The sequence below is a fragment of the Miscanthus floridulus genome, chromosome 4 (genome assembly GCF_019320115.1).
Source record: "Miscanthus floridulus cultivar M001 chromosome 4, ASM1932011v1, whole genome shotgun sequence".
Classification (NCBI taxonomy): domain Eukaryota; kingdom Viridiplantae; phylum Streptophyta; class Magnoliopsida; order Poales; family Poaceae; genus Miscanthus; species Miscanthus floridulus.
In genome coordinates this window covers 90,962,466-91,034,554 of record NC_089583.1, presented here as the reverse complement: position 1 = coordinate 91,034,554, position 72,089 = coordinate 90,962,466, and the positions used below count along the sequence as shown (strand labels likewise).

Below are 72,089 nucleotides of genomic sequence, written 5' to 3'. Positions count from 1 at the left end.
AGAGCACCTGGGTGAGCGGCTGGTTGCTGGACCTGGGCGCTTGGACGAGTGCCCACCTGGACCGAGCGCTGCTCTGGCGCTGGGAGCACGTGGCTCCTGTTGCTCGTCCTCCCACGACGAACAAGCAGAAAGAAACGAAGAACAACAGGTGCTGCCTACCTACTGCACGTGAGTGATCGGGGCTGCTAGTGAAGGACGAGCGGCGCACTGCGCTGGCCCTGTTGTCAGACCCTGTGTGCAAGCAGAAGAACAGGAGACCGATGCCTTCAAGAACAGAAAAAGGGCGACAACAAAATCGACGAAATTCGACTCAAAACTCCATGATTCGCTCCCAAATTTTGCGAGAAATTCAACTACCTACGAACTCATCCATAACAAATCATCTCTTGGGATTAACCCAAACTCCGGAAAATCTAGAACAGGAAACCGACAGCCACAAAATCGATGAAAAACTGGACCAAATCAAAACAAATCACGACCAAACTTTTCACAGGCCATCACAAGGGAGTTGGTGAGCATACTTTAAGAGATCATCGCCCAATTTCAACCCAAACTTCGGAAAAATTAGATCACGGCCAAGAACACGAAATTCGTTCAATTTCTTCGTGCTCGACTCGATTCAATCAAATTCACTTAAGGGGTAGCATCAAACTCATGTCATAGCACGAATCTAAGCAAAAAAAGAATGAACTAAATCGGTCTCAAAATGAAGAATCGAAGCAAGAACGGGGGAGGGAAAACTAAGAAAAAAAGCTGCAAAAATAAAATCACAGACACAATCCCTAGAACACGAATTGGTAGTGTCATTGCAAATTGGTGTCGTCCTTTCACAGATAAACACAGAGAAGGCAAACATTGGAACAACAGGCATTCTAGGCCAAACCCTAGAACACGAATCGAAGTCATTGAAGGGACGAATCAGAGAGGCAAAAGCAAAATCCCAAAATACAAGAGGAAACAGGAGCACCTGAGACTGCTCTGTGCCAACTGCGGCACCGCCGAGACCCACCAGCACCGGGCACGAGCACCATGAGCAGCCACAGCGGGAGAGGGGGAGAGGGGGAAGATGAGGACGACTGGCCTACAAGCCCATGCCTCTACCCTGCCCTGCGTCGGCCGCGCCACGGCCCAGTGGTAGATCGAGGCGGAGGGAGAGGAAGAGGGGCTGCTCGCGCTGCGCCACCTCGGGAGAGAGAGGGAGAGGGAGAGAGGAAGGGGAGGCGACAGGAGCGAGAGAACGAGAGGGGGAGAGATGAGAGGGCAGGGTCAATGAGCTCAGGGGCAAAATAGTCAGTTCAGGCTAAAATTTTGGATGAAAAATATTAAAAATAGACTTAAATCTCAAAATGGCATTATAACGTGTTGGACTGGTTTTATAAGGGCATTTCAACGAAGCCCACAAACTTGATGGCATTTGGGCAAAGCCCACCTGCCATGAGGGCAAATTTCCAATTTTCTCGTGCGCGTCCGGCGAAGTTGTCCCGTCCTTGTTGTCCTTGCTGGCCAAGGTTATCACGGTGGCCAGATGTATCCAGTGCTTGCAACTGGGCTGCATTGCATCTATGCGGCTGTGTCTATGCGAACTGTGATTACAAGTCTTCCCAGGAACTCTTGTGGTCCTAGGCATAATTGCTTTGCAGCCATGGCATAAGACTTTTGTAGTTCTTGCTTTATCAGAGTACATTCCCGGGAACTCTTGAGTAGAGATGGCAATGGGGCGGATTCGGATCGGGTGGAGTCTTTGTACACCCGAACCCGAAACCCCAAAATCGAAACCCAAAACTGCACCGAACACCGATTCGGATGATAATCCGTCCCCAAAACCGAACCCGCGGATACCCAAAACCCGAATAGATACCCGAAACCCGCTTTGTATGACAACATAGTAAGAGAAATAAGGACTTTATATAAACATATGCATGATATATATACACATATTCACACGTATAAACAAGATGCAACAAATAATAAATATTTTCATGAGTCAACTTAGAATAAATTTAATAATATAAGTAAACAAGTTATTATTAGCATATTATAAAACATGAGTTTTAAGTCTAAATGATTTAATTCGGATATCCATTGGATATCCACGGGTGGAAAACCAAACCCAAAACCGAACCCGATTGGTTTCGGGCCCCGAACCCAAAAACCGTGGGTGAGAAATCATCCCCGAACCCGAACCCGCAAGACCCAAAACCTGCGGATATTCGACACGAAACCGCCCCGTTGCCATCCTTGCTCTTGAGCCTCCTCTAAAGTTTGAGGCAAATGAACGCACTTTTTGTTCGTCGTCTTCGAGCTATATATCCTCGCGGAACTCTAGTCATTGAATCAAATTAACCTAGGTTGTTTGAATTTACGAAAATGTTGCTTAGATTTCTGAAAAGGTTGTTTGGATTTACGAAAGGGTTGCTTAGATTTACGAAAAGGTTGTTTAGATATATACATGATTTATTCCTTATTTAAAAAAGATTTCTTTATTTTATTAATTTTTGATCCAGAACCAAAATAAGTAGTCTTTCTTTGGTCCATATATTATTTGATGAAAAAGAAAAAAATACTAGAATTCTGGATTTTTCCAATTTCTCTCATTAAAATATTTCAAAATTAAGAATGGGTTTAGTTACTTAAATTCAAAAAGTGAATCAAAGAATTTCAGTATCTAGTTATTAGTTAAAAAAATATTTATTAAAATACTAAAAAAGATTGAATAATTTTACTTTCTAATCATTTTTGTAGAAATCTAGGATAGAGCTTCTCTATCCTATTCATTGGTACCGATTATGGATACTTCCAAATTTTTATTATTTGTTTAAACTCATGAGCTGAACAAGTCGCACTTTTTAGTTTACAAAATAAAGATTTTTTATAGGATACTATTTTTTATAGATATAGAATAAAAATATTCTATAAAAATGAATGGAATTAAAAATAATAAAATTTCAAAAAAGGGGAACTCATTAATTTTTTAGTTTACAAAATAAAGATTTTTTATAGAATACTATTTTTATAGATATAGAATAAAAAAGTATTCTATAAAAAATGAATGGAATTGAAAATAATAAAATTGTAAAAATGGGGAACTAAAAAGGGGAACTCATTAAAATAAAATATTAAAAATAAGAGCTTCCATTCGTAAAATTTGTACAAAATGTCGACTGATTCGCAGGCGTGGGCGAATTAGAGTCATTTGTTCCAATCCGAAGCATAAACAAAGACATGGGTAATCTTTCGAAAAAGAAGTTTTTCTTTCTAATTAAGTAAAAAAAAAGTATCCACGGAAATGTCCAAATTGCAAATAAAAAAATTAAAGTAAAGGATATATTTTGACACGAAACGGATAAAAAATCTAGAATCCTCCCTTTTCCTAGTGTTCGGAAACGGAAAACCCTGAACCTGGAGGAGTTAGGTATGTAGGATATGCTTTTTATTTTTTGTTGGGCAGGCAGTAGTATAATTTTTATACTCTGCAGTATAAATTCGACTCCCAACTTTTTTTTAGAATAAAATTGTTGATAAAACTCCAACACGAGAATTTCCTATAAATATAGGTTTTCTTTGAAATTCAATCAATTAATTACAAAACAACAGAGCTCTTTTATTTTAACAGAAAGAAATACAAAATGATTAGAAAGTAAAATTATTCAATCTTTTTTTGTATTTTAATAAATATTTTTTAACCATTATGGATGGCTTACTTAATAATACTTAAAAAATCGAATTAATAATCGAGATTCCTTGACGATACTCTACTCTAATAAATAAATAAAAGAAATAAAATAAATAAATAAAAAAGAAATAAAAAAGAAATCATCTATTTAATGAATAGCATAAGATTCAGTAAGTTCTTGTCATACTCCTTAAAATTAAATAAATAATTAGTAAATAAATAATTTACTATAATATAAACTATAATAACTATAATATAAGTAGTTAAGTAGTCAACTAGACTGAATTTTTTTTATCATAGCACCTTGCAAGAACAGTCTACTTTTTATAATAGAATCCTTCTTTGATAGGAAAAGAATACTGAGGACAAAATATACCAAAAACTTTTGTTCTATATAATGATAATGGAGGGATTCGTTCTAAGAATATTGTTCCGAGGAATTCAACTCATAAAGGTCCATTTATTAATTAATCCAAATTATTCATTCATATTAAATAATTAGAATTTCTTTTGGATAGTTCAATTCAGATTATTTCAAAATATTATTATTTGTTTGCTTGTTGCCTAGAAAAATCTTTTGGTTTTGGATGCTCGAAAACAAGCAAACACAATCAAATACGAAGACAACAATACTGGTTCTTATAGTTCCTTGGGCAAGTAGCAATAGCACTAATAATAAAGGGGGATGAAGGCAGCCAAAGCCGAAATAAGAAGAATTAGTAGCAGGCTATCAAACCGAATATTCTGATATTAAATATGATTTATTTTATCTTGTTTCTTACCTAAATTTATTAGTTTCCTCTTTATTTGTAACTGTTCTATATTTAGGCGGGTGGAATTTCTCTATTTCCTATATATCCTTTTTTGGATTTTTCCAAATGAATAAAATAATTGAAATTTTAGAAATGGTAATAGGTATCTTTATTACATTAACTAAAACTTATTTATTTCTCTTCATTTCTATCACAATAAGATGGACTTTACCCAGGATGAGAATGGATCAGTTATTAAATCTTGGATGGTGGCCCTATTCGTTTGGCTAATAAGCCATGACTGAAAGTACTGCTGGCTGATTTGTTGTGAAAGAAAAATATTATTCGCTTGCTAAAAAAGTACGAATTATAAGCTAAGCGAAGATGATGTATATCTGAGTCTGGCAAATCCTACAATATTCACGACTCAGATTTCTACCTCTACTAGAACCGCGCTGTCCACAAGGGAGAGGGGATTTTTAATTTTTTACCATCCTTATGGATGACACTCTTTCGTTTGCCACTTTTATACGTGCTCATACACAATTGGCATCGTAAACAACGAACCTCCTATATTTTTATCATTTTTACTGACATGGCATGCCAAGTGGGCATGCCAGGGTGGCAGTGAGCCTGAGAAAGGCCTACAGAGCATCCGAAATGACCTATTTATCCCTGTTGCTTCTCTCCCTCTACTCGCTGACGCGTGGGCCCCACACGTCAACTTTGTCTTCAACCTCTAGCCACGGAAGGGAGCCAGACACCTCCAGCTTCATCTCACACCTCCAGCACCTGGATGGGAGCCAGGCACCTCCAGCTTTGTCATCCCTCCATGGCTGCCGAGCAGTCGAGGACGACGAGCAAGGCACCACGCGCGAAGTCGATGTAGGAGTTCATGCGGCAAAGAGGGGTTGGTGGCAACCAGCCACGGGTAGAAGCGAGGCTCTCCGGCGGAGTGCTTCGGTTGAGGTGGAAGGCGCCACTGCTGCCATGGATTGGTGCTGAGATGTGGATAGGCGGCCGCGGCGGGTCCTTGCGGCGCCAACAAAGGAGACAGGGAGGCGAGGGCTGCTGTGTATGCGGAGATCGGTGAGCTCGACCTCGGGACAGCAATGGCGGCGACGGCGGTGGTTCACGGCGATGGGGTAGGGGTTGCCAAACGATGAGTAGCGGGGTGAAGTCATCATGCCACTGCCAACTCGTAGAGCCCGTCGGGAGTAGCAGAGACGACTGGATGGGGGAGATCGATGGTGACAATGGAGCTCCAGTCATTGCCGCAGCTCCGTGCAAGCTCCAGTCTTCTACCCCGCCTCCATGGAAGCTGCAAACAGGAGCAAGCGCAGGGAGCTTTTATGAGGCAACAGCTCTGTAGCAGCACGGCCTAGGTGCTAGCGTGTCGCTCCTCCTCCCTCCACCGCCAGAGCCCGCTCGCCGTCGGGTCGCTCGGCTTCGGGTGATGGCTAGAGGTTGAAGACAAAGCTGACGTGTGGGGCCCACGTGTCAGCGAGTAGAGGGAGAGAAGCGACAGGGGTAAATAGATTATTTCGCATGCTCTGCAGGCCTTCTCAGGCTTACTGCCACGCTGACATACCATGCCAATAAAAATAGCAAAAACATAGAAGGTTCACTGTTTACGATGACAATTATATAGGAGCGTGTATAAAAATAGCCAATGAAGGAGTGTCATCCGTAACTGTAAGATGACAAAAAGTTAAAAATCCCCGAGGGAGAGCCTTGGAGATCTTTATCGTCATTCTCCAGCAATAGTGTTTGCTGTACTTGCAATGAACCTTTCGATACCTTCGTCGGATGCTAATCCGGAGAATTTCTCTAAATTCGGCTTATTTATATCTGCTCTGTGAGTACAGTCACTCCGAGTAATTCAGGTCTTATGCACCTTGTGGCAGTGGCTGCTTCATGTAATTGGAAATTATTTTTCTAGAACTTTTTTTATATGTTAATCTGGATGAGTTTTTTTTTGTTTTAAAAAAATCATCTCTTCAGAAGTAGCGTTAGGTGCTGTCCCCCTTTTGGGTGCAATGGTGGAGACACCCTTACTATTCGCATTCGGTCAAAGAAGACGGGCGGTTTAGGAAGAAGAGAATGAGTCAAATTAACACCATCTATGTTAGTCTCTGAAATCATCATTAGTTTTAGCATTAGCAGATTGTTCGACGTACTCCCTCCGATCTTTTCTACAGTAGTAAACGACAAACTAGTAGTATGATGCAAATCCAAAGCGAATTATTGCTCCCGTCGCTCTCCTTTCTGGTTGTACTAGTGTTTGGCGCACCGAAACTTAGCAGAGTTGGCTGAAAAATATTATTCTGGCTGAATTATTGTGAGAGAAAAACATAGTTTCGGTTAAAAAAAATAAGCTAAATAGTACAGATTATAAGATAAGTCAAACAGGGACAGTAGGTGCTCAGCTATTACCGGTGCCAAGCTATCCACAAGGTGTCGCGTGTCGGATTGTCAAATGACAACCTTCGCCTCGACCAGTAGATTTTTTTTAATTTTAACATTTTTTAAACTAATTTTAAATCTAACATTGTTTTTTTTTCAAAACTAACATTTTTTGTCGCGCCTATTGTCATGGCTTGGCAAAAAACCTATGCCGCGTCATGTATGGTGGCGCGTCGGGTGGCTGACATGGCGACGACCGAAAATACTGACCGGTGACGTGGCAGGGCCTGCCACGCCACCGATCTTGGCGCGGCAGTGCCGCGCCCTGATCCGTGGCGTGGCAGAGCCGAATAAAAGCCCCGCAGCCAGTCTCGCCTGCCTGCGCCCGTCGCCGCGCCAACGCCCACCCGCGCCAGCCGTCGGTAGGGCCTGCCCGCCGCCGAGCACGTCGGCCGCCGCGCCACGAACGTCGTCACGCCACGGCTGCCAACCGGTGCGCCCGCACGCCGGCACGCCACCCCCTCCGGCCACGCACGGCGGCTGCCCGCCGCGCCCGTTGAGGCTAGCGCCCGCGTCTCCCGGCCCAGTCTAGCGCGCCACCACCGCGAGGATGAGCGCCGCTGCCGTGAGGTACTCCCCTAGTGTATTTGTTGATTGAATCGATATTATTAATATAGTAAGTTAGTAAAATAAATAAAGTTAGTATAATTAGTAAAGTATAGTTAGTAAAGTTAGTTAGTATAGGTAATATAGTAAGTTAGTATAGATAGTAAAGTTGGATAGTTTAGTTAGTACGGTTAGTGAGTCTAGTTATACATTGGATTTAGTCTAATTAGTTGGTGTAGTTAGCCTTGTATAGATATTAATATTAGATTAGTTAGTATAGTTATAGTTAGAATATGTATTAATATTATTATGGACATTACGTACGACGATTTCGATGACTTGATGAAGTTTTTTGAAATGCTTTTGCAGATGTGTTGTTGTGTTAGAGTTTTATACGGAGGAAGTGTTAGGAGAGAAGATGGTATATTTGAAGATATGGAAGAAGAATTAGAATGGTTTGATGAACCTCCTAGCTTTAACGACCTTTGTGTTCGTTTGAATATAAAGTTTGGCGGTGATTTCACACTGATGGGGAGGTTTGATACTGAGAAGACTAGGGCACACTATGTCCTCATGTCTTTGCGTGACCCTGCTCACTGGTCCCGTTACACTAGGGTGCTCCAAGGTTCTAATGTACCCATGGCTGAGGTGGCGGTGGAGAATGGGTATAGGATATAGGGTGTTCAGGACGGCCCGTCCATTGATGGTGTTGGAGGCAATGAACAAGAATTAGAGGTCAAAGGGGAAACAACACAGGATAATATGGATTTGGATGGTCAGTTGACGCAGGAGCAGTTTCATTCAACTACAGTAGGTTGTATAAGCAATGACTTCGATGTGAATGAGTTTGAATGGGAAGAGGAGGAGCAGGAGGAGGAGGACAAGATCGATGATGTAGTTAGCAGTGATTCAGACGATTTTGATGATGACCAAGGAGGTACAGATGCTATGCCAACACCGGTTGATGCCATGCTAGTATTAGTTCATACTATGCCATTACCAGTACCAACTGAGATTTTACATGGTATCTAGGCTCAGGGTAGACTAGTCACAGATTTGACAGCAGATGATATACCTTATGATTCATGGGCCAGAATTAGCGAAGCGCAGCAGTATGTTCCACTACCACCTTACACAGCGACTGAGCTTGAGCAACTAAGGTCGATGAACGTACCTTTCAGGGGTGTTTCAAACTATAGGGATGTCAGCATGATGGATATGGTAGTTTGTGACATCGGTCTCTAGATATATAGGAAATCATTGTATGCCCATGAGAAAGAAACCCTTAGGAAGGGGATGATATTTAATACAATGTCAGAGATGAAGCTCTTCCTTCAGGACTATGCTGTGTATCACCATAGGTTGTACACTGTCACTCATTCAGATCAGGAGTTGAGGTACCACGTGATATGCAAAATCTATTGTATGTGGAGGTTAAATGCACAAAAGAGACAGAGTGATGGCAAATGGAGGATAAGTAAAGTTGTCGAACCCCACACTTGCCTATCAAATAGGGGGAAGAAAAAATCAGCAGCAACTCACTGCATGTTACCTTGCCCGTCGTATATTGGGGCTCGTTGATGACAATAATGAAATTTCAGTGTCTTCTTTACAACAGTCCATATTTGGATTCGTTAAGTACGATGTGAAGTACGAAAAGGCTTGGTGTGTTAAGCAAATTGCCCTGGCGATTCGATGGGGTAGTTGGGAGGAAGCGTGCAATAGGGTGCCCCGCATCTTATGTGCAATGCATTACTACAACCCTAGTTTGAAATGGTTTGTGGACACTAGAGGGATGTGTTTTTGGGACCCATTGAGGCATGTCCTCTATCATGTGTTCTGGTCGTTCGCGCAAACAGAACATGCATTCTAGTTTTATCGGCCAGTCATACTTGTTGATGGCACTTTCCTAATAGGAAAGTATAGGGGCACCTTGATGATGGCTGCTGTTGTTGATCCTGAGGACCAGATAGTACCCATGGCTTTTGCTTTGGTAGAGGGAGAGAACAATGAATCATGGTCATGGTTCATGTGGCTTCTACGTGTACAAGTGTTTGGCCCATCTCACACTATATGTTTGATCTCGGACCGTCACCCAGGGCTTCTTAATGCTACAACTGAGCATATAGATGGGTTCCTGCCTCTAGTGCATAGATGGTGCATGAGACACTTTGCCACTAAGTTCTAGCGACGTCAGCAGAAGCAGGAGGTATATGACAAGGTAAAGGCTCTATATTGTGTACGTACAAAGCACCAGTTCAAGGAGACAAAGAGAGAACTAGACAAGATGGTAAATAAAGCAGGAAAGGCCTGGTTAGAGACATAAATAGAATAGAAGGCTCAGTGGGCGTTAGCATATGATGAGGGGGGCTTCAGATATGGCATCATGACCACTAACTCCTCAGAGTCCTTCAACCATGTATTCATCGGAGTTCGATCATTGACTATGTCTAGAATTGTTGAGTTCTCCTTTCATAAGTGCAACGAATATTTTGTGAAGAGATAGGAACTTGCATAGAGGAATATAGTTGAGCAGGGGCATTTTGGAAAGGCTAGAGCTGAACATTTGAAGGAGGCTGAGGAATTAGCCAAGCAGCACACCGCCGAGCAAGATGGTCATCATCCCCGCTTCCATGGCTACGCCGAACGGCCTCACGTTCACCATCGGTCAGATCACCTAGACCACCGGCTCCGACAACTCCATTGCCATGACCATGGAGGAGACGTGGATTCAATCTGCGTCGACCACTGCTTCACTTGCATCGGCTATGGCTCCAACCATGGTGGATCTGGCTCTAGCCACACCAGCATCATCTTTAGCCATACCGATAACCCATCATCCGCTTCCTCGCTACAAAGGGAGGCAGATCGACAACACCGACCAGCTTGACTCCATCGATCGGGTCAGCGCTAAGCTTGCTGAAACCCTAGCTCTGGTAAGTTTGATTCAAACTCAACCTAATGAGTAGGTAACCACTACCCACAATAGATCTACCCGAACAGCTTAGGCCAGTCGTTATGTGCGACTCGGTACGAATCTTGTGGTCACGTCTACTCCTGAAGGGTGCTCCGTTCATCGCCGACCAGCCCCCACAACGGGTCCCCGGCTCTCCGAGTGTGAAGCCTCGATGGAGAACTACCAGGCTCAGCCCTACGGCCTGCGCAACTTCATCAACATGGTCTGGATTGAGGAGTATCAAGAAGGATTGGTCCACACAGTTCTAGAGGGCGGCTCAAGCTCCCTGTCCGGCATTGCATCTAATGGCTCTATCCACACCGAGCTCCAGCATCATGATAATGAAGGCGTTGAATACGATCTGAATATCCCAGACCACGCACCGGGGTTCCCACAATTCCCATCCTTCCCACCAAGGTGAGGAGACTTGATCCATGTTGTCAGTAATGATGAGCCACCGGTAGTTGGTGAAACAGAACAAGAAAGGCTAGCACGCGAAGCACGCAATATTGACCGGTTCAATCGCCGACAAGCCGAAGCTGAGGCAGAAGAGGAGGCACAACGCATAAGGGTCAAGCCACGTGACCTTAACAATGCCTTTGATAGGGTGGGGACAAGCAGGTCTTTAGGACTCCAAGCGTCAACGTAGCTGTTGCTATGGCGACAATGCAACGACTACCCAATACCCCGGAAACTCAGGCAATTCGTGATGATGTACAAGCCTACCTGACGACTGCTATGGCCCAGACCGTAGAGATTGCAAACCAAGCCCAGGTTCCGTCTGTCTTAGTCAAATCAACCCGCAGTCACCAGTACTCAAGTCACCCACAGTCACCCAACCAACGTGGCTCACGCAACAATGACCCATCAGACAACCGTCAAGGCAGAAATGGTGGTCATGATGGTGGTCGGGATGACAACCACCACAACAACCGGGACGATAATCAACAAGACAACCGTGATAATCGCCGTGATAACCACGGTCACAGGGTCAACCAGGATAGCAATCGGGGTCGCCGTGATGGCAATAACGATCTCCGCCATTCCCTTAGAGAACGTGATCTACGCGATCGCATTAACCAAAGAGCCAACGATCGTGCATCCCACAAAAGCTATCACCGTATGGAATATGATACTACCCATGGCCCTTTGGGTTTAAAGCAGTTTACTCCACACCTTCGCCAAGTCATATGGCCCAAGCACTTCAAGCTCAAAAAACTTCAGAAGTATGATGTCAAGGAGAACCCCAAATTATGGGTCATGCTCTATGAAACCACGTGCAAATCAGCCATGGCTGACGAGCATGTCATGTCTAATTACTTCCTAGTCGCCATCGGCCACGTAGGCCACCAATGGCTGGTCAGCTTGTCGGTGAACTACTTTGATTCTTAGCAAGAGCTCAAGCAAGCATTCATCGATAACTTCATTGCTACTTGCGAGCAACCCAGCAACAAATATGATCTGCAGCGGATTCAAGATCGCAAAGATGAGCCACTGCGTGAGTACGTCCGATGCTTCTCGGAGATGCACATCAAGGTCCCATCAATCTCTAACAACGAGGCAATCGAGGCTTTCATCACTGGTCTCCGCTTCCACAATGCCCTAAGCGACAAGCTCCTCCACAAAAGACCTGAATCAGTCACAGCGCTCCTAGCCACTGCTAAAAAATATGCGGATGCCGATGATGCTAAAAAGATAATCATCGAAGAAGCAACAAGGGTTCCACGCTCCGACCACCCCCACACCGCGATGACTACCATGGCAACCGTGGTCGAAATGACAATTTTGATCGCCGCAACCAGCGCAATGATTCCCGCGACCACTACGACCAGCGTAATCAGTGGCATAATTGCCGTGACGATTACAGGGGCAAGCGTGCTCGGGAAGACGACGACGAGGTCAACACCATTAAAAAAGGTGGCGGATGTCGCAACTACGAAGAAGACTACGCCAAAGCATTGAAAGGACCCTGCCAGCTCCATCCCAAGTCAAACCATACCATGGAGAATTGCCGCGTTCTTAAGTCTATCTACACGCGTCAACAGGCTCTAGATACATCCGACAAGCCTAACGATGCAGGGGAACAGCATAACGAGGACAATGATGATGAAGACGTAGATCCCCATCACAAGTACGTCAAGCCAACCGATCGCATCCACACCATCATTGGGGGCAAAGTGTCCATTGAGACCAAACGAGAACGCAAGCTGCTCGCCCACGCTTGCTTGAATGTGGCCAACATCGACAACCTCATCGCCGATCCGCGACTTCCTCCTTGGTCTCACCACGAGATCTCCTTCAGCAGAAAGGACCAATGGGCTACTATACCTAAGCCAGGGCATTTTTCCCTGGTTCTCGATCCTTGTATCAACAAGGTTTAGTTTGACAGAGTGCTGGTTGACGGCGGCAGTTCCATCAATATACTATTCAAGAATAGTTTGCCAGCCCTGAAGATAACCCAGGCTGATCTCAAGCTATACGAGGCACAGTTCTAGGGTGTTCTCCCCAGACAGAGCTCTACACCTCTCGGGCAGATCACGCTACCTGTGCAATTTGGTACCCTAGACCACTTCCACATTGACTACGTCAACTTTGTGGTCGCCGACTTCGAAGGCACCTACCATGCTATCCTTGGTCGACCAGCGCTCACCAAGTTCATGGCCATACCTCACTATAGGCATTTGGTGCTCAAGATGCCTACTGAGAAGGGGGTTCTAACTCTCAGGGGCAACATGTACGCAGCTTACACCTATGAGGATGATAGCTTCAAAATAGCAGAGGCTCACTGACCTCTCTATTCGCATGGCCGAGACCACGTTCGATGCCAAGAAGACCCCAGCCAATCACCTGGAGATCCTAGAGCTCGAGGCCCCATGCAAGAACATCAAGTCCAAGGAGCACAAAGAGATCTAGCTGGTCGACGGTGATCCCAGCAAAACGGCCCTTTTCGAGGCCAACCTGGATCCTAAATAGGAAGACACGCTTGTCAGGTTCCTGAGAAGCAATGTGAGTGTGTTCGCATGGAAACCCGCCGACATGCCTGGTGTACCTCGGAACTTGATCGAGCACTCCTTAAATGTCGATGGCAAGGCCAAACCCATCAAGCAGAAGCTACGAAGGTTCGCTCGCGACAAAAAGGAGGCTATTAGGGTAGAAGTTACATGGCTTCTAGCAGTCGGATTTATCAAAGAAGTGTATCATCTGGAGTGGTTAGCCAACCTGGTTCTTGTACACAAAAAGAATAAGGAATGGAGAATGTGCGTTGATTACACTAATCTCAACAAACACTACCCTAAAGACCCCTTTGGCTTACCTCGCATAGACGAGGTCATAGATTCAACTACTGGTTGCGAGCTGCTTTCCTTTCTCGATTGCTACTCTGGTTATCACTAGATCGCTCTAAAAAAGGACGACCAGATCAAGACATCCTTCATCACGCCTTTCGACGCCTACTGCTACACGACCATATCGTTCAGGCTCAAGAATGCCGAGCTACCTACCAACGCGCCATACAGGCCTACCTCAAAGACGAGATAAAAGATGACCTCGTCGAGGCTTATGTTGATGATGTAGTTGTCAAAACCAAGGAAGCATATACCCTTGTCGACAACCTAGAATGCACCTTTGCAGCCCTTAACACATTCCAATGGAAATTAAACCCAAAGAAGTGCATCTTTGGTGTTCCTTCTGGTATACTACTTGGCAACGTCGTCAGTCACGACGGCATACGCCCTAACCCAGAGAAAGTCAAAGCTATCTTGGATATGAAGCCGCCCAAAAAGGTGAAGGATGTTCAGAAGCTTACCGGATGCATGGCTGCCCTCAGTCATTTCATATCAAGACTAGGCAAGAAAGGACTACCATTTTTCTAGCTGCTCAAAGCATCTGAGAAGTTTGAGTGGTCGGAGGAAGCAGACACTGCCTTTACACAGCTGAAACAATTCCTTACATCACCTCCGGTCCTCACTGCTCTCAGAGAAGACGAAACCCTCCTGCTTTACATCGCGGCAACTAATTGAGTGGTCTCCACCGCTATGGTGGTCGAGCGCGATGAGCTCGGCCATGTCTATAAGGTACAGCGACCAATTTATTTCATTAGTGAGGTGCTCAATGAATCCAAGACCAGGTACCCACAGATTCAGAAACTGATCTACGCCATACTGATTACATCCCGAAAGTTGAAATATTACTTTGATGGATATCATGTGGTGGTCATGACCGAGTACCCTCTGGGAGACATCATTCGCAATAAGGATATGAACGGGCGCATCGTCAAATGGGCAATGGAAATATGCCCTTTCTCCTTGGAATTTACAAGCCGTACTATAATCAAGTCTCAGGCACTTGTCGATTTCATCGTTGAGTGGATAGACTTAAGCACACCTGCCTCTCAGGGGCCCGCCGAGTATTGGAAGATGTACTTCGATGGCTCTCTCAACATCAACGGTGTAGGAGCAGGAGTCCTTTTTGTATCACCGTCTAGGGAGCAGCTCCGATACGTCCTCAGGATTTATTTCCTGGCGTCTAATAACGCCGCCGAGTACGAAGCATGCCTGCATGGTCTGCGCATTGTGGTCGAGCTCGGTGTCAAACGTCTCTATGTCTATGGAGACTCAACTCCAGTCATCAACCAACTCAACAAGGACTAGGATACGACCAGCGAAAAGATGGACGCATACTGCAAAGCGATCAGAAAGTTGGAAGGCAAGTTCTATGGCATCGAGTACACACATGTGGTCCAGGACAAAAATCAAGCAGCAGATGCGCTGTCAAAGTTAGGATCATCCCGAGCCAAAGCCCCACATAGCGTATTTGTTCAAGACCTGCTCACGCCCTTCATCATAGAAGAAGATCCTACGGTCGACAAGCCTCCAGACCAGCTATGGTTCCAACGCCAAACACCACCAAACCACCTCCGACCACTAAGGAGCTTGACTGGAGAGTACCTTTCATCAAGTACCTGACAGATGGTAGCGGTTACACCGATCGGACAGAAAACGAATGCCTGATGCGTCGCAGTAAGCAGTATCTGCTCGTCGATGGCAAATTGTGGCGCAAGAACGCGAAGGAGGAAATCTTGATGAAGTGTATAACCCAGGAGGATGGTGAACATCTCCTAGACCAAATCCACTCTAGCTCCTATGGCAACCACACGGCCTCGAGAACGCTGGTTGGCAAGGCTTTCTGAGCAAGGTTCTATTGGCCGTCAGCTGTAGCCGATGCAGAGAAGCTAGTCCACCATTATGAAGGTTGTCAGTTCTTCGCCAAGAGAATCCACGTACCAGCACACGAGATTCAGATGATACCAGCCTCTTGGCCCTTCGCATGCTAGGGACTGGATATGATCGGGCCTTTCAAACCGACCCCTAGGAAATTTACATACGTCTTTGTGCTGATCGACAAATTTTCCAAGTGGATAGAGTACATGCCCCTAGTCCAGGCATCTTCAAAAAAGGCTATCACATTCATCGACTAGGTCATCCACTGCTTCGGCATACCCAACAGCATCATCACTGATCTAGGTACTCAGTTCATCGGAAATGCTTTTTGGGACTTCTACGATGAAAGGAGCATAGTAGTAAAATACGTCTCGGTGGCGCACCCTAGAGCTAATGGATAGGTCGAGCGGGCAAATGGTATGATCTTGGATGCACTTAAGAAGAGGATGTACAGAGAAAATGACAAAGCTCCTGGAAGATGGCTCAAAGAGTTACCAGCCATGGTCTGGGGTCTCAGAACCTAGCCCAGTCGCAATACCGACATATCACCATACTTTATGGTTTATGGCGCTAAGACAGTGCTCCCAGCAGATATAGCCTTCAGATCAGCACAGGTAGAAAACTTCAATGAAGATAAGGACAATGAAGTACGGGAGCTAGAAGTGAATAGTGCAGAAGAGAAGCGGCTCGATTCTTGTGTACGTACAACCAAATACCTTGCTGTTTTGCACATGTACTACAACAAGAACATCAAGGAGCGGTTCTTCGTGGTTGGGGACCTGGTCCTAAAGTGGAAGACGAATTAGGCTGGTGTCCACAAACTCGCAACCCCATGGGAAGGGCCCTTCATGATCAAGGAGGTTACACGACCAACGTTTTATAGGTTAGCTCACCTAGACGGTACAGACATACCCAATTCATGGCACATCGACAAGCTTAGGTGTTTCTATGCTTAACTACTAAGATATGTACTCCTCTTGTACTTTCAATTTAATTCAATAAAGCTATTATGATTTCTCCAACTACTCTAATGTGTCATTTCAAAGTCTATTGTTATTCTAACTCTATCAGTTAAAACCGACCATCATTCCTTCTCGGGTTTTCGGAGCAGGCCTTGTCTCCAGTTTCTCTCAATGCGTGCATGGGATCCGCTCTCTACGCTACGGGTGATCGGCAGGTGCTCTCTGGTTTGACTTGTGTGTTTCTACGTGTGCACAAACACTCCGACCGCAAGACAAACCAGGGCCATACAAACCTTTCAGGATGACGTGTCAACTAAACTGGTACAACTAAATAGAACGTCAACATGTTCTAACTTAGTTACATCGGTACGATGCCCGGGCTTAAAAACATTTTCTACAAAACAAACAAGCTCATGTTGTTATACAGTTACGTTATTACAAGCTTACCTAAAAAGGTCCAAGTTTACAATAACACAACTACATCTTCTTCTACAGCTATAGCCTACACTATTGGCTAGTCGGGGCACGTGGCACCTACTGCTCGCTAGGCCTGACATCGTGCAAGGGTCTCGGGGACTCTGGCATTGATCAAGCTAAAGAAGATGGCCCCACCGATGCCTGGCTGGTCAAGACCGTAGGCTTCGCCGGTTGGCTTAAAAATGACGGTGCTTCCAGCTGACTTGTTGATGGCATTCCCCGTACAGGTGGTGTTGCGCCTCCACATAGGTTAATGTCGCCAATTATTTTCACCGACAAGTCCAGCTGGGTCATCCGTAGCTCCTCAGCCTTGTCTGGATCTACCTCCTTCGGGTATCCAGCCTCCAGGCGCTTGAGATAGATCAAGAGGTAGTGAGCACATACCATGCTTAGCACATGTGCATCTGTGTACTCACCCGCCTCCTTCACAAACTCCTAGAACCATCCCCATGCCTTTCGGCATCTCTCGATCAATCCTAGTTGCGGCGTCCTTGGCACGTCATCTGTTAGCACTAGATCAATGAGGTTAAGGACCGGCAAAGTGCCCGTTGCCACCTCCTGGCATCGGTTTTTCTAGGTGTCACGATCCTTGGTGATCTGTTGGCACTACGCCTTCTAGCCATCGTGGTCTTTTATCACGACCTCCAGATGCTTCTTTGCATTGATTTTTAAAATTGCAAATCGTACATGCTATTAAGACACTATATTATGCTAAACTTCGGTAAGCAACCAAAATGAGCAAAGGGGTTTGGAAAACTTACTTTTTAGATCCTCTATCATCTTGGTCGTGTGGTCTCGGAGCTACGACTGGTCTTGCGCTAGTCTTCTGTTGTCCTCTTTTAGGCGATCACACTCTATGACCGCACGACTGTTCTCCTCTCGGAGACGGATCACTTCAGCTTCTAAGCCTGCACTACAGCTGTTACTACCAACAACGCAACAGCACTTGTTAGTAGTCGGTATGATAAAATGGCTACTTACTTGTTCTTTCCCGCTCTTTATTACTGAGCTAGATGACCAGGTTCTGGTTCTAGGACTCTTGCACCGTCTTTTCATGGTTGGCAGCTTCAAGTCGGTGGTGCAAGCATTCCACCTCAGCCGTCAACTCCTTGTTGCTTGTAGTGATCCCCTTAATCTGGTCGAAGCATTTCTTGTGGTATCTTGCGGTCTTCAATAAGTCCTGTGTGCAGATTGCTAAGTAAGACAGCTGTGACTAGACAGCGAGATCAGGGGGTGAAGCGAAGCCAGGTAGGGGGTGTGCGTACTGCTCTCCGGACGAACAAGATGGTCATCATCCCCACTTCCATGGCTACGCCGAACGGCCTCACATTCACCATCGGTCAGATCACCTAGACCACTGGCTCCGACAACTCCATCGCCATGACCATGGAGGAGGCACGGATTCAATCTGCGTCGATCACTGCTTCACCTGCATCGGCTATGTCTCCGACCATAGTGGATCTGGCTCTAGCCACACCAGCATCGTCTTTAGCCACGCCGACAACCCATCATCCGCTTCCTCGCTACAAAGGGAGGCAGATCGACAACACCGACCTGCTCGACTCCATCGATCGGGTCGGTGCTAAGCTTGCTGAAACCCTAGCTCTGGTAAGTTCGATTCAAACTCAACCTAATGAGCAGGTAACCACTACCCACAACAGATCTACCTGACCAGCTTAGGCTAGTCGTCCTACACGACTCGGTACGGATCTCGTGGTCATGTCTACTCCTAAAGGGTGCTCCGTTCGTCGCCGACCAGCCCCCGCGATGGGTCCCCGGCACTCTGAGTGTGAAGCCTTGATGGAGAACTACTAGGCTCAGCCCTACGACCTGCGCAACTTTGTCAACATGATCTGGATTGAGGAGTATCAAGAAGGATCGGTCCACACAGTTCTAGAGGGCGGCTCAAGCTCCCCGTCTGGCATCGCATCTAATGGCTCTGTCCACACCGAGCTCTAGCATCATGATAATGAAGGCATTGAATATGATCTGGATATCCCAGACCATGCCCCAGGGTTCCCACAATTCCCATCCTTCCCACCAAGGCGAGGAGACTTGATCAATGTCATCAGTAATGATGAGCCACCAGCAGTTGGTGAAACAGAACAAGAAAGGCTAGCACGCGAAGCACGTAATATTGACCGGTTCAATCGCCAACAAGCTGAAGCCGAGGCAGAAGAGGAGGCACGACGCATAAGGGTCCAGCCAGGCGACCTTAACAATGCCTTTGATAGGGTGGGGGACAAGCAGGTCTTTAGGACTCTAAGCGCCAACGTAGCCATTGCTATGGCGACAATGTAATGACTACCCAATACCCCGAAAACTCAGGCAATTCATGATGATGTACAAGCCTACGTGACGGTTGCTATGGCCCAGACCACAGAGATTGCAAACCAAGCCCAAGCTCCGTCCATCTTAGTCGAATCAACCCACAGTCGCTAGTACTCAAGTCACCCACAGTCACCCAACCAACGTGGCTCGCGTAATAATGACCCATCAGACAACTGTCAAGGCAGAAACGGTGGTCATGATGGTGGTCGGGATGACAACCACCACAACAACCGGGACGATAATCGACAAGACAACCACGACAATCGCCGTGGTAACCATGGTCGTAGGGTCAACCAGGATGGCAATTGGGGTCGCCGTGATGGCAATAACGATCTTCGCCATTCCCTCAGAGAATGCGATCTGCGCGATCACATTAACCAAAGAGCCAACGATCGTGCATCCCATGAAAGCTATCGCCGTATGGAATATGATACTACCCACGGCCCTCTAGGTTTGAAGCAGTTTACTCCACACCTTCGCCAAGTCATATGGCCCAAGAACTTCAAGCTCGAAAAACTTTAGAAGTACGATGGCAAGGAGAACCCTGAATTATGGGTCATGATCTATGAAACCGCGTGCAGATCAGCCATGGCTGATGAGCATGTTATGTCTAATTACTTCCCAGTCGCCATTAGCCATGTAGGCCACCAATGGCTGGTCAGCTTGCCAGTGAACTACTTTGATTCTTGGCAAGAGCTCAAGCAAGCATTCATCGACAACTTCATTGCTACTTGCGAGCAACCCAGCAACAAATATGATCTGCAGCGGATTCGAGATCACAAAGATGAGCCACTACGTGAGTACGTCCGACGCTTCTTGGAGATGCGCATCAAGGTCCCGTCAATCTCCGACAACGAGGCAATCGAGGCTTTCATCACTGGTCTTTGCTTCCATGATGCCCTAAGGGACAAGCTCCTCCACAAAAAACCTGAATCAGTCACAGTGCTCCTAGCCACTGCTAAAAAATATGCGATGCCGATGATGCTAAAAAGATAATCATCGAAGAAGCAGCAAGGGTTCCACGCTCTGACCAACCCCCACACCACAACGACTACTACGGCAACCATGGTCAGAACAATAATTTTGATCACCACAACCAGCGCAATGATTCCCGCGACCACTGCGACCAGCGTAATTAGTGGCGTAATCGCCGTGACGATTATAGGGGCAAGCGTGCTTAGGAAGACAACCGCGAGGTCAACACCGTTAAAAAAGGTGGCGGACGTCGCAACTATGAAGAAGACTACGCCAAAGCATTGAAAGGACCCTGCCAGCTCCATGCCAAGTCAAACCATACCATGGAGAATTGCCGCGTTGTCAAGTCTATCTACACGCGTCAATAGGCTCTAGATACATTCGACAAGCCTAACGACGTAGGGGAACAGTGCAACGAGGACAACGATGATGAAGACGCAGATCCTTGTCACAAGTATGTCAAGCCAACTGATCACGTCCACACCATCATTGCGTTCTCGTTTGGTCTCAATGGACACTTTGCCCCTAATGATGGTGTGGACACGATCAGTTGGCTTGACGTACTTGTGACGAGGATCTATGTCTTCATCATTGTTGTCCTCGTTGCGCTGTTCCCCTACGTCGTTAGGCTTGTCGGATGTATCCAGAGCCTATTGACGCGTGTAGATAGACTTGAGAATGCGGCAATTCTCCATGGTATGGTTTGACTTGGGATGGAGCTGACAGGGTCCTTTCAATGCTTTGGTGTAGTCTTCTTCGTAGTTGCGATGTCCGCCACCTTTTTTAACGGTGTTGACCTCGCCGTCGTCTTCCTGAGCACGCTTGCCCCTATAATCGTCACGGCGATTACGCCACTGATTACACTGGTCACAGTGGTCGCGGGAATCGTTGCGCTAGTTGCGGCGATCAAAATTGTTGTTCCAACCATGGTTGCCATGGTAGTCGTCGCTGTGTGGGGGGTGGTCGGAGCGTGGAACCCTTGCTGCTTCTTCGATGATTATCTTTTTAGCATCATCGGCATCCGCATATTTTTTAGCAGTGGCTAGGAGCACTGTGACTGATTCAGGTCTTTTGTGGAGGAGCTTGTCCCTTAGGGCATCGTGGAAGCAGAGACCAGTGATGAAAGCCTCGATTGCCTCGTTGTTGGAGATTGATGGGACCTTGATGCGCATCTCCGAGAAGCGTCGGACGTACTCATGCAGTGGCTCATCTTTGCGATCTCGAATCCACTGCAGATCATATTTGTTGCCAGGTTGCTCGCAAGTAGCAATGAAGTTGTCGATGAATGCTTGCTTGAGCTCTTGCCAAGAATAAAAGTAGTTCACCGGCAAGCTGACCAGCCATTGGTGGCCTGCGTGGCCGATGGCGACTGGGAAGTAATTAGACATGACATGCTCATCAGCCATGGCTGATCTGCACATGGTTTCGTAGAGCATGACCCATAATTCAGGGTTCTCCTTGTGTCGTACTTCTGAAGTTTTTTGAGCTTGAAGTTCCTAGGCCATATGACTTGGTGAAAGTGTGGAGTAAACTACTTCAAACCCGGAGGGTCATGGGTAGTATCATATTCCATACGACGATAGCTTTTGTGGGATGCACGATCGTTGGCTCTTTGGTTAATGCAATCGCGTAGATCGCGTTCTCTGAGGGAATGGCGGAGATCGTTATTACCATCACGGCGACCTCGATTGCCATCCTGGTTGACCTACGACCGTGGTTACCACGGCAATTGTCATGGTTGTCTCGTCGATTATCGTCCTAGTTGTTGCGGTGGTTGTCATCCCGACCACCATCATGACCACTGTTTCTGCCTTGATGGTTGTCTGATGGGTCGTTGTTGCGCGAGCCATGTTGGTTGGGTGATTGTGGGAGACTTGAGTACTGGCGACTGTGGGTTGATTCGACTGAGACGGACGGAGCCCGGGCTTGGTTTGCAATCTCTGCTGTCTAGGCCATAGCAGCCGTCAGGTAGGCTTGTACATCATCACGAATTGCCTAAGTTTCCAGGGTATTGGGTAGTTGTTGCATTGTCGCCATAGCAATGGCTACGTTGGCGCTTGGAGTCCTGAAGACCTGCTTATCCCCCACCCTATCAAAGGCATTGTTAAGGTCACGTGGCTGGACCCTTATGCGTCGTGCCTCCTCTTCTGCCTCGGCTTAGGCTTGTCGGCGATTGAACCGGTCAATATTGCGTGCTTCGTGTGCTAGCCTTTCTTGTTCTGTTTCACCAACTACCGGTGGCTTATCATTACTGATGACATTGATCAAGTCTCCTCGCCTTGGTGGGAAGGATGGGAATTGTGGGAACCCCAGGGCGTGGTCTAGGATATCCAGATCGTATTCAACGCCTTCATTATCATGATGCTGGAGCTCAGTGTGGACAGAGCCATTAGATGCGATGCCGGACGGGGAGCTCGAGCCGCCCTCTAGAACTGTGTGGACTGATCCTTCTTAATACTCCTCAATCCAGACCATGTTGATGAAGTTGCACAGACCGTAGGGCTGAGCCTGGTAGTTCTCCATTGAGGCTTCGCACTCGAAGAGCCAAGGACCCATTGTGGGGGCTGGTCAGTGATGAACGGAGCGCCCTTTAGGAGTAGACGTGACCACGAGATCCATACCGAGTCACGCAGGACGACTGGCCCGAGCTAGTCGGGTAGATCTATTGTGGGTAGTGGTTACCTGCTCATTAGGTTGAGTTTGAATCGAACTTACCAGAGCTAGGGTTTTAGCAAGCTTAGCGCTGACCCGATCGATGGAGTCGAGCAGGTCAGTGTTGTTAATATGCCTCCCTTTATAGCGAGGAAGTGGATGATGGGTTGTCGGCGTGGCTAAAGACGATGCTGGTGTGGCTGGAGCTAGATCCACCATGGTCGAAGCCATAGCCGATGTAGGTGAAGTAGTGGTCGACGCAGATTGAATCCGCGCCTCCTCCGTGGTCATGGCGATGGAGTTGTCAGAGCCGGTGGTCCAGGTGATCTGACCGATGGTGAACGTGAGGCCATTCGGCGTAGCCATGGAAGCGGGGATGATGACCATCTTGTTTGTCCGGAGAGCAGTATGCACACCCCCTACCTAGACAAGGGTGGCACAAGCTTGGGTGGCAAACGTTATGATGGACAAAACTATCGAGTTGATCTTGAAAAGGTAGAGTGCAGTTGCAACGTCCCTCAGATCATGCATGCCCCTTGCTCTCATATGATCATGGCCTGTAGGGTTTGTGGGTACAACTATGAGGATTTGCCATATATGTCACCCTTGTATCTCTGTTCGAACACCGTTAGTATTTGGGAAATGAGCTTCGAGCCATACCTTGACCTAACATAGTGGCCACCTTATAATGGTTATGACTACATGTCGCATCCGGATCTAACAAAGGTTGGGAAGGGTAGGAGGAAGAAGAAGCGACTCAAGGGGGACATGGACGCTATGAGACGGTATGACGAAGACATGTACGGCGAGGGAGACTTTAACGAGACCCATGGCAGGAATCTTTGCTCTATTTGCAAAGAATCTAGTCATAAGGCTAGCAGGTATAGAAGACGATGGCAGCAGGTGCTTTTCATATTGTGTTTGTATTGCATAATAAGTAGTTCAAATTTTGCAATGCTACATAATGTTATTTTGAATACTCTAATCCTTTGTTTATCTATTTATAATAGGATGGCCCCTCTCACGCTACAACGGATGTATCCCCTTCTTGAGGTGGAGTATGACGACCCCCTTCTTCCACCGGATGACGAGGTTTCCAAGAGGCGTTCGAGGGATCCTTACATTCCTAGGACTTAGTTCATTACATCGAACTTATATCGAATGAATATTATCATCCGAAACTTGCAGACTCATGAACCAATGAAAATGTTATGTGGCAACTTGTCGTCTATTTATTTGCTTCATATTCATTTCAACTTGCGCACGATCGTGGCAGCACTTGTAGTTGTTTACAGCACCGATAGTAGCTCAATTGAGGCTGATCGGTTTCTGTCCACATCACTACCGCGTCGTGGGCTATGACGCATCACTGTCGCACCGTGGACTATGGCGTGGCAGAACCAGTGGGCTATGGTGCCATATTCGAGATAATTTCACTCGATTATGTTCGTTTTAGAAATTCTCAACGCATGATACAAACGGATGGGATCACTTAAGATCGACCATGGGTAATTCGAGCACATGATACATGGGTACAATACATCAAAAGTTCAAATAGAATATAAGACAACACAATAGAATTTCTAGTACATAGCTACATTGATCATTAATAAAGCATGAAACTAACAAACGGCGCAATAAAAAACCCTAAGTCAGAAACATACTGAGTAAGCAACTCGTCGTTCGAGTACCAATCCTCAACCACAACCCTATTGCTATGGCTAGGCTCACCTGCATTTCCCTGATCTGCCTTTCACCTATAGTAAACGGCCTCTGCTTCATCTATGGCCTGAGACAAGAACATGTTCTCTTCCTCCTCGTTCATGTGGCTAGGCTCACCTGCATTGCTCTGACCTCCATGTCGGCTATCGTAAGCGGTCTCCGCTTCATCTATGGCCTAAGTGAAGAACGCGTCATCATCCTCCTCCGCCTGTAAGCCCGCCTCTGCTAGAGCGATGAGCTTGCTCAGTCTGCCAATGTCGTCCTCAGCCTCCTCCATCTGTAAGCCCACCTCTGCTAGAGCGATGAACTCGCTCAGTCTACCAGTGTCATCCTCAGCCTTCTTTGCCTACAAGCCCGCCTCTGCTAGAGAGATGAGCCACCTCTATAGCATGTTCCTTGCTGTATCCAATCCCTTACATAAGCCACCTTTGTAGCATGTTCCTCGCTGCATCCAATCCCTTCATGTATAAAATGCAATCAGTTAGCAACGCGATTATATTACATTTAAAATTAGGTAACGAAAAAAGGCTTTCAAGCACTCACTGGCACATAATGCAACAATATGCTCATTCAAGACCTGCATCTATACTCTTGTGTCCTCCCTTGCATCCTTCCTTGCCCTCTCCTCCTCTAACGTCATCCATCTCTTCAATCCCCATTTGTCAAGCCCAACATCGATCGGGTTACAAATACCGCGTTGTCTAGCAAACTCACGCATCTTGTCTTTGTGATGTTTAACTAATAGGTTGACGTAGTCAGGTCCATATTCCCTCTTCCGTGCAATTACTTGCTTCCCCTTTAGTTCATCCAAGAACTTAGCTTGACCATCATCACATTCCCACCTACATTTCCTAGTGCTCTGTTCAAACGAAAATTATATCATATATGTCTTAGCAAAAGAAATAAAATACGATTTCATGGTTACCACAAAAATAACCAACCTCATCATAGTCAACCATATGGCCGCAATAATGGCCTATTCCAAGCTTCGAAGGAACTAGACCGTAGTTGGATTTAACACCACATTCGCACTTGACTGGAGGTGCTTTATAAATTAACCTTTCTTTCTTCTTTTGCTTTGCCTTTAGAGGTTCTTCTAGCCATTGGTTCTTAGGACCATACAACCACTCCTTGAAACGACACTTCGCCATTGAATACACCTAAATAAGGTGACATTAGTACATGAACACATATAGCTCAACTTTTCAACACATACACTTTGCATTTACTTCATGCTTGTTTGCACACACAAACTCCAACGTATTCTTAGGGTTTATCACAGCTCGATCTCCATAATCGCACAGAGGAGGTTTCTCAAGTCGTCTAACTATGGCTAAGTGCTTCTCCTTAGCCATCATTGGAGGGGGGTTAGGGGGAGGTGGAACCCACCGCTCGAAGTGCTCTCGTGGATGTCGCCCTCTTCACCAATCGTTGAAAAGGATGTATCTGGGGTCAAACTTGTCTGCACCATCGATCCACTGAAAGAAAAAGCACCTCTCATGGGCCTACACAACAAAATTCCAACAAAAAATTAGTAACCTAGTAATACAAATGAAGAAAAAAACATGCGAAAACAATTACTTACATTAAAACGACTGCATGTGTTGAAGCAACGAGCCGCTGTGTCCGGAATTCCGGATGTCTCGATTGAAACACGTCGGCTGGACGACCACAATCACAGTTAGGGACATGGAGTTCAGGAGAGACGGTGACATCTTTGCTAGACTCGTCGGGGTACAATTCTCTAGGACAACCCCGTTTTCGCCATAACTGCTCCCAAAATATGTCTTCCATCTAATAAAATAGTTTAAATTAAACATCAATCAAAACAACGCAAATTAATGTAAAATATAATCATTTACATTGCAACTAAAATAATATAACCAACACTTATAGCAACAAAAATATACATGGTAAACATACTTCTAACTAAATAATTAACCTTAATATTGACAAAGCCAAGGAAAAGAGATGAAAGAAGACATATCCCCTTTGTAAGGAGGGATCTAGAGGGAGCATCCCAATCAAATCCAAGCCAAGGATATATCGACACACAAGGTTGGAGAAGATAGGATAGGATAGGATAACAAGGGTAGCTGCCGCTAACTTGCATGTCCTTGCAAAGCATGTCCTTTTACAAGGATAGGTCATTATTGTTGGGACTTTAGACCGGTGTACATACTTATCTTTCATAATGTATATTTGATGAACCATAGCTTAATAGTGTAGAGACTATGGCACATGCATTTAGTATTACTAGATTCGCATTTAAAAGTACTTTCATATTGTGTAAATTTTATAGCCATGACCGATGCAGTATAAAAATGTCAAGATATGATCTTGATGACCACAACAAATCAAACTAGGCCATATATATGTTTTGAAATGGAGGGCTATATAGAGTAGATTATTTGCTACCCCCTCAATTACTTTTGTTGAGGTGTATTTGGATTTGAGTCTCTAGAAGTATATTTTGACTATTAGCTACTCTTAGAAGACATCATCAATGGTTGTGAAATCAAATCAGGTTAAAAATGTGTGGAATGCGTGAAATCATAGAAAGTTTTAGCGTATTGTTTGACGTACTCCCTATGATATTTTTTAAATGATGAACTCGTATGATGCAAATCCAAAACAATGAGTTATTATTTCCCCCCTTTTGATCCAACATGTGTGCCTTGACTAACTCCCGTTGCTCTCCTTCCTTGGTTTGCAGCTAGATCCTGCTGATGTCAAGCTAACCTAATAGTATCGAACCATCAATTTGATAATCTCCGCCTCAGAACATGACCACCATTTGTTCTTGGTCACCCACGGTCGACGTTACCCTTATCACTTTTGTTGTCTTGTGCACTACCCATTTAGTCATCAGGTTAGCCTACTTCCTTGGCTTTTCCCCTAGTTTGGCACCCACTCAAACCTTGAACCCTGAATTTGACTGAGGTTGATGCCAATGGTACAAAAATAATGGTGCATGTGGTGTTATCAATCTCGTTTGGAGTACTAACCATTTGCATTGTTGTTGTTACTTGATACGAGAAAGTACATCTTGTAGCAATTAAGGAGATGTTTAAACTAGCACTAACATTTGTAAGGTGGAATACAAAAATCATGTTCAAGGTGAGAATCAAGATGGTTTAATGAATGACGTGTGTGTGGTAATTTGACTAGTCCAAATGTTGTGGGGTCACTAATAAAGGTGAAGGTTGGACTTGTATAAGGGATGAGAAAAACATAAGTCCATATGGATTGTTTAAACCATTTCTTTTATCTTTGTTTGCGAGTATATAAATTTTTATGAACTTATTGACAACATAGGACTTATTGCTTCATCCACTGTGAAAATAATTTCATAATATATAACCCTTTTTATATTATATCCTTACACATATTTGGTAGTTAAGGTGACACATTCAATATATTAATGTATCCATGGACTTAAATTTCTAGCCGGAGAAAGCACCCGATATGAATGAATACATATGTTGTTTGTAAGGAGAGATCACGACCCAAGCATCCCAATTCCCAAACAAATCCAAGCCAAGGAATCAAGGATACATGGACCCACAAGGATAGAGAAGACCAGATAGGAATTAGGATAACAAGGATAGCTGTGACTGACATGTATGCCTCTTGCGAAGCATGTCCTTTATTTTTCTTAAAAGTAATGAATTTGAAGTCCTTAATATATATTTGAATAACCATTAGCTTAATAATATACAGACTATTGCATACATATTTAACGTTATGAGATTCACATTTAAAAATACTTTTTTGTGTAAATTTTATAGCCATGATCGATGCAGTATAAAACCACCAAGCATGATCTTGATATGACCTCACCAAGTCAAACTAGGCCAAGAGTAGATTATTTACTACTCACTCCATTCCTTTTTATGAGGTGTATTATGATTTGAGTAAGTTTTTAGAAGTATACTTTGACCATTAGTTGTTCATACAAGACATCATCAATGGTCGCAAAATCAAAATTTTGTGTTGAAAAATGTGTGGAATGTGAAACCACTGATGTAACTCATATAATAAAACAAACTCTTAAATATTACTCCATCCGTTCCAAATTATAATTCGTTTAACTTTTTTGACCTCAAGTTTGACCTCTCGTCTTTATTCAAAAAAATTGTGTAAACATAGTCAAATTTAAGTCATTCTTGAAGAACTTTTGTTAATAAAGCCCACAACAAATGAAGTGATATCTAGCACAATTTTTTGAATAAGACGAGTGGTCAAACTTAGAGTAAAAAAAAAGTCAAACGAACTGTAACTTGGAACGGATTTAGTACATAAACATGTATGCAATTTATCAATTACTAATTAAAATTTGTGAAGTTTGAATTTATTAATCTTAATATCCTCTATGTTTTGAAACGGATGGAGTACGGCAATATAGATTCTAAATAAATGTATGGACAGGAAGAGGGGTACACAGAGATGTGGACTGGTCCTCGGAGTACTAAGTGAGGCCGACAGCATTGCTAATAACCACGCTAATCTTCTAGTGCTAATAGTAGCCATAGCTACTGGACATCGTCGCAATCAAGCAATCTGACACGTCGTAGAATATAGTACTACATGTGGGATATAGATGTCTAGAAAAAGGGAGCCAAGCCAGGAAGGTGTGGCATTGGCTCTCGCGTTTTGCTGGTGACCACGTGAGCGTGTAAGGTCACTGCTGCCTCCACGTCGCCTCGATATCGCACGCGCCCTCCCCCCTGTTTGTAAAGTCATCATCATCATGGTTTATGGATTATATTGCTTGATGGTTTTTTTTTGCAACAACTAATCACAGGACAATAATTAACCTTGAAGTGAATAATAATAACCTAAACTAATCCACATATTTGTTGCCCAGTTCTGGCATGAGCAAGAAGATGGAAATGGAAAGGAAAAGGAGAAGGGAATTCTCTCGGCTAAATCGAACACGAAAGACTAGTTGTTGAAGCGCCTAAAAGGTAGGAGGAAGAACTGTTCATGCCGAATGGCACAGAATGCCCGTGGGTGGGTACGGCGCAGCGCACGACAAACAATCAAGCTAGCTGCCGGACATGCAGAACATCACGATGCGCTTATATCTACTAAATGCACCGATGTACGCACGCACGTACCCGGTTGAAGACCATGAAGCCGAGGTCGAGCTGCACGGTGCCGGCGTCGGCGTCCTCGACGGCCACGGTCCTGGCGTGCCCACCGAGGTAGTCCTCCTTCTCGTACACGGTCACCCTCGCGCCGCCGCTCCTCGCCAGCCCGCTCACGCCGGCGCCCACCACCGCCACTCTCATCCTGGCCTCGGCCTCTCTACCTAATCTCCAGGATTGGATTCGCAAGCGCGCAGCAGCTACTCTCACTCTCAGTCCTGGCGCGCCTTCCCTTTTAGCCGTGCCTGTGTCATGTGTGATGGGTTGCCGTGGCCGCTGCCCGCTGGACAGGGAGGCCCAGGGTCTGTGGGACTGTGGCTCTGGAACCGGGTGGGAGTGGGAAATCACGCGCGCGCACAGGCACAGCTTACAGCTAGACCGACGCGTCTGGATGTGATACGCGGACCAGCTGCTTAATTGCTATTTCCGACACGCACGCATTGCTTCCGCATCTCGTCGTTTGCTGCTGCGTGTTTCAAACTTTATTCGTTCTCCGGAACGGTCAGGAGTACTACCTAAAGTGTTAAGAAAAACGATAGATGCCTAGGCGGTGCAACACCGTCACGTTTAAGTGCTATTCATTCATTATTTGTCCTTATATTCACGTACACTCCCCCTTCCCCCGGTCACATAAACAACTAGGTCAACATACACCGTGTGTTGCTGTGTGAGTTTAGAAAGTGAGATCTTGTGAATGGCAAATAAATGAATCGTCCTGCAAGAACCACAAACTTGCACTAAAAGTGGAATAAAAATATGGTATTACAAGTGAGTTGTACCCCCTAGAGCATTCCATCCTCTCCCAAATCGAAAGGCAACCGCCCTCTAGCTCGCCTCGGACGGCCGTATCGGTGCCTCCGTGTGCGGGTTCGCCGCGCTGCGCCGCCATGCCCGCACGAAGAGGTCCCATTCGCAGTGGGAATTGCTGTGTTATTATTCCGCCTTCCAACTGAATCATCTAAGACAGGTCTTTGTTCGTCCCATCTCTCAACTTCTGCGCCAGCTTCAGTATCAACATCCGTGCACGAGTTTCGCCGCCGGACTCCATCGACCTCGGCGTCAATCCTGCTTCCGTCCGCGGCGTCCTCATGTTATCTGCTCTGTGATGTGAAGTGCTCGCCATCAGGCGTTTTCATTTATCAGCAGGCAACTCTGCGATGGTGAGCACTTTCACTGCACACCAAGTGTTTGGCTAAATGCTTCAGTCAACGGCAGTGAACCAACCATGGGATCCTCCTCGGATTTGGCTCCTCATTTGGACTTCAATCTTGGTCTGGAATTCCAAGATGAGATTCGACGGCGCTACAAGTCTCCGGTACATCATTCTTATCCCACTCCCAATGGCTCGTTCTTCCTCCTGGTCACATTCCGTCGTTTCCTGTTCCGCCTGACTGAGGATACGGTTGCTCTGGCACTGCAATCCTGTTTGGGTGGCAAAGCTCTGGACTTTCATGTTCAATTCCTAAGCAACAATCATTTTCGGTTCTCGGTGTTCTCGAAAGATGTTGGCTTCTTTGTTTACAAACTCCGCAGAGTCATTACCAACATGTTTGATATCTATTTTCATCTTTGGAACAATGGCACACCCCACTGGGAACGTGAGAAGCATGCATGGGAGATCGAGCAAGAAAAAGAATGGACAAAGGTCCTGTCGCGCAGTTCAAAAAAGGCTGCTGCTAAGGCTTCAAAATCCCAAAAGAAAGTTAGTTTTGCTAAACAGCTGGTCCAGCAGTCCTCTCCCAAATGCTCTCCTCCACGGCATCTCAAGTTTGGAGCCTTTACAGTGAAAGTTTCATGCAACGTCTCTGAACCTTCTGATCGTCTGGTTTTTGGGAATGCCAAGTTGAATTTTCATGCAGATCATGATCATGTTCATCGGTATTCAGATCTTGAACAGCCACGGGACATGCAGCGGCAGGGAGACATCACATGTTTTGAGCAGCCACGGGACATGCAACGGCAGGGAGACATCCCCGCTGCAGGCGATGCTGACCATTCAAAACTCAAGATCGTCTCTGGACCTTGTACTCGCTGCATGAACATGGGCCACACTCGCCCGAACTGTCCTGGTATGCTCCGGTGTTGGGCCTGCCACAATTTTGGCCACATCAAAAAAATATGCTTATCCCGTAGCAGACCCAATCTCATTTGGCAACCGAAACCTCCGAGAGACAAAGACCTCCAGCTCGACCTTGACTTTCAAGCTGATTTCCCGGACCACTCGGCTTCTATTTTCTCAGGACAGAAACAAGCTATTGATGATTTACATCCGCCCTCATCGCCACATTTTTAGCGTGGTGAGGTCCTCGACATCTGTCCTGAGGATGTTTTGGGAAACAATGCTACAAATGATGGAAGCTCATCTCCAAGTGATGCCAGCTCAACTCAGATGGAGGATCATGCTCGCTTTGTTGCTTCACAGACCCGTTGTGCAAATATGCTCATGCTCCACAAAAATGGCCTCCCGAGTGATACTGAACTGAGACAGAGGGCAGCAGATATGCTTTATAACTCAAATGCAGTACCTCCGAGGTTCACCCTTAGGGGTATTTTTGTAGATGGGGCAAGCAGCTCGAGAAGCCAACAGCAGATGCACAGGCCTATCACCATTGACACCTCTAGATTTGCACATCCTGTTGAAAATGAAGATGCAACTAGATTAGGTGGTCAGAACAAAAGGGTGAACCATCCTCCACCTGAAGCATCTGGTGTGGCAGTTGTAGTATGGCGCCCTACTCCTGTTGTGCAACTGTTGAGAGCTTTTCCCTATTTCATGGAGTCTCGGTGTATTGCACTGGCCCTTGCAGCATCCAAGATTGGTCCACCACTGACCATTGATGCTATGGGGATTGTACATGAGGAGGTGGATCTACAAATTTGGGTTCAGAACTCTATCCCTGCCAGCCCTGTTATGCTTGCGATGATGTCTGAAGATGAGTTACCCGAGAGTTCAGCTCCTGTCATCCCTGATCTCACCCCGACTGATACACTCTTCTTGTGCGCTTCTGGCCCATCTAATCTTGAAATTCAAATTGAGGGAATCAGGCCTGGTCCAGAAAGCAGCATGGGTCGGGCTGATGGCAACCAAGCTCCTCAGAAACGCAAGGATATGCTCCTCCCAAATCTTGTTTCCATCTCTGATCCACGCACACCTCTAACCCAAACATTTGTGCGTCGCAGCACTCGCCTCTCGTCCGACAAGGAGGGTTTCCGCCCGGTCAGAATCAATAAAGAGCCCTCTAAGCGGAGCAAGAATTGGGTGGTAGAAGTCGATGAAGTCACAGGGGAGATAAAACCCATCTCGATTTCTATTCTCAGAGGATGGGGTATACAATGTGGTGTTGACCCTAGCGGTCTCACTGACGATGCGCTGTTACAGGCGCCTCCTCCATTTGTTCTCGATGAAGATGACGAAGAACAGTAAAGAAGGGAAGAAGCGGATGGAGACCACTGGAGCTTCTATGGGCCAGAAGATCGTTTTTGTTTCCAACCAAGTCCTTTATCCTATCGTGCTATCGATGTGCCTGTGTTGGAACAGCCTATATTTTGTGTTGGTTTCGGTTAAAGCTGATCGCAATGCTCATGTTCGCTATGATTCATATCTATCCTGTGCTGATGATCCTAGTGACGTCAGTGAGAGCTGCCCCCATAAATTTGTTATGAATGAATACACGTGATTGGAGCATTCTTTGCTGGAACATTCGGGGCATAAATCGATCAGATAAATGGGATGCAGTGCGAAATAAAATAGAAGAGAGTTCTTGTTCTATCATCTGTCTACAAGAAACAAAGCGAGAGGTTTTTGATATGCAGTACATCCAAAAATTTGCACCGAGAAGGTTTGATAATTTTGATTATATTCCTTCACTTGGAGCATCAGGAGGTTTACTTGTGCTGTGGAACAGCTCAATTTTTGCTGGTAACGTGTTAGAAAAAAGGCAATATGGCATCACAATGCAGTTTCAGTCTGCCCACACTAATGAAGTTTGGAAACTAACTACAGTCTATGGTCCTTGTGATGAACCGGCTAGATCAGAGTTCATTGAGTGGTTTCGAAATCAGGACATAGAGGACGAAGAAAACTGGATTTTTCTGGGAGATTTCAATTTCTATCGGTCACTTAGCAACAGGAACAGATCAGGGGGGATCTCAATGACACCTTCATATTCAATGACACAATTGGTCACTTGGGCCTGGTGGAGTTGCCATTGAAAGGTAGAGCATATACTTGGAGTAATATGCAGGATAGCCCATTATTAGAACAATTAGACTGGTTTCTTACATCAGCAAATTGGACTATTGAGTATCCAAATACAGAAGTTTTGCCACTTGCTAAGATAACCTCTGATCACTTGCCATGTCAAATCTCCATTGGGACAAAAATACCTAAAGCTAATATATTTCGTTTTGAGAATTATTGGGCAGAACAACATGATTTTATTGAAACAGTGCAAGACTGCTGGGCCAACTCTGCATTCCTGATGGACAGTGCCACAAACATATCATCAAAGTTTAAAAGCCTGAGAGCAAGGTTGAAACAGTGGAGTAAGAAAATTTCTAATCTCCAACTTTTGATATCCAATTGTAATGCAGTCATCAGCACCTTAGATTCAGTGGAGGATCAGAGAGGCCTGTACCATCCTGAAATGAACCTAAGAATTGCAGTCAAAGCTCAGTTAAAAACATGGCTCAAATGTAAGAACATATACTGGCGCAATAGATATACAGTAAACAGAATGAAGTTTGGGGATGAATGCACCAAGTTTTTTCATGGCATGGCAACTATATCTTACAGAAGAAATTCAATAGCGCAGCTAAAAAATGATCAAGGAGCATGGATACAAGACCATGCAGGCAAAGCAGGTCTTCTATGGGTCTCTTTCAGACAAAGAATGGGTACCACAGCATCACCGACAATGACTTTTGACCTCCCACAAATGATTCAGCCAGTTGAGGACCTTGACAGCTTGGTTACACCTTTCATGATTGATGAAATTGACCAAATTGTCAAAAGTATGCCTCCAGACAAAGCTCCAGGGCCAGATGGATTCAATGGGTTATTTCTAAAAAAATGTTGGCAATTGATTAAAGAGGATTTCTACAGATTGTGTTGGTCTCTCTATCACAACAACATCAGCCTGGAGAGCATCAATACACCATACATCACCTTGGTACCCAAGAAAGATAGCCCAGAGACTGTGAATGATTTCAGGCCTATTTCATTGATGAATATCTCTCTTAAGCTCATAACAAAGATATTAGCCAACAGACTCCAGTCAGTTATTCTGAGATTAGTTCACCAGAACCAGTATGTGTTCATCAGATCAAGAACCATACAGGATTGTCTGGCATGGAGTTATGAATATATTCACCAGTGCCACCAGTCAAAAAGAGAGATAATAATATTGAAGTTAGATTTTGAGAAGGCATTTGATACAATTGAACACTCCACTATCATTCAGATGATGACTCACCTAGGATTGCCTGATAAATGGATTCAGTGGGTGCACAATATACTATCATCTGGCTCTTCAGCTGTGCTTCTAAATGGCATCCCTGGTAAATTCTATAAATGTAAGAGAGGGGTTCGATAGGGTGACCCTTTGTCACCATTGTTATTTGTGCTGGCTGCTGAACTTCTTCAGATCATTGTCAACCATGCCTGCAACCTGAACCTGCTATGTAAGCCCTTACCACAACTAGAAGAAGACTTTCCTATAGCGCAATATGCTGATGACACTTTGCTGCTGCTACAAGCTAATGCTAGACAAATATTTTTTCTCAAAGCCATACTCCATAGCTTTGCTGAATCGACAGGGTTAAAGGTGAACTATAGAAAATCCCAAATGTACCCTATCAATGTCACTCCGGAGAAGATGGTCCTCCTTGCAAACACTTTTGGGTGTGATATTGGATCAATGCCCTTCACATATCTTGGTTTGCCCATGGGGACTACCAAGCCAAAAATTGAGGACCTAGCTCCTATGATGGATAGGGTGGAAAGAAGATTATCAGCCTGCTCTACTTGGTTGTCACATAGTGGGAGACTTGAAATGGTGAATTCAGCCATTACACCTATCACCACCTATGCAATGAGCACCATCAAACTACCACAAGGAGTGATTGAGAATATTGACAGGGCAAGGAAACAGTGTCTTTGGAGAGGGAATTCTGAAAAGAACAAAGGTGGGAACTTAGTTGCATGGGAAACTGTAATGTTGTCAAAGGAAAAAGGAGGACTAGGCATCATAAATCTTAGGCTGCAGAATGATGCATTGCTTATGAAACATCTAAGCAAGTTCTATAACAGGGCTGATCTTCCATGGGTAAGAATGGTATGGACCAGGTACTATACAAATCGAGTTCCTCATGCAGCCAGGGAGGTTGGATCTTTTTGGTGGAAGGATATTTTGAGGTTGAACCTATTGTTCAGAGGCATTGCTAAATGCACAATTGGCAATGGTCAATCAGTTTGTTTCTGGGGAGATATTTGGATGAATGATCAGATCATTGCAACAAAATACCCAAGACTTGCATCCTTTGCAAAATCAAAGGAAATCTCAGTTTATGCGGTCATGCAAGCAGAGGACTTAGACTCACTATTCATGCTACCTTTCTCCAATGAAGCCTATGCTGAATTTGTGAGTTTGCAAGAGGAATTGCAGATTATGGAATATGATGAGGAGGGCGTCGACAATTGGTCACCCATCTGGGGTGACAAATATAGCTCCAAAAGGTTCTATTCATATGCCTTCAAGGAACTAGATGCACACCCTATTTTCAAAATAATATGGAAATGCAAAAGCAGCCCACGAGTTAAGTTCTTTGCATGGTTGATTTTGGTTGATCGTCTTAACACCAAAGATATGATCCAGAGGAGGCATCTAAACATTCAGGGGACCCCGACATGTGTCATGTGCGCAGCAGGAAGTCTGGAGACCATAGAGCACCTATTTTTTGAATGTTCTTTTGCACAGGACTGCTGGTCTAAGCTTGAAATCAATTGGGACCTCTCTCTGAATCCCCTAGACAGATTCATTCAAGCAAGATCTGTCCACCAGTTACCATTCTTCACTGAAGCCACGCTCATAGCAGCATGGGAGCTCTGGAAAGTCCGAAATGATAAAGTGTTTGCAAGACGTGATCCAACATTAGCACTTTGGTGGTCGAACTTCAAGAGTCAATGTTTACTACAATCTGTAAGATTCAAAGATGATCTTAGGTCATCCTTTTGTGCTTGGCTAGATGCCTTTAGTTAAGCTTTGTAAGTATGTACCTGTACCTGTACTGTACTCCCTCTTTTATAAATGAAATCAAAAAGGCACTGTGGGGATCTCCCCCACAGTTTTTGTGTCAAAAAAAAGTGAGTTGTACCCTCTAACAAAGCAGTATATATGAATTACAATGTCAATTAATTCTCGAAAGGACAAAATTAATGTGGCTTAGGCTAATTATAACTACTAGCAAAATATGTCTGCGCATTGCAACGGGAGAAAAAAAAGCTATCAAATGCTAATGAAAAACATAGATAGGAATCTTACCTGTCTATCTATGTTTTACTCTTTTCTATAAAATTTAAAAACTATAATTTATTATACGATGACCATGACATCCATGTTTTGTTTCAAGGCGCCTTTTTAGTTTTTCCGGCTTTTTTTTCATTGGTCATCTGTGCATACCGCTCGCTCTCTTTTCCTTTTTGTTTCCTTGGATCTGTAGATTAAAAAGAATGTAAAAAGAATTTAATAAGAATAGTGCCATATTTTCCCTGGATGCAATAGAGAGAAAAAACAATCTTGAAGTAATCTTACCTAGATGCAATGCTTTTTTTCACCAAGTGCATCAACGTTTGTAATCTGGTTTTCAAGTGCCTCTATGTCACCTCTGCATGTACATCATATCTTCACGGGCATCAATCCTGGCGTCTTCCTGATGTAGAATATGGGTTTCATTGAGATCAATTAGGGTCTGTCGCTCTTCATCATATGGTTCAACATTGATATTCATGATGTTGATTTCTTTGTGTCTATTACAATTTGACGATGAAAATTGGAGGAGTGTTGTCTTGCCGTCTATATGCTTGCTTTTTTGTTACGGTGGTTTATGCTCTCTAGGGCAGTATTTGTTTTCATTATATAGTGACATAATCATTGTACATAGTCCTATTTGGACAAGGACCATAGTCCTATATGGACTCCGCAATTGGTATAGAAGTTGTAGGTAGTCCTATTTAGACAAGGACCATAATAGTCCTATATGGACTCTGTAATTGGTATAGGAGTAAAATTCGGGTAATTCTTTTTTTCTATGTAACAACAAATGAAAAATAATATTAGACAACAGGAATGATATATAGTATTTATGTTTTACCCTTTCTATAAATTTATTTAAAAGCTATAATTTTTTATGACTATGACTCCCATAATGTAAATTAATGTTAACAATAAAATGATAATGTCATATTAAACCTATGTATTAAACTAAAGTACAATTTTGATAGATTTTTTTCTGCCATTACAAAACATAGAAATAATTACTTATAAATATATCATAACTTAAATTTTTATATTGTCCATGTGTTGCTAGTAAAATATGGGGTTTCACGACTTTGTTTGAGAACCCGTAACAATATCTCCATCTCTGACAGTTGATACCCTCACACAACGCTCGTGGACGTGGTCCACCGACCAACAAACGAATGGATGTGCATGCATACAGTAAAGAGAGGAGCCAGTGATTGATCTGGTTGCACATATCACCAATCGGTTTGGAGCAGTGATTTTTGGGGATTAAAGAGCGAAATCTTATGTGTCTAGCGTGTCCCTTTTCTTTGCCTGTGTCTGAGCGAGTTAGGGCACGTTTGGATCCTGGGCAAGAAAAATACTAGCCTCACTAGGCTAGCCACAGCGTTTGGTAATCCAAAAAAAAACATAGCCTTTGGGGGCGACCTTGCCCCGCTCGCCCAGAAAAGCATCGCTCCTGAGGGAGAGCCGATTCGGCTCGCCTTCAACGGCAAATCGCGCTCGTGCCGAAGAAAATGCGCACGAGACGATCCCTCCGCAACGAACTCCGCTTTTCCCCCGTCCACACCGCCGTGTTCCTCAGCATCCCATGCGATTTTTGCTCCAACACCTCCATAAATCTAGCCAGATCTCAGTTTGCAGGCACCATAACCTCCACCCAGTAGCTCCATTCTCGTCCTCTCCAACTTGACCGCTGCGCAGTAGGACAGAGAGCAGAGCAGGGGACGACAGATAGCAGGGACGAAGGAGCAGGTTCCTCCTCTTCAGCTTGCAAGGTCTGTAATCAATCCCTAATGTCTATTTTTTTCATCCAGTGATTAATTGTGATTGGAATACGCCTGAGGACTCTTTAGATTGGGGATTAATTCCATAGAGTAGATGGTGTGCTTAACGATTGGGCTCTGATATGGTGTGTGCACAGCACACTGCAGTCTGCAGATCTATTTAATGTATAATCATGTGATTTCTAGTCAATCCCCTCTGCACATAGATATTTGCTACTGTATCAACAATTCCTCTGTATCAAAGAATTCATTTGATTTTTACTCTGTACTTGTAGGTAGTTTAACAGTTTGTCCTTTGTTGTTTGATTACTATAGATGGATGACAGTGCTATTGTTAATAGAATGATTGCATTCATTAGCGCTTCTATTTTAGCATGGTTGATATTGGTGAAATTTCAACGCAATACCGGAGATCCTATACGATACTCATTGTTAGAGAGGAATAAAGAAAGGCTGAAGTATCTACAGAAACTGTATTATGGTGAGGAGAAACACTGCATCTCAGAGTTGTGCATGGGAAAGTCAGTGTTTTTCAAGCTGTGTCTAAAACTGCGTACTATGGGAGCACTTAGAGATACTTGGCATTGTACCATAGAGGAACAAATTGCCATGTTTCTCACTACTGTAGGACATCATAAGAAAAACAGTGATATTAGCTTTCATTTCACAAGGTCAGGTGAAACCGTTAGCCGATATTTCAATCAAGTTTTATATGCAATTGGACAACTTGGACCTGAAATGCTTAGGCATCGCTCTCTCGATATACCATCAAAAATTGTAGGCAACCCTCGGTTTGATCCCTATTTTAAGGTATGGCCCTTCACTATTTTATACCAAAATAGCTTATTAATAATATATTAGTATGTACTTATGTTCCTATACCAATTGAATGGCTAGGATTGCATCGGCGCAATTGATGGTACCCACATTCCTTGTAATGTTCCATCAAGGATTGTAGATAGGTTCCGCGGTAGGAAAGGTTTTCCTACCCAAAATGTTCTTGCAGTGGTCGATTTTGATTTGATGTTCATGTATGTAAGTGCTGGTTGGGAGGGGTCCGCACATGATTCCACGGTCCTACGACATTCTCTTGAGCATCCAAATGGCCTTCGAGTTCCTGAAGGTTGGTGTCTAGTCTACCTTTTGAACACTTACATATACAACTTAGTGATATTAATTGTGTTCCCAATGGTCTGGTAGGTAAATACTACCTTGCAGACGCTGGGTACGCAGCAAGGAGAGGATTTCTACCTCCTTTTCGTCAAACACGATACCATTTGCGTGAGTGGAGGGGCAATAGAGCGCGGACACAAAATGAGCTATTCAACCTAAGGCACTCATCCCTCCGAGTTACTGTCGAGAGAGCATTTGGGACACTAAAAAATCGTTTCAAAGTGCTGACAACAAGACCATATTATCCATTCCCTTCACAAGTACGAGTTGTCATAGCATGTTGTATTCTTCATAACTGGATCTTACAAAATGGGGGACTTGATGAGCTAGTCTATAGCGAACAAAGTTGGTTTGAGAACTATCCCAGAACAGCTGGACGTGTTCAACGAGATTTACGTGAGGAACAGAGGGAAGTACTCCGAGACAGGGATGCCATAGCTAATAGTATGTGGAGAAATAGGAACAATGTTAGGCATGGCTGATGATGTGTTGTTCAGTCATCTATGAAACTATTTATTATTTTTGTGTTGCAATGTAAAGTAGTCCTTTTTATTGTATTCATGGATTTCTCTGAACGAAATGTAGTTTCTTTACATGAAGTATCTTAATTACATCCACATAGTCATATGAGGTATATGAATTTTGTAATCTCCAAAAATATTTTAAGTACTGTCACATGCAGGGATGGCAGGAAATAACGTTGTGTGGCAGCCCCAGGTGGTGGAGGACATGCTACGATACTACAAAGAGAAGATACAAGCTGAGGGAAGACTAATGGTTTTTCGTGAGATACATCATGAGGAGTGCGCAAAACAGATTAATGCAAAGTATCACACAAATTTCACTCAGCGACAAGTTTACCACAAGTATCATAAGCTGAAAGGTCAATGGAAGGTTATAATGCAAGCAAAGAATTTAAGCGGAGCAAACTTTGATGATGTTAAGAAAATGATACTTTATGATGAAACAGAGGTTGTCAGAATGCAGAATGTAAGTCTTTCTGTCCTTATAAATTTGATTTAGTTATGTTACTTATGTATTATTATAGTAAGTACGAAATTAAGACTGGACATGTGCAGGACAAAGATCCAAGGGCGAAATTTATAAATGTCCCTATCCATTGCTATGATGAGATGGAATTCATTTTTCAAGACAAGCATGCAACTGGGGAGTTCACTGTTCTACAAGCACCATACGATCTTCCTTCTACCCAGGATGGAGATTTAATTGGTGATAAGAATGCGAATCGTGCAGAGGATGTTGACCCAGGTTTGCAGTACGATTCAGATTGCTTGCCTGAAAGGAGGACGGCAATAATGGGGGAAGCTCATCTAGTAAGCGTCCTGCTGCTAGCAAGCCTGAAAAAGTGAAGAGGACTAAGCGTGATGATAGTGCTATCTCTCAGAGGTGACTCATGTTCTACGTGATATGTCTGACACCATGCGCTTCACTCATGTCACTCATCCAAATGAAGAATTATTCAAGACAATTGATGCTATGAAGTAGTATCCATTATTTGTTCGACTTGAATTACAAGAGTATCTTGCAAATAATGAGAAGACTGCTGCTATGTTGAAGGGAAGACCATTGGAGGCCATCAAGGAGTACGTCGAGAGATGGTTTGTTAAAAACTATCCACCTCCGATGATTTGAGTTTGTTTAGATCAGACTTTACAATAAGTATGCACATTTTATGCTTTTCATAGGACTAAGGAAAATAATGGACCCCCGGCTGCAACACCATGTTTTAAATGGATAGTATTTTATTTACATTGTATCTGTTTCCATGTACATGAATGCTAAATTGCAAGGAGAAACGAGGCAGCAAGGTCGGCAAGCTGTATACGCAACCAAACGACAAAGCTAGCTGGGCAAAAGAACCAAACGTGCTGTAGTGGCAAGGTTGACCTTGCTGAAATTGGCAAGCTTGCCCAGCTGAGCTATATCCCAGCTCAGCAAGACTACCAAACGCACCCTTATTTTTACCCCGAGATGGAGCAGGTTTGCATCCTCAGTTCGGAACCCCGTGCGGAGTAAAACTTCACCGTGTCCAACTGTCACAGAGAAGAAAGTAACAGAGTAAAACTCCATCGTGTCCGACTGTCACTGGATAGAAAAACGGAGTACAACTCCATGTCTGACACAAGGGGAAAAGTAAACATGGAAAACTAAAAACATGTCCGTCGTAGGGAAAAAATAGAGTAAAACTATTGCTATTTGGGGATTTTCTCTACTTATTTTCTCTCCTCAGATTTGTCTAATTTCGATTTCTATTATCTTCTACTTGGATTAGGATTAGGATTCTAACTATCCATATTACCTCAAGAACATATATTCAAGTTGTGCATATATATCTGGAGGGCTATAGGTAGATGAACAGACATAGTTTCCATATTCACAGAGTTAGTTAAGGAGGGTGGACGAAAAAAAATATCCAAAAATTTTGCTCTTTATTATTAGGGATAGATGAAGTAATATTCTAGCAGGACAGATTGCTATGCACTGGTGGAGCTAGCCTAGTGGAGGCCATACTGAGCTCCGGCCCCCCTTGGCTAACAAAACTTTGTGCATATATTTGATTATTTGTATGTCTAGGTAATCAATTTATTTGAGGAGCTAGATACTCTTCTCTGCAAACTGTGCATGTAATGGCCTCATGGCCCATCTATCTCCAGCAAGTAGTATTAGCTGACCTCAAAACTACGATTAATCTGGCAATAAACCTAGTCTAATCATATTAACTATAGAAAATTTAGCACCCCCTTGATTGTGAGTCAGGCTCCATCACGGTTGATATGGAAAATGATGTAAAAGGAACACCATAGTCTTTCGGATGTGCTACAACATGTGTGGGTATGTTCTCCGTATGCGAACTTTGGTCCTGGGAAACAGCAGTGGATAAAGTAATCATCAAGCAGCATAGTGGTTTGATATTGTAACTGATGACTTCCACCACATCAAGGTGCACACTCTCCCTTCCCCATCCCATCGAGAAAGAGAATTAACAAATCTTAAGGCAAAGGGGCGAGAAACACAAGGCCAGACCACTCTTCCTCTGGGTTTTATTTCCGCACTATTATGGACATTTAAATAATGAAAAAATTGGATTCAAATATCAACCAGTCCTATTGAAAATCGGGTTGACTATGGATTCGAGCCATAGCACATGATTTCATAAAAAATCTATATGATTTTCTGACCTAAATCGAGTGGGTTTCCATAAAGAAGATCTTGTTCAACATGTTCTATTCGATACTGATAGGAGAAGAACTCGACTATGGTATTGTTAGAAAAAGAGGGGAAGCAAAACCAAGTCAAGATGATATGGATCGACCCTTCTTATTGCGCCAAAGATCTTACCATTTCCAAATGAATTGGGCCTACATTTCTTTTTAATTTCCATTCAAGAGTTCCTATTTGTTTTCACATCCTTTTTTGATACCTCAAAACATGAACCGGACAAATTCCTTCTCTTAGAAACACATAAGAAAAAGGATAATGGTAGCCCTCCCATTAACTAACTTATGACTTTCATATTAATAGAAATCCATGTCCTACCGAGATAGAATTTCGAACTTGCTACCCTCTTGCCTAATAGGCAAAAATTGACCTTTGTAGAAAGACGGATTCATTCGGATCGATTTGAGGACACAACTCTGTTGCATTGCCAGAATCCATGTTCTATATTTGAAGCGGGTTGACCTCTGTTCTTCTCTCATGGTACAATCCTCTTCCTGTTGAGTGCCCCTGTTCTCCTTGGTCCACAGAGGAAAAATGTAGGACTAGTGCCGATAGTTCATCATAGAAGAAAGAACTCACATGGCTAGGATCGCTAACTATAGAATAGTACTACTAACTAATACTAATATATAGATATTAATACTAATATATAGATTTATAGAAATAAATATCTAGAAATAGAAACAAACTAATATATAGATATTGGAAATTGAAAAGAGCTGTCTTTTCTGCAACTTTCCCGTTCTATTGCTACCGCCGGTATTATGCAATCGATCGGATCATATAGTTATCCCTTCAACACAAATAGGTCATCGAAAAGGTTCTCGGGTGACTCGCCAAAGCACGCAAGCTAGTTAGAAAATAGGTTCTTATTTGAAGAGTGTCTAGCCGCATGGATAAGCTCACATTAACCCATCAATTTTGAATCCAATTCGGAATTTTTCTCAGAAAGTTTCGAGAAGAAATTAGAATGGAATAATATCAATTCATACAGAAGAAAAATTTCTTTATTGATGCAAAAAGCTGTACCTAGATCATAGGGATAGTGGAAGAGGGGGAAATCGAAATAAAATTAATAAAGAATAAAGCAAAAAAATAAGTCAAAGATAGAAGAGCTTAGATTCAAAATGAAGAGATGGAAACTCAAAAAGAATCCTTCTGATTCTAAAAGAATTGGGGGCAAGGGGATTGATACTAAGAAAGATTTCTTCTTATTATAAGACGTGTTTTGATCTGTATATATTTGGTAAAAGAATAATCTTCTCCTCTAATCATAAATGTAAAGAGTGTTCAATTAGAACATAAAAGCGTGACTCAATAAAAGAATTGAACGAGAGCAGTATCAGGTGAAAATCTCATGTAGTGCTATGTAGAGGGATAGTAAGGATGCCTTATCTTTCGACTTTCCACAATCAACCCCAAAACCCAACTCTTGGCTCTATATGATTATTTTTGTGCCAGCTAACGTATACTGTACAGATTATAGCACAACATCCTGTTCAACCTAACCCCTCTCCTTTAATCCTTTTCACTTGCCCCGGTGGCCGGTGCACACTGTATATACAGGCCCTCCCACCAACCCTGTCTCCATTTGTAGAGCCTTCCAAGCTAGTCGTCACTTCACTGGTCACTCCATCTGTAGATGCGCTCTGCATCTTCTTCCCTCTGGAACACACTCCCACAGTCCCACACAGACAGAGAGCTTGAGCTCCAAGCCCATGGAGAAATGGAGAAGACGCAGGCACTTGCTGCTTGCTGCTGCAGCCGTGGTCCTGGTGGCAGCAATAACGCTGCCGTCCACGGAAGCAAAGCTGTCCCCGGACTACTACCGGTCGACGTGCCCGGACGTCGAGGCGATCGTGCGGGCAGTGGTGGCCAAGAAGGTCAATGAGACCTTCGTCACGGTCCCGGCCACGCTCAGACTCTTCTTCCACGACTGCTTCGTCGAGGTGAGCAACATCCAATCAGTGCGTGTACCTGCGCATTCGGGCAATCTGAGGCTCTTTTGGCCGAGACCAAGGATCCATTTATAAATTAGAACAAGGGATTTCTATCGAACACGGAGGGGATTTGTTTTGATCGATTCCTGTGAAGATCTTGTGTTTTAAACACCTCGCTTTAGATGTTAACCATTGAAGTTTCTTGATTTGCAATCTCGTAGAGGTTCAGTTCGACAAGGCTTTTCCGCTGCTTTCAGATCGACTCGCAGATTACTGTAGCTAGGCAATCATTTCATACTGAACTCGTAGATCAGATTGAATTTGGTAGTGTTAGTGCTAGGACTGACGCGGCAGTAGATTATTGGTACGAATGACAGCTCGATTGTTGGCTTCTAATCACGCACTCGTCGGCTGTGCCATGTGACTGCACGACCTTTTCTGTCAACTAGGCTGAATTCTATGAGAGATTCAGGTCAGATGTGTCGGACGTCCGTCCCTGCTGGCAAATCAGCCACCCACCCATTTGTCATCTTCCGACGAGCCGAATGTGGAATTTCATGCTGTCCACGTCATCGTTTCGTTCCACACTCTGAATGTCCAAGGATGAATACGCTTTTCGCGTACTGACATGTTTATGGTGAAAATCGACTTGCAGGGGTGTGATGCGTCGGTCATCATCGCGTCCCGCGACAACGACGCCGAGAAGGACGCGCCCGACAACGTATCCCTCGCCGGCGACGGCTTCGACACCGTGGTGCGCGCCAAGGCCGAGGTTGAGAAGAAGTGCCCCGGCGTAGTCTCCTGCGCCGATATCCTCGCCATCGCCGCCAGGGACGTCGTCACCATGGTAATTCACTCACTTCTTACTGAGCCATGGCAATTCGGTTTAATTTCTGATACTACTGTGCATGTGCATTGTGCAACGGCATGGCAGTCGTCTGGCCCCCACTGGACCGTCCAGCTTGGGCGGCTTGACGGGCTCGTCTCCAAGGCCGGCAACGTCGCGGGCAAGTTGCCGGGACCCAACATGCGCGTCAAGGACCTCGCCGCCATGTTCGCCAAGCACAACCTCAGCACGCTGGACATGGTCGCGCTCTCGGGCGCGCACACCGTCGGGTTCGCGCACTGCACCCGCTTCACGGACCGCCTCTACCACCACGGCGGCAATGGCGCGTCGGTGGACCCGTCGTACAACCCGGCGTACGCGCGGCAGCTCATAGACGCCTGCCCGCCGGACGTCGGCGCGGACATCGCCGTCGATATGGACCCAATCACACCGACCGCCTTCGACAACGCCTACTACGCCAACCTCGCCGGCGGCCTGGGCCTGTTCACCTCCGACCAGGCGCTGTACAGCGACGGCGCGTCGCGGCCGGTGGTGAGGGGCTTCGCTAAGAACCAGACGCGCTTCTTCGAGGCGTTCAAGGACGCCATGGTCAAGCTGGGCAGTGTTGGGGTGAAGGCCGGCAGGCACGGGGAGATCAGGAGAGACTGCACCGCATTCAACGAGTAGATCGAGGATGCTGCAAACTTGTGCAAAGATTAATTTTCATATTTTGACCCATTTCTTTTGCAAAAAAAAAAACACTGCCGCGTACGTAAGCAAACTCACCCACGTCCACGTGACAGCAGACAGCACACAACTATTATGCAAACTCAAATACAGCATGGTCGCGCGTTCGCGCCACTGCGTGACCCGATTCTCACGTGCTGTCGTCGGAGAAGACGGTTTTGAGGTTAGAGTCCCAGGGTTGTCAGGAGGAGGAGGGGATCCAATCAGCGGCGGATATAGGAACATGAGTGAGGAGGGCTTATCTCATAATCTTTCGTCTCTAGCCTCTCCTTCCAATCTTGAATAGGTGCAATTTTGTAGGAGGGGCTCCATGGTACGAGTAGCGGTATTAGCGGGGGCTTGAGCCCACCCCGCTCCGGTGCTGGATCCGCCCCTGGATCCAATCATCGCACCGGCGACTCTAAACGAAGGTTTGAGAGTGGCGACCGTGACACGGCGATGGGCCATGGCTCAGTGGAGTGGTGAGATCGCCGCCAGAGCCGCGTGCAACAGGAGAGCGGTGAGCAGGGTCTGCGGCGGGGGCATTGCCGCTCGAAGGCGACGAACGTGGAGGCTTTGTTGCCGCAGTCATCGGTTGGTGGCAGCGTTGCCTACTGCCCTGCTGGTGCATGGGCACTCAGGCCCCGATGGCGCCAAGAATGCGAGATAAGGGAGCTACCGCGTTGAGCTATGGTTAGTTCATCCGACCTCGGATTCTTGAATTGCAGCGTAATAGGATAGTTCGATGCATTGACGAAATCGGACCTAGATTAGTGGCTTGGGTTTTATGTATTGGATGGCAATTTTTAGGATTTTGGGGGTTTTCTGTTGATAAATTGGGGTTTTCTGTTGAGAATTTGGGGTTTTGGGTTGTGGTTATTGGTTAATCGTTAATGGCATCATGAGGAACCACTAGGTTTATGTTGGATTGTTGCAGTCCCTGAAATGAAAAGATTGAATTTTTGGCTTGTACTTGTTGATTTAGACACTCTCATTATGTATAATCGATAACTGTGTAGGTGATAGTGCTGAGGAGTTCACCAGTGAGCTTCGTCACGCTGGTTTCCTTATTGGATGTGGTGAATTAAGGACGTATATAGATGAGAAGATTACATAGTTTGATCACTGCGAGAATGACACTTGGTCTGCAAATATCCTTTAACGGCAATATGTGGGTGCTTCTACGGACTTTTGAGCAATTTTAGAAGGAAGTCGTTGGATGACTTGTCTTGAGGAGAGAGTTTTTTTTTTTTTTGAAAGCGTCTTGAGGAGAGTTGATGGACGTAATAGAAGCTTAGCTTCGGGGGACGACCAGATGGTAGAAAATCGGTCACAATGTAAAACCCTACAAATTAGAGTCATACTCAAAGCAAATTGTTAGCGCCAAGACTGTTTCAAACTTCCCATGCGAAGGTTAAGAGCGGTGATTAGCCACAAATGTAACAATAATCAGTGTAATGATTTTAAGACTAAGTATATGCTCAAGTGATTATTATCTTACACGAAGGTTGGAAATCTGCATTTAAACATAGAGCTTTTCTAGCAAACGGTTAATTTTAAAAGGTTAAGCAGGCAAAGGGATACTCATGATGAGGTTTGACACCTACAAACCCCTTCGACGTTGGGTCGAAGGTTTATAGTTGAATAATATGGCACACCTAATGGGGAGCATGCACAAGATAAAATGTCTTGGTGCACTATTTTGTGCAAATGTGTATCGAAGTAGTGTTTCGATAGCTTGGGAACTCGTTACCTTTATCAAAAGATGTTATCCACGGAGGTTCAAGACCTTAACCTGAGTCCTGATCGAGGTTGGTGATCTGCAACCAGACATTGTGGCATGATATTTTGATATAATTCCAGTATTCATGATATTTGATAGAGTCGGACATCAGTAGAAGTTCTCACATGTTCTCTAGTACGTAGTTGTTATGAAACCTATTTTCGCCTGTGATGGATATTTTCCTTGTACTTTGCGATGAATTTATATATTTTTTAGAATGCAAAGGGACACGAAAAAATAAAAAATAAAAAGGACGTTACGCTGAACGAAAGACAAAAAGGAGCCAATGGCGACGGATATTTTCGTTGTGCTTTACGGTGAATTTATATTATATTTTTAAGAATGCAAAGAGACAGAAAAAATAAAGAAAAGGTAAATTTATATATTTACCTTGTACTTTGCGATGAATTTATATATTTTCTGACAATTAGTTGCGAAGCTGTAGTTACTGCATTACATCTGTCGTATAATGTAAATGACAGAGTAATATTTAATATTTTTAAAGGTATGCCCATAGCTACTGTGTCACTGAAGTTCTAGGCCTGCATCAGGAACGTCACCTAACAGTGTCTTGTTGGATTTGGTTCTACTTCCCATTTCGTTGAACTGTTGCTGTGACCCATCAGTTCTTATAAGTAGTTTATTTGATATTTATGTTAAGCTTACTCGTTAGCAATGTTATCAAGTCATCTAATCGATCCTAGTCATCATGGCACCGGTCAGCCCGACTAATTGTGAGTAATTGGGACTAATTGTAGTGCATAATGGATCGCCATGGCACCGATCAGCCTGACTAATCGTGATTAGTCGGATGACTTGATAACATTACTCGTTAGTAGTATTGTGGATTTATTTTACTCAATATCTGTTTGTTTTCTGAAGGTCTAAAGATTGGCCTGTCATACATCTCTAGTTGTCTGGACAAGTGATTTTTTTAGTGTTCAGATTGTCTCTAGGATTCACAATGTGATCTGTACTTTCCAGGATTTTACATTCGGTGCTCCAATGTTTCACTCATTTCTCCCACCTGAGCACACCAGTTGTTTCTTTGTGAAACTGAAGTATATGTTCACCTTAACTGTGCTATTTCCAGCTATATAATACTAGCATCTGATCTGTTGTGGCGGAGGGATTTGACTTTTGACTTTTTGAGTATGTGATGATTTGGAGTTCCCTAGATATAGTATGTTACTCGCTCCGTACCTGAATAAATCAATTCTTAGAGTTGTCTGAAGTCAAACTTTTTCAATTTTGACCGAATTTATAGAAAAGAGCACCAAGATTTATGACACCAGATTAGTACCATTAGATACATCATAAACTATTTTCATAATATGCTTATTTGATACCACAAATATTTGTAATTTTTTTTATAATTTCAGTCAAATATAAAAAAGTTTGACTTACGACATCTCTGGGAATTGATTTATTCTAGGACAGAGGGAGTATTATTATTTTTCTTTTTTCTGGAGGTGCATGTCTTCAGGATTCTCTTTTTAATATGTATTGCCTGCTTTTTCATATGAGACAAGCTTCGTAGGTTTGATTTGATCCTATCAGAGTTCTCATGTGTTTCATAACTACTCCGATAGGATCCTATCAGAGTTCTCATGCTCCATATTAGTACCTTTTATTTTCTTTTGTATGTTTCCGTCATACACTACACTGCTACACGTCTGATTTCAGAGTTTCCCAATCACAAAATATGATGCTGTGTCCTTCGTGACTCTGATAACTCTGGGTGCAATCAACTGAGTTTATCAACATAGCATAGCACATCTATGATTGGGGATGCTAAATACCCTTTTGGTTTGGTGATTTTAATTGGCAAGTTTTTTCCCTTTCTAATTGTTATATTGTATCAGAGCGTGTTTAGTTTCCACCCAAAATTCAAAAAAGTGCTACAGTACCCATCACATCGAATCTTGCGATACATGCATGGAGCATTAAATGTAGACGAAAAAAAACTAATTGCACAGTTTGGTTGAAAATTGCGAAACGAACGTTTTGAGCCTAATTAGTCCACAATTAAACACTATTTGTCAAATAAAAACGAAAGTACTACAGTAGCCAAAATTCCCAAATTTGGGCAACTAAACACGCTCTCATTATGTGGACATCTCTCTTTGTTATCCTACTGTCTGCAATGTATTCTTCTGCTTTGACTGCTTGGCTTTACTTTATGGTTGTGTTTCATGCAGTTGGCTATGTTTCAATGAACTGTGTCAGTATTTCTTTTTTTTGGTTGCTTGTGTTCCATACGTCAACTCCATTGAATCCAAACGGGGAAGAGTGCTTTCAGTTTTTTATTGTGTTAAGCTGTACAGAATGTTATGTTAATATTGATTACATCTGTTATGGTCTATACTTACTTGAAGTGTAGGGTTTTTCATTTCGTCTCTATTTACTTCTATTGATTCACATGCACGAACAAAATTTGTGACATCATAACCTGTTGTCTGTGCAGATGTTCCATTTGATGTCAGTAGGACCTGGGAATTTCTACGTGCAGAACGACGTGTTCTGCCTGAACTATGGCTAAGGACATCAGGACTTTCTCTCTGCCATGGCAGTCCGATAGTGTCTTTTTTTTAAGAAACAATGTAGTTTATTATTGCGTGGAAAATAATGGACCCCCGGCTGCAACACCATGTTTTAAATGGATAGTATTTTATTTACATTGTATCTGTTTCCATGTACATGAATGCTAAATTGCAAGGAGAAACGAGGCAGCAAGGTCGGCAAGCTGTATACGCAACCAAACGACAAAGCTAGCTGGGCAAAAGAACCAAACGTGCTGTAGTGGCAAGGTTGACCTTGCTGAAATTGGCAAGCTTGCCCAGCTGAGCTATATCCCAGCTCAGCAAGACTACCAAACGCACCCTTATTTTTACCCCGAGATGGAGCAGGTTTGCATCCTCAGTTCGGAACCCCGTGCGGAGTAAAACTTCACCGTGTCCAACTGTCACAGAGAAGAAAGTAACAGAGTAAAACTCCATCGTGTCCGACTGTCACTGGATAGAAAAACGGAGTACAACTCCATGTCTGACACAAGGGGAAAAGTAAACATGGAAAACTAAAAACATGTCCGTCGTAGGGAAAAAATAGAGTAAAACTATTGCTATTTGGGGATTTTCTCTACTTATTTTCTCTCCTCAGATTTGTCTAATTTCGATTTCTATTATCTTCTACTTGGATTAGGATTAGGATTCTAACTATCCATATTACCTCAAGAACATATATTCAAGTTGTGCATATATATCTGGAGGGCTATAGGTAGATGAACAGACATAGTTTCCATATTCACAGAGTTAGTTAAGGAGGGTGGACGAAAAAAAATATCCAAAAATTTTGCTCTTTATTATTAGGGATAGATGAAGTAATATTCTAGCAGGACAGATTGCTATGCACTGGTGGAGCTAGCCTAGTGGAGGCCATACTGAGCTCCGGCCCCCCTTGGCTAACAAAACTTTGTGCATATATTTGATTATTTGTATGTCTAGGTAATCAATTTATTTGAGGAGCTAGATACTCTTCTCTGCAAACTGTGCATGTAATGGCCTCATGGCCCATCTATCTCCAGCAAGTAGTATTAGCTGACCTCAAAACTACGATTAATCTGGCAATAAACCTAGTCTAATCATATTAACTATAGAAAATTTAGCACCCCCTTGATTGTGAGTCAGGCTCCATCACGGTTGATATGGAAAATGATGTAAAAGGAACACCATAGTCTTTCGGATGTGCTACAACATGTGTGGGTATGTTCTCCGTATGCGAACTTTGGTCCTGGGAAACAGCAGTGGATAAAGTAATCATCAAGCAGCATAGTGGTTTGATATTGTAACTGATGACTTCCACCACATCAAGGTGCACACTCTCCCTTCCCCATCCCATCGAGAAAGAGAATTAACAAATCTTAAGGCAAAGGGGCGAGAAACACAAGGCCAGACCACTCTTCCTCTGGGTTTTATTTCCGCACTATTATGGACATTTAAATAATGAAAAAATTGGATTCAAATATCAACCAGTCCTATTGAAAATCGGGTTGACTATGGATTCGAGCCATAGCACATGATTTCATAAAAAATCTATATGATTTTCTGACCTAAATCGAGTGGGTTTCCATAAAGAAGATCTTGTTCAACATGTTCTATTCGATACTGATAGGAGAAGAACTCGACTATGGTATTGTTAGAAAAAGAGGGGAAGCAAAACCAAGTCAAGATGATATGGATCGACCCTTCTTATTGCGCCAAAGATCTTACCATTTCCAAATGAATTGGGCCTACATTTCTTTTTAATTTCCATTCAAGAGTTCCTATTTGTTTTCACATCCTTTTTTGATACCTCAAAACATGAACCGGACAAATTCCTTCTCTTAGAAACACATAAGAAAAAGGATAATGGTAGCCCTCCCATTAACTAACTTATGACTTTCATATTAATAGAAATCCATGTCCTACCGAGATAGAATTTCGAACTTGCTACCCTCTTGCCTAATAGGCAAAAATTGACCTTTGTAGAAAGACGGATTCATTCGGATCGATTTGAGGACACAACTCTGTTGCATTGCCAGAATCCATGTTCTATATTTGAAGCGGGTTGACCTCTGTTCTTCTCTCATGGTACAATCCTCTTCCTGTTGAGTGCCCCTGTTCTCCTTGGTCCACAGAGGAAAAATGTAGGACTAGTGCCGATAGTTCATCATAGAAGAAAGAACTCACATGGCTAGGATCGCTAACTATAGAATAGTACTACTAACTAATACTAATATATAGATATTAATACTAATATATAGATTTATAGAAATAAATATCTAGAAATAGAAACAAACTAATATATAGATATTGGAAATTGAAAAGAGCTGTCTTTTCTGCAACTTTCCCGTTCTATTGCTACCGCCGGTATTATGCAATCGATCGGATCATATAGTTATCCCTTCAACACAAATAGGTCATCGAAAAGGTTCTCGGGTGACTCGCCAAAGCACGCAAGCTAGTTAGAAAATAGGTTCTTATTTGAAGAGTGTCTAGCCGCATGGATAAGCTCACATTAACCCATCAATTTTGAATCCAATTCGGAATTTTTCTCAGAAAGTTTCGGGAAGAAATTAGAATGGAATAATATCAATTCATACAGAAGAAAAATTTCTTTATTGATGCAAAAAGCTGTACCTAGATCATAGGGATAGTGGAAGAGGGGGAAATCGAAATAAAATTAATAAAGAATAAAGCAAAAAAATAAGTCAAAGATAGAAGAGCTTAGATTCAAAATGAAGAGATGGAAACTCAAAAAGAATCCTTCTGATTCTAAAAGAATTGGGGGCAAGGGGATTGATACTAAGAAAGATTTCTTCTTATTATAAGACGTGTTTTGATCTGTATATATTTGGTAAAAGAATAATCTTCTCCTCTAATCATAAATGTAAAGAGTGTTCAATTAGAACATAAAAGCGTGACTCAATAAAAGAATTGAACGAGAGCAGTATCAGGTGAAAATCTCATGTAGTGCTATGTAGAGGGATAGTAAGGATGCCTTATCTTTCGACTTTCCACAATCAACCCCAAAACCCAACTCTTGGCTCTATATGATTATTTTTGTGCCAGCTAACGTATACTGTACAGATTATAGCACAACATCCTGTTCAACCTAACCCCTCTCCTTTAATCCTTTTCACTTGCCCCGGTGGCCGGTGCACACTGTATATACAGGCCCTCCCACCAACCCTGTCTCCATTTGTAGAGCCTTCCAAGCTAGTCGTCACTTCACTGGTCACTCCATCTGTAGATGCGCTCTGCATCTTCTTCCCTCTGGAACACACTCCCACAGTCCCACACAGACAGAGAGCTTGAGCTCCAAGCCCATGGAGAAATGGAGAAGACGCAGGCACTTGCTGCTTGCTGCTGCAGCCGTGGTCCTGGTGGCAGCAATAACGCTGCCGTCCACGGAAGCAAAGCTGTCCCCGGACTACTACCGGTCGACGTGCCCGGACGTCGAGGCGATCGTGCGGGCAGTGGTGGCCAAGAAGGTCAATGAGACCTTCGTCACGGTCCCGGCCACGCTCAGACTCTTCTTCCACGACTGCTTCGTCGAGGTGAGCAACATCCAATCAGTGCGTGTACCTGCGCATTCGGGCAATCTGAGGCTCTTTTGGCCGAGACCAAGGATCCATTTATAAATTAGAACAAGGGATTTCTATCGAACACGGAGGGGATTTGTTTTGATCGATTCCTGTGAAGATCTTGTGTTTTAAACACCTCGCTTTAGATGTTAACCATTGAAGTTTCTTGATTTGCAATCTCGTAGAGGTTCAGTTCGACAAGGCTTTTCCGCTGCTTTCAGATCGACTCGCAGATTACTGTAGCTAGGCAATCATTTCATACTGAACTCGTAGATCAGATTGAATTTGGTAGTGTTAGTGCTAGGACTGACGCGGCAGTAGATTATTGGTACGAATGACAGCTCGATTGTTGGCTTCTAATCACGCACTCGTCGGCTGTGCCATGTGACTGCACGACCTTTTCTGTCAACTAGGCTGAATTCTATGAGAGATTCAGGTCAGATGTGTCGGACGTCCGTCCCTGCTGGCAAATCAGCCACCCACCCATTTGTCATCTTCCGACGAGCCGAATGTGGAATTTCATGCTGTCCACGTCATCGTTTCGTTCCACACTCTGAATGTCCAAGGATGAATACGCTTTTCGCGTACTGACATGTTTATGGTGAAAATCGACTTGCAGGGGTGTGATGCGTCGGTCATCATCGCGTCCCGCGACAACGACGCCGAGAAGGACGCGCCCGACAACGTATCCCTCGCCGGCGACGGCTTCGACACCGTGGTGCGCGCCAAGGCCGAGGTTGAGAAGAAGTGCCCCGGCGTAGTCTCCTGCGCCGATATCCTCGCCATCGCCGCCAGGGACGTCGTCACCATGGTAATTCACTCACTTCTTACTGAGCCATGGCAATTCGGTTTAATTTCTGATACTACTGTGCATGTGCATTGTGCAACGGCATGGCAGTCGTCTGGCCCCCACTGGACCGTCCAGCTTGGGCGGCTTGACGGGCTCGTCTCCAAGGCCGGCAACGTCGCGGGCAAGTTGCCGGGACCCAACATGCGCGTCAAGGACCTCGCCGCCATGTTCGCCAAGCACAACCTCAGCACGCTGGACATGGTCGCGCTCTCGGGCGCGCACACCGTCGGGTTCGCGCACTGCACCCGCTTCACGGACCGCCTCTACCACCACGGCGGCAATGGCGCGTCGGTGGACCCGTCGTACAACCCGGCGTACGCGCGGCAGCTCATAGACGCCTGCCCGCCGGACGTCGGCGCGGACATCGCCGTCGATATGGACCCAATCACACCGACCGCCTTCGACAACGCCTACTACGCCAACCTCGCCGGCGGCCTGGGCCTGTTCACCTCCGACCAGGCGCTGTACAGCGACGGCGCGTCGCGGCCGGTGGTGAGGGGCTTCGCTAAGAACCAGACGCGCTTCTTCGAGGCGTTCAAGGACGCCATGGTCAAGCTGGGCAGTGTTGGGGTGAAGGCCGGCAGGCACGGGGAGATCAGGAGAGACTGCACCGCATTCAACGAGTAGATCGAGGATGCTGCAAACTTGTGCAAAGATTAATTTTCATATTTTGACCCATTTCTTTTGCAAAAAAAAAAACACTGCCGCGTACGTAAGCAAACTCACCCACGTCCACGTGACAGCAGACAGCACACAACTATTATGCAAACTCAAATACAGCATGGTCGCGCGTTCGCGCCACTGCGTGACCCGATTCTCACGTGCTGTCGTCGGAGAAGACGGTTTTGAGGTTAGAGTCCCAGGGTTGTCAGGAGGAGGAGGGGATCCAATCAGCGGCGGATATAGGAACATGAGTGAGGAGGGCTTATCTCATAATCTTTCGTCTCTAGCCTCTCCTTCCAATCTTGAATAGGTGCAATTTTGTAGGAGGGGCTCCATGGTACGAGTAGCGGTATTAGCGGGGGCTTGAGCCCACCCCGCTCCGGTGCTGGATCCGCCCCTGGATCCAATCATCGCACCGGCGACTCTAAACGAAGGTTTGAGAGTGGCGACCGTGACACGGCGATGGGCCATGGCTCAGTGGAGTGGTGAGATCGCCGCCAGAGCCGCGTGCAACAGGAGAGCGGTGAGCAGGGTCTGCGGCGGGGGCATTGCCGCTCGAAGGCGACGAACGTGGAGGCTTTGTTGCCGCAGTCATCGGTTGGTGGCAGCGTTGCCTACTGCCCTGCTGGTGCATGGGCACTCAGGCCCCGATGGCGCCAAGAATGCGAGATAAGGGAGCTACCGCGTTGAGCTATGGTTAGTTCATCCGACCTCGGATTCTTGAATTGCAGCGTAATAGGATAGTTCGATGCATTGACGAAATCGGACCTAGATTAGTGGCTTGGGTTTTATGTATTGGATGGCAATTTTTAGGATTTTGGGGGTTTTCTGTTGATAAATTGGGGTTTTCTGTTGAGAATTTGGGGTTTTGGGTTGTGGTTATTGGTTAATCGTTAATGGCATCATGAGGAACCACTAGGTTTATGTTGGATTGTTGCAGTCCCTGAAATGAAAAGATTGAATTTTTGGCTTGTACTTGTTGATTTAGACACTCTCATTATGTATAATCGATAACTGTGTAGGTGATAGTGCTGAGGAGTTCACCAGTGAGCTTCGTCACGCTGGTTTCCTTATTGGATGTGGTGAATTAAGGACGTATATAGATGAGAAGATTACATAGTTTGATCACTGCGAGAATGACACTTGGTCTGCAAATATCCTTTAACGGCAATATGTGGGTGCTTCTACGGACTTTTGAGCAATTTTAGAAGGAAGTCGTTGGATGACTTGTCTTGAGGAGAGAGTTTTTTTTTTTTTTGAAAGCGTCTTGAGGAGAGTTGATGGACGTAATAGAAGCTTAGCTTCGGGGGACGACCAGATGGTAGAAAATCGGTCACAATGTAAAACCCTACAAATTAGAGTCATACTCAAAGCAAATTGTTAGCGCCAAGACTGTTTCAAACTTCCCATGCGAAGGTTAAGAGCGGTGATTAGCCACAAATGTAACAATAATCAGTGTAATGATTTTAAGACTAAGTATATGCTCAAGTGATTATTATCTTACACGAAGGTTGGAAATCTGCATTTAAACATAGAGCTTTTCTAGCAAACGGTTAATTTTAAAAGGTTAAGCAGGCAAAGGGATACTCATGATGAGGTTTGACACCTACAAACCCCTTCGACGTTGGGTCGAAGGTTTATAGTTGAATAATATGGCACACCTAATGGGGAGCATGCACAAGATAAAATGTCTTGGTGCACTATTTTGTGCAAATGTGTATCGAAGTAGTGTTTCGATAGCTTGGGAACTCGTTACCTTTATCAAAAGATGTTATCCACGGAGGTTCAAGACCTTAACCTGAGTCCTGATCGAGGTTGGTGATCTGCAACCAGACATTGTGGCATGATATTTTGATATAATTCCAGTATTCATGATATTTGATAGAGTCGGACATCAGTAGAAGTTCTCACATGTTCTCTAGTACGTAGTTGTTATGAAACCTATTTTCGCCTGTGATGGATATTTTCCTTGTACTTTGCGATGAATTTATATATTTTTTAGAATGCAAAGGGACACGAAAAAATAAAAAATAAAAAGGACGTTACGCTGAACGAAAGACAAAAAGGAGCCAATGGCGACGGATATTTTCGTTGTGCTTTACGGTGAATTTATATTATATTTTTAAGAATGCAAAGAGACAGAAAAAATAAAGAAAAGGTAAATTTATATATTTACCTTGTACTTTGCGATGAATTTATATATTTTCTGACAATTAGTTGCGAAGCTGTAGTTACTGCATTACATCTGTCGTATAATGTAAATGACAGAGTAATATTTAATATTTTTAAAGGTATGCCCATAGCTACTGTGTCACTGAAGTTCTAGGCCTGCATCAGGAACGTCACCTAACAGTGTCTTGTTGGATTTGGTTCTACTTCCCATTTCGTTGAACTGTTGCTGTGACCCATCAGTTCTTATAAGTAGTTTATTTGATATTTATGTTAAGCTTACTCGTTAGCAATGTTATCAAGTCATCTAATCGATCCTAGTCATCATGGCACCGGTCAGCCCGACTAATTGTGAGTAATTGGGACTAATTGTAGTGCATAATGGATCGCCATGGCACCGATCAGCCTGACTAATCGTGATTAGTCGGATGACTTGATAACATTACTCGTTAGTAGTATTGTGGATTTATTTTACTCAATATCTGTTTGTTTTCTGAAGGTCTAAAGATTGGCCTGTCATACATCTCTAGTTGTCTGGACAAGTGATTTTTTTAGTGTTCAGATTGTCTCTAGGATTCACAATGTGATCTGTACTTTCCAGGATTTTACATTCGGTGCTCCAATGTTTCACTCATTTCTCCCACCTGAGCACACCAGTTGTTTCTTTGTGAAACTGAAGTATATGTTCACCTTAACTGTGCTATTTCCAGCTATATAATACTAGCATCTGATCTGTTGTGGCGGAGGGATTTGACTTTTGACTTTTTGAGTATGTGATGATTTGGAGTTCCCTAGATATAGTATGTTACTCGCTCCGTACCTGAATAAATCAATTCTTAGAGTTGTCTGAAGTCAAACTTTTTCAATTTTGACCGAATTTATAGAAAAGAGCACCAAGATTTATGACACCAGATTAGTACCATTAGATACATCATAAACTATTTTCATAATATGCTTATTTGATACCACAAATATTTGTAATTTTTTTTATAATTTCAGTCAAATATAAAAAAGTTTGACTTACGACATCTCTGGGAATTGATTTATTCTAGGACAGAGGGAGTATTATTATTTTTCTTTTTTCTGGAGGTGCATGTCTTCAGGATTCTCTTTTTAATATGTATTGGCTGCTTTTTCATATGAGACAAGCTTCGTAGGTTTGATTTGATCCTATCAGAGTTCTCATGTGTTTCATAACTACTCCGATAGGATCCTATCAGAGTTCTCATGCTCCATATTAGTACCTTTTATTTTCTTTTGTATGTTTCCGTCATACACTACACTGCTACACGTCTGATTTCAGAGTTTCCCAATCACAAAATATGATGCTGTGTCCTTCGTGACTCTGATAACTCTGGGTGCAATCAACTGAGTTTATCAACATAGCATAGCACATCTATGATTGGGGATGCTAAATACCCTTTTGGTTTGGTGATTTTAATTGGCAAGTTTTTTCCCTTTCTAATTGTTATATTGTATCAGAGCGTGTTTAGTTTCCACCCAAAATTCAAAAAAGTGCTACAGTACCCATCACATCGAATCTTGCGATACATGCATGGAGCATTAAATGTAGACGAAAAAAAACTAATTGCACAGTTTGGTTGAAAATTGCGAAACGAACGTTTTGAGCCTAATTAGTCCACAATTAAACACTATTTGTCAAATAAAAACGAAAGTACTACAGTAGCCAAAATTCCCAAATTTGGGCAACTAAACACGCTCTCATTATGTGGACATCTCTCTTTGTTATCCTACTGTCTGCAATGTATTCTTCTGCTTTGACTGCTTGGCTTTACTTTATGGTTGTGTTTCATGCAGTTGGCTATGTTTCAATGAACTGTGTCAGTATTTCTTTTTTTTGGTTGCTTGTGTTCCATACGTCAACTCCATTGAATCCAAACGGGGAAGAGTGCTTTCAGTTTTTTATTGTGTTAAGCTGTACAGAATGTTATGTTAATATTGATTACATCTGTTATGGTCTATACTTACTTGAAGTGTAGGGTTTTTCATTTCGTCTCTATTTACTTCTATTGATTCACATGCACGAACAAAATTTGTGACATCATAACCTGTTGTCTGTGCAGATGTTCCATTTGATGTCAGTAGGACCTGGGAATTTCTACGTGCAGAACGACGTGTTCTGCCTGAACTATGGCTAAGGACATCAGGACTTTCTCTCTGCCATGGCAGTCCGATAGTGTCTTTTTTTTAAGAAACAATGTAGTTTATTATTGCGTGGAATGATGTAAACTTTATGCTGCTTTAGTTTCAGTGATTGAGTCATCTATTGCAAGGAGTTTTGGGTTTCAATATGGAGCAGTACCTCAGAATGTCATTTTCCTTGCCTTCTGTTGGTTATATACTCAGGCAGCGATGTCAGGTTTATTGATGAACATTGCCAGCAAGTTGTATATCAGATTTATTCCTGTTGCTGTTGGATGCGTTGCTGAGTCCTTTGTATCTGGAGTGGCGTTTCTATTTTCTTCATCACTACAGACTTTGAAAACGTTCCGTTTTGACTTTTGAGATTCTATGGACTACAGAATCTTCTTTGCTCTGAATCTCCGTATCACATGCCGAATGCGCCTGATTTTCGTATCTATTCGAATGAATATACGAAACAAATCTGCCCGCCTGACATTGATTTCTCGTGGACTTCTCCCTTGCTTGTTGCTTGACGGGATGCCCGCGGTCAAGCTAAAACCGTCGCCCGCGGTTGCGGAGCAGCAGGACGGACCAACGAGACACGGAGCCACGGATTTGGCACCTTGGATGTCACTTGCTTGTTGCTTGACGGGATGCCCGTACCGGCGCTTACTAGCGTAGAGCTTTCGTGTGGCAGGGCGTTGCTTCACCAGGTTGCCCTCCTCTTGCTTCCGTAGCCATATCAATCTTTTGACCCAACACCCAATCGTTTCTTTCGTGGGGCTTTGGTGCCTTTCCTGTTCTAACAGGTCTGGGACATGGGAGCACGAGCGAGCGTTGTCAAGTGGCCCTACTCCCCAACGCTCCCATTATGGGCGGTTATTATCCGTAGCAGTCTTCGTGCCGGATAGCCTTTTGGTGCCCAGGAAGAACTCGAGAGAACTTTCAAGATCTGTTGTGCTTGCTGGGTTTGGACAGGGATTAGGCAATGTTTAAGTAAGGGATTAGAGATGTTTAGGCAGGAGACAGTTGATGTGAGCGACAAGCTCGCTACAGTTTCTTTGCGTAACATCACAAGCAAAAGCCAGATGGTGAAAGCTCAAGCAGTACGATTTCTGTCAAGACCGGTGAGGAAAGCACCTTCTCTTCTCAATTTTCAATTTAGGGCTCGAGTGCACAAGGCATACAGGGTCAACTGTTAGTGGCACTTCAATTTTACAAGAAACAGAGATTACATACAACCACTCCTCTCAAAGTTAAAACATAAGCAAAGTTGGAGCATAACAGCACAGTCAGGTGAGACACCCAGTGGAACAGCAATACCGGCGAGACGACACAAGCTCACTGATGAAAAGGAAAACGTATGATATTTCTTCTTTTTTCTTTTTTTTCCAAGGAACAACATTTCTGAAACAATTATAAGCTCCACGTGATGTTTAGACCAGATCATCTTTTCCGTATGTACAAACAAGTATCCTCCTAGTCACAGCATAAAACCATTTCAAACTTGCTGCGGTGTTACATGGTAAAAAAAGATTATCCAGGAAGGAGAATATAGGTTGGCAACGACAACAGTCTGCTCAAACTCCCCTGCTTCTATACACCTCTGTGGGAGCCTTAGTTTGTAGTTGGCTTCACATCGACATGAATGAAGGCTTGGAAAATATATGCCCTGTAATAAGAAGTAAACAACCGAAAGGTCATATTACAGTGTTGTGTTGGACAGCCAAACAAGTGAAACAGGTATGAACAATGATAACGACGTAGGATTGACACTAAAGGAATAAAGATAATGGAAGTTTGCCGATGTGGAGTGATTCTAGATGGTAGTACCAGTTCCTGAACACACAGTTAATCTATCTGCTTTGTACAGAATAGAAAAAAAAATTAGACTAGAGACTTTTCACTTGCTTAAATATATTTTTTCTAGTCTAGAGAATTAGAGATAATCGGCGCTGGTGATGATACTGAGGTTAAATTGTACAGTTATGTCAGTCTTGTGTATCTCTAATATCCTGTCCCCATTGGAATATAAGGAAGCTTGATAGTGAAATGATGAAAGGAAATGGTACAGGCCGAGCCCATTTGTTTGCTGTTTTTCTGCTCTTTAGCTAAGCGTCCAGGAAAGCTCTTGTTCTGCAAAATCACGAATCCTAATATTGTAAGGACTTTTCTTAAGGAGCCATCCCTGTCTCCCATGATCTCATCAGCATGAATAAATATATGAAGGTTTCCCCCTTGGTCTAGAATTTAACAAGCACTAAGCAAGCAGATAAACTGTTTTCACCTTTTTGACTTCACATGCATATTCTTTACTTCTCTCCGTCAGTTCCATTAGTAGGTGACACAATCACAATGTTTTCCACCCTCATATTTCGTCAACTACAGTTATCACAATCTTTCCAGATCTAACTTACAGAACTAAACGTCTAAATTACACTCTGAATGAACTTGCACCGGCTTGCAGCAACAGGCAGCACCCATGACTTCCTGAACCCTTTTCCCTCCTTTTCCCTGGGCTGGGCGGTGCCGGGCACTTAAATCCTAAGCTAGTTTTGTTAGCCAAGCAATAGAAATATAAAAAGTTAGGTATAGCACTTTTTCAACTAATTCCTTTCACATTGTGTGATGCCCTCTCGAACTAAAATCGTCCGAACTATCCTATTCCTAACTCCTAATTTGCAGGAAGAATCTATTCTAGCCTCAACATTCACAACAATTTCAAGCGCCCAAGGAACTTGTTAGGTCCTTGAAAATCTGAGTGAAGAATGCCAAATTTGGCGTAACAAACCCCGATCAGAATAAACGAGCTCCATTAACTCTCGTATTCATCGCCAATTACGTCGAATTCACACTGAATTCGGATATTGAACACCCCAATCAATCATACAAGAGAAGGGGACAAGGGGGGACCGTTTCATCCCCAAACATGTATAAATCGGCGAGATCACGTACATGGGGAGGATGCCTCCTTGGGCGAGTCCGAGGCGGAGGGCCAGAGGAGGATGGCCCTCCAGATTCCGGGGAGGTTGGTGACGAAGCCGACGAAGAGGAAGAGGAAGCCGAGGCCGACGACCCAGGGCATGAGGAAGAAACCGAGCATGAAGGTGACGGAGCCGCAGAGCATCAGCGCCATGGACGCGCCCAGCAGCATGGACGCCACCCCGGCGGGCGTCACCTGCCGCGGCAGCAGCGGCCGCGGCCCTGCCCCCGCCATGTCGTCCGGCGACGCCCGGAGGACGGTGAGGAGGAGCGCGCAGAGCTCGTAGAGCAGCCGCGACTGGTGCGCGTCCGCCGCCGCCGTCGCCGCCGGCCTCATTCCGCCGTCCCTGCCTGCCTGGAGTCTCGGAGGGGAGGGGAGCGGGGATGGGGACGGACGCCGAAATGGGCTTGCTTCGCGTTGCGTTTTCTTGTTGCCTGACGGCTTTTTTTAGTTGGGGTTTGCGCTTTCGTGCCGCGGAAAGGAAGACGCGAGGCGGAGCTGGAGACGAAGGATTGAAGGGAACATGGGCGCTGTTGATATAGTGCAGGGGCCCAGGGGCCATGGGCCTACCGTCTTTTTTCTCCAAGAGGATAATTGCGGGTATTCTTTATTGGTTGGCTGATTTCGGTGTGACGTGGATAACTGTGCAGCTAGTTGATTGCTAGTCAAAGTTTTCCCAATCCCGCGAATTCTGGTAGAATTTGAAAGAAAACCGTTCAATTCTAGCCGCTTCTCCGAAGGATTTCGAAGTGGTGGAAAAGCGTTCAAGTCCCTCTGAAAATTATGGCAGTGCTCCTGCTCAATTTTATGAATGGATGATAGGTTGGTTCTTGTGGCCTTGTGGGGGCCACATTTTATTTATTCCTGTGGAGAAGTGGATTTCTTGGTTCTAAAGGCACCCATGTAGACATATATGAATCGCTAATAATGGTCATATCAACTACGTTTGGTTGAGAGCCTGTTTTAGATTCTTAAAAACCAGCTATTCGGCATGTTCGCTGGTTGGTTTCTGGGCTGGTTTGGGCTGGTTGGTGCTAGTTTATTGTGAGAGGAAAACACTGTTGGCTGGCTGGTTTGGGCTGGCTGAAACCAACAAACGAACAGGCCGATTATCTCTAGTTTTTAAAATCTGGTTTATGAGTAAAATCTAGTGGAGTGTTTGGATCCTCTGGCTTTTAGAAGTTTGTTTCATTTATGATTAGTGCTAATAGACTATTGTACCCCTCATTTATTGCTCTTAAACAACTATCAGCATGTTTGGTTGGTTGGTTCGTATCGTTGCTGGTTCGTTTATGTAAGAGAGAAGTATTGCTGGCTGGTTCACATGAATAATATCCATGTGAGGGGGCTGGTCAGCCAGCCCAGCCAGCCAGCCAGCCCCAGCCGATCGGGCTGCATGTATCAACGTGCATGCAGTACTAGCCAAGCGCACCCGCGTGATGCATGCAGGCCCTCTTCTATTTCAAGTCGACCCAAGGGTCGATAGGGTCACGACCCTTTTGCACCTCTTCTATTTCGAGTCGACCCAATTCGAACCACAGCCAAATTTTAGCAACGAGTGAATTCAGAAGCGGTTCGACCCACATCCTTTGCAGGTATATCTGAGTTGTCAAGGGCTTGCACACGGCGCCACTATTCATAAGTTTTGAGAGGACCCTATAAAAAGCAGAAAAATGAAAAATAGGGTGTTTATATTATTTCATAGATGCTCATAATAATAGGATGTGATGTATACATTGAGGTGGAGATGCATGCATATCTATGAGCAATTGTTATTAAAAAGATGAAAAACACCACTGATATCACATGATCCTCGTTCACACATTAACTAATGTAGGCGTGGTTGACCCTTCCTTTACAGTAAATTTGAAGGTTGTACGCAACTAAATCATGCGACGTCGAGAACCGAGCGTAGCTCGGGTGGCAAGGCCCGGTGGTTGGGACCTTGTCGGCCGGAGTTTGAGTCCTCGTGGCTGCGAATTTCCGGTCTCTCACCGGGGTTTACCCCAATAATAATTTCAGGTGCCTTTCACGCAGACGTGCCACAATGGTCAAGTGACATGCCCACCACGCTTGGAGTCTGGTGATCTTCGAGTATCTTTCAGCTGCGTTCGCTGTCTAGGTGTAGTTGTAGATTTATTCGTATACCGTGTGTGTGAGGTGTGCGTGTATATGGTGGTGTGTGTCTGTATCTGAACAGATTCTACAGTGTACTTCAGATGAGAGGAAAAAAAATCATGCGACGGCAACCTGCCGTCACGCTATAAACATTCAGAAAGTGACGTTTCTTCATTTTGTTTGGCCTGAGTTAAACGTACTTAGCTGATGTACATCCTAATAACTTGCTCTGGTAACATCATATATCGACCACAACTTTGTTTTGCTACTCCTAGTTGTTTTTTTTTTAATAAAAAACAACTCCAATTGATACTACTCTGAAATTGTTCATATAATTGATGGAACAAAAAGTTGATTTAGAAGCTCTGTTTTGTTTAGAGGTACTCAACTCAAACAAATTGATCTGGAAGCTAGCTAAAGGCCCCATTGAAAAATAAGAACTCCCTTTAGTATTTCCGCTATTGTAACTAGTTTTTGTTGTGATGTAATCCTGTCAGATTTGTACATAATAATGAAAAAAAAAGAGAACCGTCACACGCGTACGGTGATGGTCACGGAGGAGGGGGGAGGGAGAATGGCACGGAAGCAAATGTCACGAGCTCACATGTCACATGCTTGTCGATCTCAAGCAATCATACTTTTAATAAACTAAACGTGTGGCCCGCATGGAAACAATGCCCTGAATTCAACTAGTCAATTTGTTTCTTGATACTATATACTTAGCCTTCATGTTATAGAATCTCGAGGCAAGCATCACAGGTTTTCTCGAGGGGTCGATAAACACCAAGCAGAATTACCCATCAAGATCACATCCTTGTGAATATCTAGTAGCGGGGAAAACGTGCAGCAGATTGAGCATACTCTCTCCGTCCTGTAATATAGTGCAATCTAGTATTTAAAATTTGTTCTCAAATATATACGTTTTAGAGGACAAAAACTAGTTTTGCATTAAATACTTTCTATTTATCATCCAATCACCATTAATCACGTTGATGATAACGTTTGATTAGAAAATAAAATGAGAGTGCATGCATCTTTTATGTTCTCTCTTAATTTGTCTTAAGTTTTTTAAAATGTACTATATTATAGGACAGACGGAGCATGAGATATGACATTGCAGTGGCAATCCTTTTCCATATCCATTTGCAAACATCCTGTCCTGTTTCGCGCAAATCCATCTCACGCCCTGCCACTGGCAGCTTGGCCCTGATCAGTGACCCTCCAAGATTCCTGCCCCCAGCTTCGGTTCTTCTTTCCCTGCCAGGTGCCAGCTACTGCAATAGTGGTAGCTGCACGCGAAGGGCCCTGGTGACGAGAACATCCCAGCTGGATCATGCAGATGTGCCCATCGCATGCATGGTTCCGGCGCGCCTGTTGATTTAATTTCTATATATTAAGCCAGCTTGGTTTGGCCAGCAACTAGGGTGTCCACGTCGCCCGAAGTTTTCCCCGCCGTCCGATCTCGCGTTCGAAGGCCCAGATCACTCGAAGCAGATTCTGTTACTTTCGTCGAAGCCAGTTTGGTTTGGCCGCCTCCTAGCGCATCCACGTCGCTTCAGATTCGAGTGGCCGTCGGATCTCTCATCGTGCGGGTATCGTGTCCTGAAGCGGATTTCGCGTGCCGCGGCTCCTGTAGCTTTCTGTTGCCAGAGTCGCTCTCCCTCGGCTTCGCTTCCGAATCAGCGTGCTCAAATATATATACAGCCCTTCCGCTCCGCTTCTCATCTCCAGATTCTTCCCCTTTCTTTCCCAACCGCCTCTGCCGTCCATCGCTCGCGCTCCGCCTCCGCACTGCACCACTGCCGCCGCCGCCGCCCGGGCCTCCTCTCGCCTGCGCATCCACCGGAGGGTGCTGTCCTACGGCGGATCCGGCCGTTGTTAGCTCTCATTGCTGCGACAATGGACCTCTCCTTTCCTCCCTCGTCCTTGTTTCTCGGGTTTACCAAAACCCTAGCTGCGTCGCATCAGTACGCCCCCTGCTTAGCGCTCCACCTCCGACTGAGCCACCTTGCATTGGAGTCTTCGCGTCGCCTCTGTACGGCAGGGGGCTCCCGCTGGTCCTCCAAGGGCCGCGGCCCTGCTGGGCCCTCATCGTGCTGTCTCCGGTCTTCTCAGGGCGGCAGCTGCTTCAGTGGCCTTTCTGCACTTGCTTCACCATCCTTGATGGTCCTCCTCAAATCCCGCTGGTGTTCCTCGTGCCGTATGACCTGCTACGCTCGCTCCGCAGTTTCCATTCTTCTATTTCCTGGTCAGTTTCCTCCAAACGTCCCTGTGTTGCCCCGTAAGGACTCATAAGGTTTACTGATCTGGTGCCACCCATTCTGTTAACAGATCTGGCGCTGAGTCGTACATCAACACCTCAGCTATATATTGACGCTATATGTTCTTACCACATGCTATATGTTCGTTGGAAATAGCTACGTTGTCTTTGTCACATGTCTTCCTATTGTTGTGCTTGAACCATTGGTCCAGTAGCTTGCACTGTCTCATATGCTCAAACCCACCGTGTGTATGCTGTTGATTTGGGTCCATGTATTTTTTAAAGTGTTTCGGGGTTTAGGGTTTAAGCTTGCGCTTGTCCTATGGATGCGCCGGTTCTAGGTCGTCCGTTATCAACCATACTGTACTTTGTTTATTGTTTCGGTATCTCTGTTGTAGTGCGCACAACTCTATTGTTCAGATTTTTACTCTGCGTTCCTACACACCTACAGCTGAGCCTCCTGCTGCTGGTGCCTGATTTCTGAATTGCTCTGGTGCTGTTGCTGTTGCTGTATTGGACTAACCAGTGAGTCATACCGTTCCATGGCATCCCCAACATACTTTGTTAAATCCGTCCTATACCACCCAGATCTACATCGGCCTCCACGACAGCCTAGCCTTATTCAGTCACACAACCAACCTCCACTGATCACACCATCCATATGTCATATAGCAGGACCTTCACATAGTGCACCTCCACATGAGATAGAGCGAATGGATGCTGCCGCTTTACAGCATCGTAGTTCACACGTGTGTTTACTCCGTCTTTCGTTTGTTCAGTTTCATCTAAATCTTATTCCCCCTACGTTTTATTCACTACATGTATGAACTTGCCTGCATAATCTTTTATGACGAAGTATAATTGAGTTATTGATTTAACTTGGTTTAGGCTTATTAAAATGGTTCAAAATTATTTAAATATTCTCTTTAAATGCATGATGAAGTAATGACCTGTAACTACTTTTAAAACCTGCACCAAAGTGGCCAATCATAGCACTGCCTTCTACAAGTAATTTAGACAAACAAATAAATAATAGAAGTAATCATTCCTATATTCCTTATGTTACCTCCGGTGAACTCCACTGCAGTCTCAGTTGGGGACAGAAGTGCACGAAACACTCACGAAGCAAATAGCCCTTACCTCACTTACAGCAACTCCAACAGGTTTGCTATTCTGGTTGTGGAGACTATTTTACAATTTGCATAGCAAAAACTAGGCTCCAACAGCTGTGCTATCTAACTTTGTAAAATAGGAATACCTTGTATTTACTGCATATATGAGAACCTCTGATTCATGAATACTTATACATGCTCAGTGTATGAATATTAAGGGAAAAAATATTTTTAGTAGAGCATGTGACCAATTTGGGGATTTCACTATGGTTCACTTATGCCATCTTATTCTTATGATTCATTAGTTGTGATTCTAATCTGGATGCATGAAAAATATGCTCATTTAATACCTACTCTTTATTTGCCCTTTGATTCACACACTTTTCCCATTTTGTTGACAGCCATCTGCACCATATTTACAACCTGCTGACACAACATTATAAGAGGCACCTACCAGGTAAGTAACCATGGCGGCTAGCTAATGTTCTTATGTTCATGACTAAATGTAGTTATCCTTCCGCATCTAACAAACGTGACATCCAGTGTGCTCCTGTATTTTACCCCCAAAAAAACATCAGCATTATGAACCCGGTGATGTCCCTGTGCAACACCCCGCTGCAGATACCCAGGAAGTATTAACCGTTGTCAGCACAGGTGCTCTTAACATTTCGGTGCGCCCACCTTATTTGTATCATTTATATTTATTTGCGTTTCACTATACTAACATACATCTTCATCCTGCTATCGTACACACCACCTCCGAGTATTACTCTCGAACAAACAACCCAAAAGGACACTGTTGCTGAGTAAGTCAACCTCTGATCAAATCTAAATGTCCTCCATGCTTTTATGTAGGCCTTCATAACATATTTATACACTTTTGAATTTATAGCTTCTTCCCAGACGAGCAATCTATCCAAAGGTCCCTCTTCCAGTGCAGCAACAAATGAAGAGGTTAGTAGCTGCTGCGGCGTAAATTTTCCATTTTTAATTTTCGTTCTCATAGTATCTGCAAATTTGGTGCTCCCAGATCAAATAATTCTGTGTTATTTCCATATATGCAGTTCAAGTCCTGAACTAATGTACATGTTCAAATTTGCTATGTTAGGTGCAGACCAAAACACCAGCTGAAGCATCTAACACAAACCTAGTTCACAGTGATGGTCCAAGTGAGAATGCAGACCCACCATTACAGAACCAAGCGAAAAAGTAAGCACACAGACATCGCGCTTATATATATACATAGATTTCAAGGCTGTCTATGTCTTGATCCTGATATATGTCTTAAACAATGCAGGCCAAGACTTGGGAGTTCCAAACCTGAAACAAAGACCGCCAATTGCAAAGCTCAGTAACTACATATCTACTTTTGCAACAGGTCAGCACATACATATATCGTTATAAATACACTCTGACTATACCTGTTATCACATAAATATTTTCCCATGTCCCCTCAAATTCCTATTTTCAATAGTGATTATTCTTATCTTATATTATCCCGCACACACCGCTCAGAAAAACATTGTAGTTTATATACTACAGACATAGACTTATGTCAGAATTTAGCCTCCCATTCACGTTATAAATCTATTTCCAAAATAAACCCAACTTTTGCATCTCCAAACAGGTACTCCCGCTGAACAAAGTGTCTACTGCATCATTTTGCGACGTACACAGCACTATGCTCCATAGATTTAGCATGAATGGTTATCCCAGACCATGTGGACTCTGCTAGCCTGTACAAAGCCCAACGCGATCCTGATCAACAATTCTGCTGTACCATACTACCATGTAGCAATGAACTTCCTCTTAGGCCTCTTGTTTGTATATTATATAGGCCATGTACTCTAAACTGTATTACTTTAGCTACAAGTAAAACAAGTAGTACCATCACTACCATGTGTAATATAAATATGCGTAAACTTTTTGAAAACATGTGTATAATATATATATATATATATATATATATATATATATATATATATATATATATATGGTAGTAATATAAATATGCGTAAACTTTTTGAAAACATGTGTATAATATATATATATATATATATATATATATATATATATATATATATATATATATATATATATCTCGCTACATTCACTGTTATATTTATTGAAGCGTGCTGCGCGTGGAAGATGTGGACGGGGGACCGGAACCGGCTCGCTCGCTTTCTGATCGAGTCCAACGGGCGCGGTAACGCGGGCGCACGGCCGAGCGCGGAAGCGGCTGCAGCCTGCAGGAGTAGAGCGGCGGGGCACGGCCGCACGGGGCGAGTGCGTGCGGAGCCGCGGACCTTGCGTTGGGCTACGTCCTGGCGGCGGCATACGGTTGGGATTTGGAAGGCGAGACCTGGCCGCCTGCCGAGATTTATGACCGTGACCGACCGAGGTAGGTCAAGGAGGCCGCCGTGCCGCGTAGGGATGAAAACGAAAATGATAATTTCTGATTTTCGAAAATCATTTTCGAGTTTTTTCTATTTTTCAGACCTAAACGAAAACGGTAGCGGTAATCGAAAAAAACAAAATCGGTAAAAATAATCAAAAACGAAAGTGAAAACAATTTTACCCTCTTCCGATCGTTTTGGAAGATTATCGTATTTAGTCGGTAGTTGCCGATTTAAAGGCCCATGGATCTTAATTTATTTGGTAGACTATACAATGCATACTTTAGGTCTAGTTGACCCACAAGCACTTCTAATGAATCCCATCCGCACATACAAAAGCACATAAGGTAAGTATTTTTTTTAGAAAGGAACTATACACCAGGTATTTCA

General features: G+C 44.1%; 4 protein-coding genes across 4 annotated transcripts; 2 read left to right on the top strand and 2 right to left on the bottom strand.

Moving 5' to 3' along the window:
* Positions 1–24,561: 24,561 nt before the first annotated feature.
* On the bottom strand, positions 24,562–30,229 carry LOC136549989 (uncharacterized). Its single transcript, XM_066541420.1, has 5 exons — positions 29,855–30,229; positions 26,317–26,525; positions 25,673–26,236; positions 25,275–25,590; positions 24,562–25,189 (listed from the first exon to the last, which is right to left on the bottom strand). Exons 1-3 carry the CDS (start codon positions 30,026–30,028, stop codon positions 26,086–26,088), a joined length of 534 nt encoding a protein of 177 aa, XP_066397517.1. The 5' UTR covers positions 30,029–30,229; the 3' UTR covers positions 24,562–25,189; positions 25,275–25,590; positions 25,673–26,085.
* Positions 30,230–45,222: 14,993 nt separating this feature from the next.
* Positions 45,223–47,108, top strand: LOC136552088 (peroxidase 55-like). The gene is made up of 3 exons (XM_066543636.1): positions 45,223–45,553; positions 46,200–46,391; positions 46,479–47,108. Exons 1-3 carry the CDS (start codon positions 45,323–45,325, stop codon positions 47,055–47,057), a joined length of 1,002 nt encoding a protein of 333 aa, XP_066399733.1. The 5' UTR covers positions 45,223–45,322; the 3' UTR covers positions 47,058–47,108.
* Positions 47,109–54,644: 7,536 nt separating this feature from the next.
* Positions 54,645–56,531, top strand: LOC136552087 (peroxidase 55-like). The gene is made up of 3 exons (XM_066543635.1): positions 54,645–54,976; positions 55,623–55,814; positions 55,902–56,531. Exons 1-3 carry the CDS (start codon positions 54,746–54,748, stop codon positions 56,478–56,480), a joined length of 1,002 nt encoding a protein of 333 aa, XP_066399732.1. The 5' UTR covers positions 54,645–54,745; the 3' UTR covers positions 56,481–56,531.
* Positions 56,532–62,175: 5,644 nt separating this feature from the next.
* LOC136552086 (uncharacterized) lies at positions 62,176–64,312 on the bottom strand. The gene is made up of 2 exons (XM_066543634.1): positions 63,786–64,312; positions 62,176–62,502 (listed from the first exon to the last, which is right to left on the bottom strand). Exons 1-2 carry the CDS (start codon positions 64,147–64,149, stop codon positions 62,465–62,467), a joined length of 402 nt encoding a protein of 133 aa, XP_066399731.1. The 5' UTR covers positions 64,150–64,312; the 3' UTR covers positions 62,176–62,464.
* Between the last annotated feature and the right edge of the window lie 7,777 nt (positions 64,313–72,089).

Excerpts from the sequence above, each read along its gene's own strand:
- LOC136549989 (XM_066541420.1), bottom strand. The coding sequence starts at position 30,028 with ATGAGAGTGGCGGTGGTGGGCGCCGGCGTGAGCGGGCTGGCGAGGAGC. Across the intron at positions 26,526-29,854 it reads GCTTCATGGTCTTCAACCGG|ATGGAAGACATATTTTGGGA; the intron begins GTACGTGCGTGC and ends CTATTTTATTAG. Across the intron at positions 26,237-26,316 it reads ACACATGCAGTCGTTTTAAT|GCCCATGAGAGGTGCTTTTT; the intron begins GTAAGTAATTGT and ends TTTGTTGTGTAG.
- LOC136552088 (XM_066543636.1), top strand. The coding sequence starts at position 45,323 with ATGGAGAAATGGAGAAGACGCAGGCACTTGCTGCTTGCTGCTGCAGCC. Across the intron at positions 45,554-46,199 it reads TCCACGACTGCTTCGTCGAG|GGGTGTGATGCGTCGGTCAT; the intron begins GTGAGCAACATC and ends ATCGACTTGCAG. Across the intron at positions 46,392-46,478 it reads CCAGGGACGTCGTCACCATG|TCGTCTGGCCCCCACTGGAC; the intron begins GTAATTCACTCA and ends ACGGCATGGCAG.
- LOC136552087 (XM_066543635.1), top strand. The coding sequence starts at position 54,746 with ATGGAGAAATGGAGAAGACGCAGGCACTTGCTGCTTGCTGCTGCAGCC. Across the intron at positions 54,977-55,622 it reads TCCACGACTGCTTCGTCGAG|GGGTGTGATGCGTCGGTCAT; the intron begins GTGAGCAACATC and ends ATCGACTTGCAG. Across the intron at positions 55,815-55,901 it reads CCAGGGACGTCGTCACCATG|TCGTCTGGCCCCCACTGGAC; the intron begins GTAATTCACTCA and ends ACGGCATGGCAG.
- LOC136552086 (XM_066543634.1), bottom strand. The coding sequence starts at position 64,149 with ATGAGGCCGGCGGCGACGGCGGCGGCGGACGCGCACCAGTCGCGGCTG. Across the intron at positions 62,503-63,785 it reads CAAGGAGGCATCCTCCCCAT|GGCATATATTTTCCAAGCCT; the intron begins GTACGTGATCTC and ends TTCTTATTACAG.